The sequence below is a fragment of the Magnolia sinica genome, chromosome 6 (genome assembly GCF_029962835.1).
Source record: "Magnolia sinica isolate HGM2019 chromosome 6, MsV1, whole genome shotgun sequence".
NCBI classification, from domain to species: Eukaryota; Viridiplantae; Streptophyta; class Magnoliopsida; order Magnoliales; family Magnoliaceae; genus Magnolia; species Magnolia sinica.
The window spans coordinates 30,486,767-30,558,855 of record NC_080578.1 but is presented as its reverse complement, the minus strand read 5'-3'; the positions used below and the strand labels follow the sequence as shown (position 1 = coordinate 30,558,855).

Here is a 72,089-nt window from a genome sequence, read left to right as displayed (position 1 = left end):
ATATGCTGGTGAATCCATGAATACTATCAGCCATACCAAGGCTATGTGATGCAAGGCATGAATGACGTCGGCCATACCAAGGCCATGCGATACAAGATGCAACTCAAGCATACCAACCCTCATCTAAGTCCACATATCAATATAGCTCAACTCTGGAATATCACCGGGGTCTAGTACACTTCAAACCACATTGTCGCCCCATCATGCAAAATAAGGTGAGTGGAAGAGACCTCACTATCCACCTGCCAATATCGGGCCTGAGTCATCGATAGCGGACTCATTCCTTGAGATGGTCAAACTCAGCCTAGGTTTACCCCCTCCTCTTAGGCGGGTAAGGCCGCACCCCCTTCCAACTGACCACAACACAGTGGAAAGTATGGCTTCCTAGTATTCGGTACTCAACACTTATGCATCTACTCAGTATAGACATTGAAGCAACCTCTTAGTACTATAAGGGTTTAGGAAATTTCACCCAGGGACATCTATAGGACCCCATATAGAACATGATTTTCGGTGTCCAATCCTTCCAACCATGATATGTTTGTGGAGGCTATGGCCCTGATGTCGCTGGGGCATACAGTATACATTTCACACAATGCGAGATGCATGAATCATGCTATCCAGTCATACAGCAGTCATCCGCGTACCATGCGCTCATGTGGACAACTCCCCTTATCAAGGAATCTCATAACAATCTGCCTAATGGCATGTGATATAATCAATCACTCTTCATATCAAGCATACATATGATGCGTATGGGTATGAATCATGGGGCTATACTAAGCATGTTATATGATGACGATGTACCCCCCTCCTATATCAAGGTTGGGCCTAAGTGGCCTACCCATAGCCTAAGGATCTAGAAAGGGTTCCTTCTACATTTTATTATATAGCCCTGCAAGATGCCCTAGGGAGCCCAAATGAGTCCTAGATGGACTCCAAAATAAAGAATTAATCCTACTAACAACCAATGGGGGCCCAACATATTGGGATAACCTAATGAAAATAGATGAATCATGTAAATGGGGTCCAATAATTAGGGTCAACATACTTAGAGAATGATGTGAATGGGCCTAACAAGGCCTAAGGGAATGTCACAATGAGGACATTTAACCATCATTACCCATCAATGTGGACATTTAACTAACATTGCTCCTAAGGAGTGGCCCAAGTAAAGCCTAACATGAAGTGGGCCCATGGCCTCATGCAATAGATTCATACACAACGTAATGGGCCACACATACATCACATTTGGCCTCACTCATGGGCCTCAAATGTATCATAATGGGCCACACCCATGGGCCTCGAATACATCATAATGGGCCTCGCCCATGGGCCTCAGATACATCTCAATGGGCCTCGCCCATGGGTCTCGAATACAACAAGTGGGCCGCATCAATGGGCTGAAAATACCATACCACCTTGGCCTCAAGTATAGGCCACAAATACATCCAGGTGGGCCTAATTCACATCCCAAGGGGCTGCATCACATGGGCCTTAAATACAACAAGTGGGCCGCATTAATGGGCCACACCAATGGGCCCGATACACATCACAAAGGGCCACATGAGATGGGCCCAACATACATCAAGTGGGTCGCACCATCTGCACCATTCATCTATTTTAGAGATCTTTACCCAAAAATGAATCATACCAAAAGATCATCTGGACCGCACCCTAAATAGCGGTGGAGATAACGATTTCCACTATTTAAAATCCACAAGGTGCCCACCATAACATTTATTTTTCATCCAATCTGTCTATACGGTCACAAGGACCTGGATTAAGTGGAAAAACAAATTTCATACTGATCGAAAACTTCTGCACATCCCAAAAGGGGTTTTAATGGTAAACGTTCAACCCCTCACTGGTTGTAGTGTGGTCCACCTGATAGACAGTGTGGATATAGAATAAATACATCAATGGTGGGTCCCACCATCCAACCATCTGGACTGTGGGGATAAGACCCATACATCATAGTAGAGTCCACCTTATGGACAGTGTGGAATACAATACATACATCAGTGGGCCCCACAGAGCTTCTGACATCAATACAGCATCATTTCTGCTATGTGGGACCCACTATCCAGATGGACAGATGGTGTGGATGAAACCCATAAAGTCCATGTGGGACCCACAAAACCTGTTAATGTCAGTGGGCAGCGTCCAGCTACTAGCCATCCAACAGATGGATGGCCCAGATGAAAATGGGTGGATGACATTGATAACACACATGCATCATGGTTGGGACCCACCGTCTATGGGCCGGATGGTGGATGTAACGCATCATCAAGGTGGTGCCATGTAGTGGCCCACTAATCAAGGTGATGTATGTGTTTTATCTTCATCCAGATAGACAGATAGCATTGGCGAAACACATATATCAAAGAGGTGTCTCACCGTCCAACAGGCTGGATGGTGTAGATAAGATGCAAAATCATGGTGGTCCTCATAGAGATGGACGGTGTGGATGTGATCTATACACGAAGTGGTCCCACTGTCCTGATAGTGGACGGTGTGGATGAAACACATACACCATGTGGTCACACCGTCCTGACAGTGGACAGTGTGGATGAAACTCATAAATCACGGTGGTCCCACGTCCAGTGGGCCACATATTTGGATTAAGTTGATATATATTTTTCCTTCATCCAGGGCCTGTCCCAATGGGCAGGTAGCAAGGTGGGCCTCATGATCGAGCGGTCTAGAACAGGTGGGCCACACACCATCATAAAAGAGGGAGAGAGAGAGAAAGAGAAAGAGAGAGGAACGTGAAGGGGAGGGACTCCACCACTATTGGGCCATCCCTTATACAATACTTACATCAAGTGGGCCTTTAAAAGAAAATCAAGATATAGCACTATGATCACCCACTGTTGATCTTCTTGGTTCGATGGAATGCCAAACTCCTTGGCTTTAATCTTGATGGATGATGATGAAAAATGAAGCGTGGAGATGGGAGATGACAGGGTAGGAAGTGGGCCACACTTGGCTCTCTTGGAGGTTAGAAAGCTTGGACGTTGAGTTCTCCTTTAGTTGATTGGAAGAGAATGGAGAAATAAGAGAGAGAAGATGGGATGGAGTGATGGATGGGGGAGAGAGAGAGAGAGAGAGAGAGAGAGGAGATGGGATAGAAATGTTAACTTTTGGGGTAGTTGTGTAAGAGAGGTATGGGTTGTGATGGGTTGAGTGATGGTTTGAGTGATGTGTGTACTTGACTTATACTTGACCCTTGATGGGATTGATGGGATATTTGTAGAGATTCCTCTCTTAGAACGGACCCTTGATGTGTGTACTTACAATTGCATGGCATTTTCTCGAGATATGCTCGGGCCCACAGCTCCTAACATGAGTATCGCCTTGGTGCGTGAGATGAGGTGTTGGAACCGCGGCGACGACACAGTCACTAGGGTAAAAGTCTCGGGTTGAGTCGACTCAGGTTGACAGGTTATGACTCAGGGTCATGCGCAAATGCCGGTTACAGGCCGTGGGTCACTGAAATTCGATGAAAAGGATAACGAGAATCCATGAAATGGTACGAACTAGGATACAGGCCTTACAAATGTGACACGTGCCAGAGGTTTGTGAACATTCCTCAATAGCCAACAAAAAAGCTCACGCCAATGGCCAGACCTTGGCCATTTGCTCAATGGGGGACTGACATCATCGACCCTCCCTACATACAAAGGCCAAACCAAGTTCGCTATAGTAACAATCGATTATTTCACCAAGTGGGTAGAAGCCGAACCATTACCGAAGATAACCAAATAAAATATCATGGATTTTGTATGGAAAAATATCATATGCAGGTTCAAAATTCCTCAGACTATTGTCTCTGATAACGGGAAATAGTTCGAGAAAAAGCAATATCAAGAGATGTGCAAGAACCTTGGGATTCAAAATGTCTACTCTTCGCCACGACATCCACAGGCGAATGGGCAAGTAGAGGCAATCAACAGGATAATCAAGCACCATCTTCGAACCAAGCTCAAGAATGCTAAAGGAGTGTGGGCCAAAGAACTTCCCAAAGTTCTATGGGCTTACCGAACTACTGTTCGGATAGCCACTGGAGAGACCTTGTTCTCTCTAACATACGGAGTAGAGGCAGTTACCCCCATAGAGATCGAGTTACCTATAGCCCCAACAGGCCCATTCAACGAGCCGGCCAATAGCGAGATTATGTCCCTCAGTCTCGACCTCCTAGAAGAGCGGAGAGAGCAAGCTCGATTTCGAACCAATGTTCGCCAGCAGCAGGTATCGCAGTTTTACAATGCTCGATTAAGATTTAAAGGTTTTGAGTTAGAGATGTGGTTCTTTGAAATGTATTCTAGAACACTAAATAAGTAGGAACAGGAGCCCTGGGTCCGAACTAGGAAGGGCCCTATGTGGTATCGCATACGAGCTGACTCGGGTTGTACCGACTAGAAAACCTTGACAGCTAGTTGCTCTCGCACCCATGGAATGCCGAGCACGTGAAGATCTACTACCCATAAACAGACCAGAGCGATACTCATTTTTTATACTAGTCAAAGTTATGTCAATAAATTCACCTGTTCTCTGCTCGATCAATATTTGACCTATATTTGGCAGGATCTGACTAAGATCTGATAAAGATTTGACCAAGATCCTACGAAGATCTGATAAAGATCCAACTAAGATTCACTTGGCTGCAATGACTTTGACTTGCACCAGATTGATGTCTGAGCAATAGCTCGGCTTCAATCCCACCACCAACAACAAAGCTAAATAGACGATTCTAATTATTCAACTCAAACCTACAAAGGTCGATAAAAAGGAATGTTTTTCATTGATAAAACCCAAAATGGTCTAATTACATCGGCTTTACATCAACTACAACGTCAACTTTTGTACATTAGACAGTGAACAGAATCTTAAAGAGGAAGATGATGGTGGACGTGAATGAAGTGCTTGAAGCTCAAGCACCTAGTGTGCTTGAAGTGCCTGAAGTTAAAAAAGAGAGAAAATACTTCTCTGCAAAATTAACTTCAAGACTCGAGTGCCATCTCAGGAGCTGCATCAGGGGGCGCATCATCGCTTGACCCATCAGAACTCAAATTTGCCTCTCGAAAGCAGAGAGATTGAGGTCGGGGAAGGAAGCCCTCATGTCCTTCGTACACTCAGCGTAACCTTGGTGAAAGAGGGCGTCACTCTCATCCATGAACGCCTGGGAGGATACAAACTGACGGATGACCTCCCCCTAAGCCTTGGCAATGATGCCCTTAATCTCCATCTTTAGCTTGTCGAGCTCCGCCTTGGTCTCAAGCAGCTCGGCATGACACTCATTGTGCACATGCTTACCCTCCCCCAGCTGCATCGCCATCACAGCCTTCTCAACCAAAGACGCCTCGAGAGCCGTCTTCGTGATCTCAAGCTCGGCATCCAGTCGAGCCACCCTCTGATCCAGCTGAGCCGCCTTCTTCTCGGCACCCTCAGCCAGATCGCCCATCCGAGCAAAATCGGTACGCTACTTCAACATGTACGGAGCAAACTATAGAAGAAAAAGGAGAAAGATGAGTACGAGCAAATCTGAAAGATCGAATTGACTTCGGACAAGATACTTACCCTGAACAGGGTGGTCATCACATGCACATGAGTCGTCTCAGTCGAAGAGTCAAACAAAGTGACATACTCCACATTAGAAGTGTGGCGATCGACCCAAGGAAGGATCTCCTCCACAGTCCGATGAAGGCGGTTCCCTCGCCGCTCTCTAACCTCCACCCCTTCAGAAAGGCGACCTCAGAAAGAAGCTCCGTGAACCCTTAAGTTCCAGCAGGGGTAGGGAAGTCAGGGACGACCGTCCCCGCCGCCTTGGAGGAGGTCTCCACCTCCCTGCCCTCTCCCTCGTCCACGATGACTAGGTAAGAGGGGCCGACCTTCCCCTTGGATTTTAAGGAAGTCTTCTACTTCTTTTTCTGCGGGGCTGCCCCCTCGTCCTGAGGAGGTGCAGGGACCTTAGAGAGAGGGCAAATATAGGGCCAAGCCTTAGGCATCTTTGTATAAAAACAAATGCATTAGAAAAGGTCTTCAAGCAAAGGAAGTTCTCGAAGTAGTAAAGCTTGGCTAAAGATCTCACCCAAGGTCATACTTGTGAGGGCCGAGTCTAAGCTTGCCTGGAGAAGTCGCTTGGGTTGGAGAAGGATTCTCTAAGATCGTCGACCTTCATCACGGGCCCACAGATCCCTGATCCGAGCCAACGACCCGTTGTCGAGCAAAGGTGGATGCTTGGGAACAACTGCAGTAAGAGACAAGTGAATAGGGTGAGTTAATAGTGTAAGCTAATCAACGAAGGACGAACTGCCATTGTAGTATGAACCTAGATCGAATAAAGCATGGGGGATGAGAGACTGTGTCAGTTCTGGGTTAGCCGTCTCCCAGCATCCATATGTGTTAAGGGTAAAAGATTACAAATTAGACCCCAGTAATTACTTGATTTTAATGAACATGATACTGTTTAACTGCCTATCTTAATTGTGTTTGTATTGCAAGGTGAATTTAGGAGTCTGGACTGAAAAAGGGTACTAAAAGCATGGATTTAACACTCATAAATTACCAAGGTAAGGGACAGACCCCACGGGATCGAGATTGAAGAATTTGCATGCCAAAGATTCGAGAAAACACGTAACCAACAATGAAGAGGCTTGAAAATCGTCCAGATTGCAAGATCACAGGGTTCCCACCATCCGTTTGGTCGAAACTTTATATTTGGCCCGATGACCCTAAATTAACCATACACGTTGAATTTCAGCCATTGGATCATTGTGAAAGTGGCTCAACGGATAGATCAGCCCATAAATCACTAATATGGGGCCCACCTGATATCTGGATATGCTTTAATTTTAGTCTCAACCCCTTAAATTAGATAAGAAAACAAATGGACGGTATAGATTTTTCTAACCATCATCGTCGGCCCCACACACATGATGAATGTACACAAAATGTGTACACTCCCGTGGATCACTAGAACCAAGAGCCAGCCCAGATTACGGTGAACTGAGGTACCAAAGAAGGAATCTCCTTCTTCTTTCTTTCCACCGAAACAGACAGACGAACCACGTCCGTTTGAGGCATGTCATGGCCCATCATGGCCATTCCTGTACATGATCCAAATCGTTCATTAGGTTCAGGGACCACCTCTGTCCCAACCCTAGGAGTTTTCACGTGAGACTGTGCACGTAGGTGCATGTGATTCCCGACAGAAAGAGAGCCTCTGCACTGCAATACTAACTGATTGAGACTCAATGTGGCCCACCATTGTGAGTATTCAGAGCCATATGATTCGTCCAGAGTGCTCTCAGGTTGAATTCAACCGGACCCTAGACATCTACATGTAGATGTATTTGTTTCTCAGCAGAAACACCTCGGTGTTGATGGACTGGGTCGGTTTGCACGAAGGTGGGACCTCACGGATTATTCAAATCGTCCATCAGGTTGGATGATCTGTAGGGAATGGACCACTCATGGAGAAGGTTTGAAAGAAAAAGAAAATGGAAAGTATTTTTGCAAGAAATCCCAGAATCAATGGGATTTCCCATTGCACAAGCGAAAAAGGCAGCCTTGCCATTGTGACTCGATGTGGCCCACCCCTGTGATCAGATTGGGTAATCCAATCCGTCTATAATGTTCAGAGGATAGGTTTAGCCCTTACCTAGCTTGTTTTGCACTTAGAAAACACCCACCGCGCACACAAATCGGTCTGCAACCGGACCCATCACAAGATCATTTGCGCACTTTGTTTACGCATCTTCTCTTCCTATGCACGTGGTTGCGTAAAGAAAACTTCTGCATGAAGTTTTCCACCGACTCTAGCCTCCCATCCACCGCCTCACGCATGCTATAAGAAGTAGAGGGAGAAAGTGGGCAAGAACATCCTTGCACATGTGAAGAAAAAGAGAGAGATTTGGGCCTGCAGCTAGGGAGTTCCTTCCCTTCTTCTTGAGTTTTCTTTTCCTTTTCTTTATGGTTTTGTTTAGATCTTTTCTTTAAGAGACTTAATTGATCATGAGTATGGTTGGCTATACCTCTTAGCTAGGGCTAAGAGGTGAAGCTTGTGGGGTAATGGGATTGCTTCTATGTTTTTGATTCATGTTTAAATGAACTCTCTTTGATTATGGTTTAATTATAAGGAATGCTTTCATTTTTTAATGGTCTGTTGTGACTTAAATTACAATGGATTTGCGATAGCTTTGAGCATGTTCTTTTTATTATAATGATTATGAAGTTAAGAAGCCATCGCCCCTTGGACATGGTTGGATGATAGATCCTTCCTAACGTTCATAACTCTCTCAGATTGGTTGTGGATTGGTTAAATTTTGTTGTTTGCTTTGTCTCATAGGTATGGCCTTGTGATGGAATCAATTCTAATTCTCACACCTCTTATCCATTGATAACTAGGTCAAAGGAAGTTCATAGTTGTTTTTAACTTATTATCTTCCATCTGGATGAAGATAGGACTCTGATTCCAGTTGTGTTTATGAATCATGCATAGATCTCCCTAATCTCTACAAGTGGATCCTTGACACCCTAGTTTCCTACCTTTGAATTTCACAGGTTTTAGTTAATATTTCATCATTACTTCTCTTAAACTTCCCTGATTTAGATTATATCTTTTCCTAGTTCTAGTTCAAGTTACTTTCAGATTACGTACAAGGTTTAGTCCCTGTGGATTCGACCTCGGTCTTACCGAGATTATTACTACATCACAACCCTATACTTGGGGTGTGAACAAGTTTTTGGCGCCATTGTCGGGGATTAATGGTTATGTTTTTCTGAGTTTTAACTCATTTTAGAATTAGGTTAAGATTAGGATTTTTCTTGATTTAAGTATTTTCTATTTGATTTCTAGAAACTAACCTAATTTTTTTATTTTGTAGGACCCTGACATAAACTTTCTAAATTAGTAATCTCTATATGATTTTCTAATTTTCTACTTTCTATCTCTAGATTAGGATTTGTTTTATATTTTTAGGAATTTTCCTAATTTATTTTATAGGACTTCTTTTACTTTTAGAAACTAACTTCCTAATTCTAGGTTAGAACTTTCCTGATTAGTTTAGAAACTTTCTATTTACGGTATTTAGAAGTTTTTTTCTTTTTTAGAAACTAGTTTACTTTCTATTTGAGGAACTTTTTAATTTTAGAATTTCTGTTTCAAAAAACTAACTTGTTTTGGTTTGTTTTGCAGTTGTATTTTTTTTAAAAAAAAAAAACTTAGGGACTCCAATTTGGTAACTTCTTTCCAACCCTCTCTTCCTTTCTAGATTTTTATTTCCTTTCTTTCTTTTAGGTTTAGGTTTAGAATCTAAATTGAGGGTTGCGAGTGTTTCATGCCCAAGTGGGTTCGTGACAACACTCGACGTCTCTTAACTGAAGGAGGATTGGTTGAGGGGTTGACTATCCATCGCAAGACTAGACATTGCTCGAGATCCCCAAGTTAATTAAAGTGATGGCTGCAAACCAACTTCTTCTGTCCCAACCTAGGGTGGAAGACATCCAGAATGAGAATGAGGTGCATCAAGCACTCCCGCCTCGTACTTTACGAGATTATTTACAACCAGCGGGGGTGAGTACGCCCTCATGCATGATTTTTCTTAAAAATATGGGACACATGGATATCAAGCCAGGGGTGATCCAACTCCTTCCTAAATTTCATGGGCTTGAGTCAGAAAATCCATATTTACACCTGAAAGAGTTTGATGAGATCATAGCCAATTTATATTTTCCAAACGTGTCTGAGGACATAATCAGGCTGAAACTCTTTCCCTTTTCTTTGAAAGAGAAAGCTAAGATGTGGTTACATTTACTACGTCCTAGATCTATTGGCACATGGAATGATATGCAAAGGGAGTTCATAAAGAAATTTTTTCCACATTGTAGAATGAACACCCTTAGAAAATCAATTATGAACTTCGCCCAAAAGGAGGATGAAACATTCTTCCAATGTTGGGAAAGGTTCAAGGATCTTGTCAGTTCATGCCCACAATACGGTTTTGAAACATGGTGCATTACACACTTTTTTTATGATGGACTGACATCTTCCATGCACCAATTGGTCGAGACAATGTGCAATGGGGAATTTAAGAATAAAAATGTTGATGATGCGTGAGATTACTTGGATATACTTGCTAAAAATTCACAATCATAGGACACATACCCAAAATCAACTACCACTTCTAGGCCCACTCAATCAAAGCAAAGGGGTAGAGTATACCTTCTGAAAGAGGATGATGATATCAATGCTAAAGTGGCTAATCTCATAGGGAAATTTGAGGCCATGAAATCAAAGAAGGATAAGGGTAAGGAAGTTGTTTGCAGTATATGTGGTTGCAACAGTCACACAACTGAAAAGTGTCTAACTATATCTACCTTTCAAGAGGTACTAACTAAGCAATCCAATGCCGTAAATAATTATTAAAGACCTTTCAATGAACCTACCTCCAATACATATAATCCTAGTTGGAGAAATCATTTAAACTTTAGTTGGAGGAATGGATAATCTGTTACTCCTCAAGGTTTCTTTAATCAAATTTCAAATTAAGGGAAACCTCAAGAGGATCCGATTCAAAAACATATTCGAGAACAAAAGCTACTTAATCAAAATTCAGCACAATTGTTCCATGATATAAGATCAGCATTAGGAACGCTTGTGTCATCTATTCAAAGGATAGAGTCACAATTAATGATAGGGGGAAAGGGGATGCTCCTTGCTCAACCTCTCCTCAATCCTAAACCGCAATATGAGATAAGTGATCCAAGCTCTTCAAATTAGATGGAGCAAGTTAAATCTATCACCACTCTTAGGAGTGGAAAGATTATTGACAAAACTATTCCGGTTAGGGCTGAAAAGCCTAAGGATCCGGAAGTGGACAAAGATGATGGATCTAGCCATGCTCCATAAGAATTAGAACCAGAACCTCAAGGGAAGCCAGTTGCTCCATTTCTCCAATGGTTGGTTGCACCAAAACCTCTCTCTAACTATCAAGAAATTCTAGAGGTGTTGAAACAAGTGAAAGTCAATATTCCTCTACTTGATGGTGTGAAACAAATACCTTTATATGCCAAATTCCTGAAGGTCTTGTGTACGACCAAAAGACGACAGAATATTCAAAAGAAAATCTTCTTTACTGAGAAAGTGAGTGTCATCCTAAAGCAAGATGTGCCACAGAAATTGAAGGATCCTGGTAGCCCAGTCATATCATGTGTAATCGGGAACTATCGAATTAAGCATGCACTTCTGAACTTAGAAGCGAGCGTTAATTTGATTCCCTGTCGGTATACAAACAGTTAGGTTTGGGTGAATTAAAACCCACCCTGACTACACTACAACTTGCTGATTGCTCTGTTCGTGTAAGAAGGGGGATAATTGAGGATGTGTTGGTACAGGTTGACAGATTTTACTACCCTGTAGATTTTATCATTATGGATACCGAACCCATCGGTAATGTCACACCCCAAACTCGAAAATCGGACTCACAGGAATCTCGATAACCGAATCCAGTGCCGACATCCTCCGTAGTACCCCATTCTCGACTTCCAGTGCCCATACATCAGGTTCCGATCCAGGGATACTACAAGGAGGATTTTCTAACGTATATTTATCTCATAAGAAGCATAACCATAAGTTTACCCAAATCACAAAGGCAACATCATCATCATATATCCAATAATATAAACAGTTGAGTACAATGCTAAAAGGGAAATACATATATCGAAAATCAAAGCTCCAGAAGTCTGCCGCATGCTCCAAGATCAACACTGCTATGACCTAACGCCACCTACACGCATCTATCGTGCATAAGTTTATAGAAATCTTAGAAGGGGTGTAGTGTGTGCGTAAGATAAGTGTCAAGTATACAAATATCAAAGTAAGCAGAAATACTATCAAGTCCATAGAAATGTAATCAACCTCATCTAAGATATACGATGCCAAAAAGCTAACAAGCCAATGTCATATACTGAGAAAGTAATGTGGAAACATAATGAGTCAAAATAGCAGATACCAAGGATGTAATACAATATGCAATTTTTAAGAGCTACGAATACCATCAGCCTCATCTAGGTCATATAAATGTAAAACATAACAACCTAAAATTTCATATGCCGCAGATATAATGCAAAATGCAGTCGAATGAAATAACTAGGCTGGAGTGTGAAGTCAAGATGATAGTGCGTAGTATCGTAGGCTACGGGGTCTATCACAAGGGACTTTTATCCAAACCAGTCTCATACTTAAATTTGGATAGATAGACTCAATGTGATAAACTCTTGATCTCAGGTTAGTTGCGTGCCCCAACTGAATTCCTTACAATTGTGAAGGTACACAATGATTAGTTGCGCACTACTAGCCTGAGTGGATAGTGAATGAATGAATGAATGAGTAGGTAACTCCTATTCAATAAGTCTACATATTAGTACTGTAGATCTCTGGGATCATCACTGGGGTCTAGTACACTCTACATGCAATCGCCACCCATTGGACGCGTAACCATGCAAGTGGGAGAGACCTCACTATCCGCTTGACTAGCAGTCAGCCAATATATACCAGGCACATCGATAGCGGAGCCAATCACGAGCTGGTCAAAATCAACCTAGTTATGCCCACTACCCTCGGGTGGGTAAGGCCACCGCCCCTTCCCAACCGACTATGACACAGTGGGAGACGCGGCCTGCTGGATTCGTCACTCAGGCACTTATGTATCCACTCAGTCTCGATGTTAGGGCGTATCCTGACCTCGGAGGTTTAGAGATTTTCACCCAGGGCCATCTATGGTGGCCTGATACTAGTAACAGATTTTTGATGTCCCATTTGGCCATCCATGACTTGCCTGTGGAGGCTACGGCCCTGATGTTGCTAGGTCATATAGTAGTCACAACAAATAATACAAGATGTATGAGTCATACAATCCAGTCATGCATTAATCCTACACATACCATGTGCTCATGTGAGATAATCTCCGCCTATCAGGGAGTCTCATAACAACCTGTCCAATGACATATGCAATGGTCAACTGTATCTCATAACAAATATGCAGATGATGCGTATGGGCATGTATCATGATGTTATGCTGTCATATACTCATAATCGTTATCGACAACCGACACTAATAATCGACATCGATAATCGGCCTATACAATCGACCTCGACAATCGGAGTCGGCCTTGACAATCGGAATTGGCCTTGACAATCGGTCTCGATGATTGGAATTGGCCTCGACAATCGGAATCGACCTCGATAATTAGAATCGATAGTTGGCCTAACAAAGGGCCTAAGGGAAGGTCATAATGTGGACATTTAGCCATCATCGCCCATCAATGTGGACATTTAACCAACATTACTCCCAAGGAGTGGCCCACATAGAGCCTAACATATCGTGGGCTCATGGCCTCACATAAGGACCTAATACACATCACTATGGGCATATACATCACAGTGGGCCTCGGCATATAGGCCATAAATACATCACACCGGGCCTCACTCATGGACCGTATATACATCACAATGGGCCTCAGCACATGGGTCATAAATACATCACATCGGGCCTCACTTGTTGGTCGCATATACATCACAATGGGCCTCGGCACATGGGCCATAATATATCAAGTGGGTCGCATCCATGGGCCGCACCAATGAGCCTTATATACAACAAGTGGGCCATAATACATGGGCCCCGAATACATCACAATGGGCCTTAACGGATGGACCACAAGTGCATCACATTGGGCCACATCAATGGGTCTCAAATACACCAAATGGCCTCACATACACCAAGTGGGCCCTGCACCTAACAGATGGACTACACCAATAGGCGGCCTAGATATAACACATAAATCATGGTGGTTTCCACTGTCTAGACCATTGGACGGTGTAAATGAAATACATAATTCATGATGGGGGCCAGTTCATGGACGGTGGGGATCAACCCATTCATCATGTGTGAGGTCCACACATCTAACAGATGGAAAACATGGCTATACAGCACGCATATCATGGTGCGCCCCTTCCACAGAAAAGCATATGGACAGTGTGTATATAACACATGCATTCCTTGTGGAGTCCACATCCAAGATTTGGATGGTTGGATGATGGCTGGACGGTGTTGATATAACACATATATCATACCAGGGCCCACCGTTCAGACCCTGTTGGATGGTGTGGATGAAATATATATAATAAGGTGGGTCCACCGTCCCAGCCAATGGTGTAGATAAGGCCCACATACATCACGTTGGTGTCCCACCATCCAAATCATGTGGATGGTGTGGATATACAAAACATATACTAAGGTGGGTCCCACCTCTACACGTGTCACACGTGTCGAGTGGGTCCCACGTCTAATGTAGATGGACAACAGGCATGTATAAAACATATGCATCAGAGGGGTGCGCTCACACTGCCCCAGCTAATCTCCCACCGTCTAGAGATTAGACAGTGAGGATACAACACATACTGTCAAGGTGGATCCACACGTGTGGCCCACCACCTAACAAATTAAGTAGATATTTGCATTTCACTTTGTCCAGCTTACTGGATAGTACCAGTAGAACTGGACCATCCAGCTAGCTGCTGGACATCAGTAAGTTGGGCCCCACAGGTGGCAGGTATGGATAAAATACAGACATCATAGTGGGGTTCATCCGGGTGGGCCACATGGCCTCATCATCACCAAAGGAGTGAGAGAGAGAGAGATGGTGAGAAGGGACCCCACCACTATGGGCCCTCCCTATATGATGCATACATCAAGATGGGTCCCACCATATGTGGGCCCTCAAATCATCAAAATCAATAAATAAAATCACCCATTGATCGTCATCTTGGACTTCTTCCACCGATGGGTCTTAGAGCTCCATGGAATGCATTTCAATGGTCAGGATGAAGCTTGGATGGTGGAGATAGGAGGTAGGAAGGTATGCCACATTAGGCTCTCATCTCCTTGGAAGCCATAGATGTCCACTCTCCCTTGGTTGCTTGGGAGCGAAGAGAGGAAAATGAGATAGAGGGAGAGTGATGGGTGATGCGATGGATTGGTGTGACATGTTGTAGAGATTCCTTCGGGATTACAGTTATGCGGCATTTTCTTCAAACTAAATGCGGGCTTACATCTCCTGACTCGGGTATCGCCTCAGCGTGTGAGACGCGGTGTTAGAACCACGGCGATAGTACAATCGTAAGAATACAAGTCTCGGTTCGACCTGACTCTAGAATACGGGATACGACTCATGATGGTACGCAAATGCCGGTTATAGATCGTGGGTCACCAAAATTCGACTGGGAGGAACACAAAAGCCTATGGAACGGTATGAGTTAGGATACGGGTCTCACAAGTAACATGAGCACTTAAATTCCCATCATTTTTGGTCTCCCATTCCTTGCCACCTCAAACGTAATTATCAATTGCAAGAATGGTGTCATGAGTATGTCTTTTGGGAATATGACATTAGAAATGAATATCTTTTTCAACACAGGTAGACAGTTAGAGGATGATGACGATTTCAGATGATTTTCACGACATTAACATGATTGACACTTTCGTGGAAGATATGACACCTTTAACTGTATCCTCTAACCCGCTAGAGAGATGGCCCACTCCCATGATTTTGATGATGACATTATTAGGGAGATGGTTGTCATGCTTGATACTACGCTGATACTTGAAGTTAACCGATGGAGGCCATAATTTGAAGAATTGCCCCAAACTAAAGAAGTGCCTTTGCCGTCTAACCTCAAGGCACCAAAGCATGACCTAAAACCTTTGCCCTCTGATTTAAAATATATTTATTTAGGTCAAGATGAAACATACTTGGTGGTGATCACTATCCACCTGGAGAAAGAACAGGAGAGTATGCTTATATCCACTTTCATTGAGCATAAGGGAGCCCGTGGATGGACAATTATGGACCTCAAGGGTATTGACCCTTCAATTTGTACTCACTGTGTTTATCTTGAGGATAATGCACAAACTTTTCGGCAACCACAATGTATACTAAATCCAAACATGAAGGAAGTGGTTAAGGCTGAGGTTTTTAAACTGTTTGATGTGGGTATCATATACCTTATATTCGATAGTTAGTAGGTGAGTCCAACTCAGGTGGTTCCTAAGAAGTCCGAAATTACCATCGTAGCCAATGCCAACAACAAACTCATGCCAACTAGAGTTACTACTGGTTGGAGAATGTGCATTGACTACAGGAAGTTGAATACCATCACAAGGAAGGACCACTTTTCTTTACCCTTCATTGATCAGATCTTAGAAAGGTTAGCTGGTCATTCCTATTACTGTTTCCTTGACGAGTTTTTACACTATAATCAGATAGAGATAGTCCCCTAAAGATCAGGAAAAGACCACGCTTATATGTCCTTGTGACACCTTTGCTTACCGAAGGATGTCATTCGGACTATATAATGCCCTTGCCACCTTCCAACGATGTATGATGAGTATCTTTTCTGACATGGTGGGGCAATATTTAGAGGTCTTCCTAGAAGATTTCTCTGTCTTTGGTCCATCTTTGAGCGAGTGCCTAGAGAGTCTTAAATATGTGCTGAAAAGATGTGAGGAAAAGAACTTGGTACTTAATTGGGAGAAGTGTCATTTCATGGTTCATAAGGGAATTATCTTTAGACATATCACCTCGTCCAAAGGAATCGAAGTTGATAAGACAAAAATTGATCTTATCTCTAACCTACCTCCACCCAAGAACATACGAGACGTGTGATCCTTCTTAGGACACGTCGGGTTTTACAAACGATTTATAAAGGACTTTAGTCTCATCTCTCATCCTTTATGCAATCTACTTCAAAAGGATGCACCATACGAGTGGACTGAACAATGCCAGGAAGCTTTCACTAAGCTAAAAGGCATGTTGACCACTGCACCTATCATACAGCCACCCGATTGGAGCTTGCCTTTTAAACTTATGTGTGACGCGTCTGATTATGCTCTTGGGGCAGTTTTTGGCTAGAGAAAAGATACGAAACCCTACGTTATTCATTATGCTAGTAAGACTCTAAATCCTACCCAAGTGAACTACTCGACTACGGAAAAGGAACTCTTAGTCATAGTATTCGCTTTTGACAAATTTAGGTCCTACTTTATTGGATCCAAGATCATCGTTTACACAAATCATGCAGCACTTAAGTATCTTCTTTCTAAGAACGACGCTAAGCCTCACATGATAAGATGGATCCTTTTACTCCAAGAATTTGATTTAAAAATTAAAGATAAAAAGGGAGTAGAGAATGTAGTGGCTGACCATCTTTCCCACCTTAATTCCTTCGATTTCCTTGAGACAACACATTTCAACAGCATGTTCCCTGACGAACAATTGTTCAGAGTCTCCCATTCACCTTGGTTCGCTGATATTGCTAATTATCTTGCCACAGGTTTCGTACCGACACATTGGACTACGCAAGATAAGAAGAAAATTTTCACTGAGGTATGCAACTTTTTCTAAGATGATCCATATTTGTTTAAATATTGTTCAGACAAAAATTTAAGGAGATGTGTGCCAGACGATGAGCATCAGAGTGTCATCTCCTTCTGTCACACACAGGCCTATGGTGGTCATTTTTCTGCTAAAAATACCACGACCAATATCTGCAGTGTGACTTTTACTGGCCCACAATGTTCAGGAACACTCATGAGTTTTGCAAGGCTTGTGAGCGTTGTCAGAAATTGGGAGCATTGTCCCATCGAAATATGATGCCATTAAACCTCATTCTTATCATAGAGGCATTTGACTGCTAGGGCATTGATTTCATGGGACCGTTCCCCCAATCCTTTGGAAATCTATACATTTTGCTCACCATAAACTATGTCACTAAATGGGTTGAAGCGATTCTGTACTGGAATAATGACCATCGCACGGTCATTAAATTCTTAAAAGAGAAAATCTTTTCTCGGTTCGGAACGCCTCGAGCCATCATTGTGATGGGGGCTCACACTTTTGTAATAGACCATTCGAGAGTTTAATGAAGAAATATGGTATCTCTCATAAGGTGAGCACTTTATACCACCCACAGACAAGTAGGCAAGCTGAGATTTTCAATAGAAAAATCAAACATATTTTGGAAAAGATAGTTAACCCTGACCGTAAGGATTGGTCAATCCAATTGACTGATGCTTCACGGGCTTACCGTATTGCATTTAAGACTCCTATTGGAATGTCTCCCTTTAGACTCCTCTATGGGAAGGCTTGTCACTTGCCTATGGAGTTGGAACATAGAGCCTACTGGGTGATCAAAAATCTAAATTTCAATCTGGATGACACTAGCTCACTAGGCAAACTTCAATTAAATGAACTTGAAGAAATTTGGAACAATACGTATGAGAACTCGAGAATTTACAAGGACATGATGAAAGCATTTTATGACCAACATATTCTGTGAAAATCATTCACGTCAGGTCAGAAAGTCCTTTTGTACAATTCTCGGTTACATCTCTTTCCAGGTAAGCTTTGATCTCGTTGGATCGACCCTTTCAACGTTATCAATGTTTATTCTCATAGGGCTGTCGAGATTCGAAATCTAGACAATGGCAATGAGTTTAAAGTGAATGGACATCAATTAAAGTCATTTATCAAGAAATTTGATTCAGAGGACATGTCCATGCCTTTGAATGATCCTATTTACCAGGATTGATCTCCTAGTTTGATAGAGGTATAAGTAGGTTTACTGCTTTCATAGGACTAGGGTAGTTTATTTTTTTGTCATTCTAGGTTAGTTGGTTTTATGCCATTAGGCTGTTTGCTTTCCCGTTGTTTTTGGATAGTTTACTTTTGTTGGATTAACTATTGTGCCAAGCTGCCTTCACGCTGAAATCTCTTTAGAAAAAGCCTCGTAACTCCTTCATCAGTTACTATCTTTCTATCACTTCTCGTTTACTTTCGTTGTCTCATGTGCATTGTATGCTTATATCTTTTACATTGAGGACATTGTAGATTTTAGGTTGGGGATGGGAGATTAGGTTACCTAATCAGTATTTTCTTAGTCTTGAGTAAAAATTGTGGAAAATGTTTAATTTTTTTGGAAATTCTTATGAATTCGAAGTGACTTTGACGACCATCTTTGATTTAGACATATAAGATATGTAATGTTGGTAATTTATGACTCTTAGATTCAATTATCTGTTAGATTTCATAGTTAAGTTTGAATTATTAATCCATGATTAGAAGCTTTAAACATTGATTGAGTCATGATTTCACATATCACACCTAGCTTACACATTATAGTTTCAGTTCGATATTGAATTGTTAGCCGGATAATCACTAGGCATGGAAGGAGCCAACCTGGGGAATTTGTTAATCATATTCATTGAAAAAAAAAAGAATGAATACTCAGCCAAAAAATTATTGTCTTCGGAAAGGGTTGGGCGGATGGTCTTCACCATGGGTTTACACCCCATAGGTGAGGGTTCGATTCTCCTCCTTGGCTTCACCTTTAAAAGATTGACATAGCGTGAAAGCCATCAATGAAAAAATCAAAAGCTGGAAGAATGAAAAGTTGAACTGTAAGGAAAGTTTTGGTTTTGGTTATGGTTATCCTAAATGCTCTTATGATTATCCATGTTATCATGAAAATAAAGAATTGAGCTCTTGATTTTGATGAGTTTAGGTTTCACTATACACCCATGAAACTCGATGTTTAAGATTGTTCTAATTGATGAATTAATACTTTGAACTTGACTATGAAGTTTACCATGCACTTGAGTCCAGGAGAAAGTAATGCCCAACATTCATGAATCTTATAATTCTATTTATTGGACTCTTGTTCAATAATTACTTGAGTTTATAGAACTTATCCTATAGTTCTCAACTTATTTTTCGCATACTTTGCTCGGGACTAGCAAAATGTTGGTTGTGGATTGTGTTGAGGGTCAAATATTACATATTAGACCCCAGTAATTACCTGATTTTAACGAACATAATACTGTTTAACGGCCTATTCTAACCGTGTTTGTATTACAACGTGAATTTAGGAGTCTGGACTGAAAAAGGGTAATAAAAGCATGGATTTAATGCTCATAAATCACAAAGGTAAGGGACAAACCCTAGGGGACCGAAATCGAAGAATTTACATGCCAAAGATCTGAGAAAACCATGTGATCAATGATGAAGAGGCCTGAAAATCGTTCAGATTGCAAGATCACAGGGTTCCCACCATCCGTTTGGCTCGAAACTTTACATTTGGCTTGAGGACCCTAAATTAACCGTACACATTGAATTACAGCCATTGGATCATTGTGGAAGTGGCCCAACGAATAAATCAGCCTATAAATCACTAATTTGGGGCCCACCTAATACTTGGATATGCTTCGATTTTAGTTTCAACCCCTTAAATTAGATAGGAAAACAAATGGACGATATAGATTTTTCTAACCATCATCATGGGCCCCACACACATGATGAGTGTACCCAAAATGTGTACACTCCCGCGGATCACTGAACCAAGAGCCAGCCCAGATTACGTTGACTCGAGGTTCTAGAGAAGGAATCTCCTTTTTCTTTCTTTCCACCGAAACAAACTGATGAACCACGTCCAATTGAGGCGTGTCATAGCCCATCATGCCCATTCCTGTACATGATCCAAACCGTCCATTAGGTTCCGGGGCCACCTCTGTCCCAACCCTAGGAGTTTTCACGCGAGACTACACACATAGGTGCATGTGATTCCCAACAGAAAGAGAGCCTCTGCACTACAATACTAACTGATTGAGACTCAATGTGGCCCACCATCATGAGTATTTAGAGCCATTTGATCTGTCCAGAGTGCTCTCAGGTTGACTCTAACTAGATCCTAGGTGTGCGTTCGTGGACATCTACACGTAGATGTACGTGTTTCTTAGCAGAAACACCTCGGCGTTGATGGACAGGACCTGTTTACAAGAAGGTGGGACCTCACGGATGATTCAGATCGTCCATCAGGTTGGAGGATCTACTGGGAATGGGCCACGCGTGGAGAAGGTTTGAAAGAAAAAGAAAATGGAAAGTATTTTCGCAAGAAATCCTAGAATCAATGGGATTTTCCATTGCTCACGCAAACAGGGCAGCCTTGCCGTTATGACTCGATGTGGCCCACCCCTGTGATTAGACTGGGTAATAATCCATCTATCATGTTTACAGGATAGGTTTGAAAAGGCCTAGCTTAAAGTCCTTAGGGCAGGGGGGGTGAATAGGACTATGCCAAATTAAAAATAAATGCGGAATAACAAAGATATGCAAGAATGATAGCACAAATAAAGAGTAACCTCAAATGCACAAGTATTGAGAGGTTAATACAAACTAACTTCTAAGGAAAACCTTACACCAAAAACCAAGGTTTATAGTAGGACAACCTGATTTATAGAATGTTTGTAAGTATCAAAAACCCAAACTTAGAAGGAAGTAAAGAAATAATCTAGATTATTACAACATTCACCACAAGTGCATAAAAGGAAATTACACCATTCACTACAAGTGCATAAAGTAAATTACAACATTCACACACATAAACAAATACTATCATCCACCTCAACTCTAGGAATTATACTAGTTCGTTTGTGTGTACACCAACTGTTTAAAAAACAGCCACACAACTACTCCACTCCCAATATCCGCACCCACGGGATATTGGCTTCCACTATGAAATAAGGTTTTCCAAGGTTCACCTTAAAAGCTTCACAATTGTGTCTTTCAAATGGGCTTACACAATTCTTTCCTGACTGAATCTCACAAACCACAAAATGTAGAAAATTAAATTGTACTTATATGAAGATTCATCTTCTGATGAAGCCCGGTAGAACCAATTCGATGTAGACAAAGATGTTCAATGTCTAGTCTCACAAGTGATAGGGTTCTAGGTCTAAATTAATTTTAAATTAAATCAACCTGGGCTAGCTTGATTTGATTTTAAATCAACCTGGGCTAGCTTGATTTGATTTTAATCTCAAAATAGGGTAAATCACAATTTTCTTCTTTAATAAAATAGAGTTGAATGGATATCACAAAATCAAATAGAAAAAGTTATTAAAATGAATCTAAAATGAGCACAATATAGCTTAACAAATGCAAGAACTTATATCTCAGAGTGATGACTTGATTTAGCTTGGAATGAATGAAAAACTCTGAAATTCATCCTCTATTTATACATGAAAATATTGTTCTCTTAACTGGTGTAAGGGTCGGTTCGATTGGTCGAAGGACCAACCAATTTTTAAAATTTCTAGCGTGATAAGATAAGATCGGTACTCGACTGGTCGAGTAATGCACTTGACTGGTTGAGTGGGTCCAAAAAACTTTGTTAGACTTTGAGTCGAGCCCACACAACTGGTCGATCACTATTCACTTGACTGGTCGAGCAGTCTCTACGACTGGTCAAGGGTCTAACATAAAATTCTAAAAATTCACAACAAATCTTGTACTAGTCAAAAAACTCTTGGACTAGTCGATTCAGAGCTTGGACTAGTCAAACAAAGACTAGGACTAGTCGAGGAAATGACCTATAAACTGATGAAATGACTCACATAAAATATGTAAAGAATATGACTCAACCTATGGTTAATCTAGGGTCATCCAAACCTTGTTTATGAGTTTGAACAATTTAAACATCATTCGCTCTGCTAACTCAGTCACTTGCAATACTTGAAGCATGTCTTCAAAACTTGAACTTCAGCTTGAGCTAGGGCTTGAGTTCTTGAGTCTTTAAAGTACATAACTTGAAGATTAAACTTGAACTTGAGCCTTGAACTTGTACTTGAACTTAAGCTTGAAATCTTGAACTTTGACAATGCTCTTGGACTTGAATACGTAGAAAAGTTTGACGAAGACGTGGAGAACTTTAAAATGCATAAAATTGATCTATTCATCTCATCGACACATGATACACATTCTACATGATTTAACACAACAAAATTTGACAAATCTAGGTGCTAGATTTACAATATAGCATTTACAATCTCCCCCTTCGTTAAATTTGTGACAAAACCAAATAAAGAATCATGCACCAGTTACCAAATAAAGAATCATGCACCATATACTCTCCCACTCAATCCATTACTCCCCCTAAATCTGGCGAGGTGATATGTGGAACCTGTATAAATCAAATACATGTCCAATCCAAAAAAAATACACCACATTCTACAATCTACAATCAGACATCCCCAATCATCATAAAGCATTAAAATCATTCCACATTTTCTCCCCCTTTTTGTCACAATATGACAAAGGAAAGAAATACAATCAGATGATATAATCAAAGAGATATGAGAAGTATAAGAAATAAGAGAGTAAATAACAAAAACATATTTAGCAAAATATATTAAGGAAACATAAAGTAATGCTTATAATATATATATATATATATATATATATATATATATATATATATATATATATATATATATATATATATATATATATATAAGTCCAAATACTATCCAAGCACAAATAAAGATAATAGTTAATACATGCCCAAAATGAAAAGTCTAGTTAGAACTAGAAGGAGCTGGGATAGATGGATCAATTTGATGTAATCCCTTATTAATGCACCGAAGATATTTACGCATATACTTCAATTGAGATTCCTGGGATACATGCAAACCTTCCACCTTTTCCTCTAGAGCTCTTAATTGCTCATCAAAATCAAATGGTTGAAAGTCAAGATCAGCCTTAGAATCAGATTCTAATTTATTAAATAAATCATCCATTTTCACATCATCAGGAGGTAAAGAATCTTCCTCTTCAGCTTCTTCAGCAGCTCCTCCATCATCCCCATCAACTTGGACGGGTACCAATCTCAGATTCATCTTATTAATGTTGGAATTGTTAAAGGGTAAATGGGAAATAATAGCTTCTCTAACAGGCATGACCACAAGACTATGAATAGCTAAAGTGGTCATCAGATATACAAAAGGAATATCATTATGGCCAGGACAGAGATGAAACTGAATAATAATATAACAAATAAGAGATGGAAGACAAACTTGAACACCAGAAACAACTGAGTGAAGAATGCAAGCCATGAAAGATGTTAACTCAGCTTTGTTACCAGACCGAGGATACACATTTGAAATAAATATTCAATGAAGAATCCTGTATCTATGTAACATATTTTTGAAACTGAGCACAATACTGGAATTTCATTCCACATTCATGTTACATAACACTTTAGCTAGCATACATTTTTCTGATTCAAACGGTCTCACAACTAACATAAAGATTGGAATTCCTTCATCATTCATAGGAATATCCATCAAACCAGAGATCAAGTGACGGTCTACATCAACTGGACCTTCTCTAGTTGTTATAGTAAAAGTTAAATTTTCAACAGAGAAGTCACTTATAGAAGCATACATGGCCTGTGTAATAGACCAGTATGCAAGACCGCCCCAATTCCATATGTTAGCCCATCCTACAGCTTCAAGGAGGGGAACGATAATGAAAGGACTCAAATGATTAGAATTAACAGTCCGCTCAACAATTATATTGTGGAGACGAATATCCCTCACGTATTTGGGATCCTCTTCGGGTGGTCGAAGAGTACACACCATAACCGGTGTGAAATAAGAAGAAGAGGGACCACAAGAGGATCTCTTCTTATATCTACTATCCATTTCATAATGCACAAAAGAAATATAAGAAAGGAATGGAGGGTTTCACCCAAATCAGATTTTTTGCTAGAAAACTAATGAAACCACAATAAACCTTAAAATAAACCTCAAGATCAAGGAAATAGAAGTGCAAAGATCCTAAATCCGAAAGGAAAATGGTAAAGACGCACTAACCAAGTTGCAATCAAAGGTGGGTTCGACCAGTCATGGAAGGGTTGGTTAGGGCAGATGAGAAGCATGAAGAAAGAGTGTTTTTTCCACATTTAAAACTCCCAAACCCGAGCTACTCGACTGGTCAAGTACATACTTGACTGGTCGGGTCACGACTGGTCAAGTGTGTACTTGACTGGTCGTACAACCTTAAAATTTTCCATTTTTTAATAATTTTTTATTTAAAAATTCTAAAAAATTAAAAACATGCAATATAGTACAAGCAAACACAATTAACTCAGATCACATTACACATACTAATATCTAATTTCAATTTAGCAAACCTGTTTCTATCAAGTGGTTTAGACCTGTGGTCATCAATATTACCAGCCCAATCAACATCCGTATAACCAGCTAATTGAACATTAGTATCATGTGGATACCAAAGACTAAGATTGGCCAAACTTGCGACATATCTCAAAATACACTTAACAGCAATCAGGTGGGATTCTTTATGGTCAAATTTATACCTAACATAGATTCCTACGCTGAATGCAATATCGGGTCAGTTCACAGTTAAATATAATAAACTACCTATCATACTGCAATACAACTTAAGACCTTCACTTTTACTTGTCGAATCCTAAGAGAGCTTCAGAGTCGTACTATAGGAGTATCGAAGTTTTTACTGCTCTCGAATCCAAACTTTTTCACCAAGTTTAGATCATACTTGGTTTGAGAAATAAAGATTTTATCTTCAAGTTATTTCACTTGCAGACCTAAAAAATAGTTCAGTTTCTCTAACCATGCTCATTTCAAATTTGGACTTCATTAAATCTGTAAACTCAACAGACATGTTAGAATAGGTAGATCCATAGATAATGTCATCAACATATATATGTACTAACAGTATGTGATCATTGTGTTTCTTTACAAACAGTGTCTTACCAACACTCCCCATTGCAAAGTTATGACTCAGTAAAAACTTAGTCAATTTCTCGTACCATGCCTTGGGAGCTTGTTTAAATCCATAGAGTGCCTTTTTTAGGCGATAAACATGAACAGTATATTTAGGGTATTCAAAACCCTTAGGCTACTCAACATATACTTCCTCATGCAGATCACCATTTAAAAAAGCACTCTTTACATCCATTTGATAGATTTTGATTTTTTGTTTCACAAGCAATGGAAATGAACAGTTTGATAGATTCAAGACGAGCTACTGGGTAAAGGTTCTATCATAATCGATGCCTTCTATTTGAGTGTACCTTTGTATAACCAGTCAAGTCTTGTTTCTTATAATGTTACCTAATTCATCAGACTTATTTTTAAAAATCCATTTAGTTCCAATAATATGTTTATCATTATGTCTTGGAACTAAGTACCATACCTCATTCCTTACAAATTGATTAAGTTCATCTTGCATAGCCAATATCCAGTTTTCATTAGCAAGCGCTTCTTTTACGTTGACCGGTTCAATCTGAGATGTGAAGCACACATAGTTACAATTGTTTTTTAATTGTCTACGAGTGCGCACATTAGTGGAAGGGTTTCCAAGTATTTGATCAGTTGGATGGTCTTTAACTGACTACAGTTCAGTGTTATTTTGGCTGGATGAAAGTGATGAGGGTCAAATATAGCATATCAGACCCCAGTTATTGCCTAGATTTACGAACATGATATTGTTTAACGGCCTGTTTTAATCATGTTTATGTTGCAAGGTGGATTTATAAGCGTAGACTGAAAAAGATGTTAAATGCATGAAATTGATGCTTCAGAATCATCAAGGCAGAGGACGGATTCCAAGGAACCAAGATCGATGGATATGCACACCAGAGATCTGAGAAAATCAAGAAACTAAAGCTCACGTGGCCTAAAAGACGTCCAGAATGCAAGATCATAAGGTTCTCACCATCCGTTCGGCTCAAAAATTCAGATATGGCCTGAGGGCTATAAATTAACCGTACACGTCGAATTTCAGCCCCCGGAGCCCTGTGGAAGTGGCCCAATGGACAAATCATCCCACAGATCATTAATCTGGGGCCCACATGATCTCTGGATATGCCTCATCTTCGGTCTCAACACCTTAAATTATATGAAGAACTAGATGGACGGAGGAGATTTTGTACATACACCATGATGGACCCCACGTGTGCATTACATGTGCATAGTGTGCACGTGCACCAACCATGCACCCATACACTCAAAGTCGGTCAGCTGGCGTTGACCGACAAAAACTCAAAAGTTTCCAAACACAACAGCGTTAACGCTGTCCGGCATTGGGTTTGCTTAGTGGGCCCCACTCATCATGTAATTAGAAGATCCGGATCGTCCATTAGGTTTTCAAAGGCCTTATTACCAAAGCCTATGTGACGAAATTTTAGGAGATAGCGTATATCATATTTCAACTGTCAAAACGGAAGATGGACGGCAGTGAGAAAACTCCCGTGGGCCACGCATAAATCAATCCAAAACCATCCATTCCCTAATGGATTTTTAAGAGGATCATAATGGACGGAGTGGATTTCTCAAAAAGATAGCTAATTGGGGTCCACCATCATCACAGCGCAAGAAGTGCGAAAGCTCTGTTCGCACGTGACCGAAAGATCCGGGCCGTTTTGCATTCGTGGCCAGGATCAGTCCGATGATCTGGACCGTTCAGTAGACTCCAATGACCCAGCTAATGTAGACCTAGGAGAGCGAATTTGAAGAGAGATGCATGATCAGTTTTTCATCGTTCAAACGCAATTCGGACGGCGGTCTAAAAAGCTCAGTAGGCCACACCAAATCCAGTAAAAAACCATCCGTTTCCATCTAATTTTTCGAGGTAAATACAATGAATGGTATGGATTCTTCCGTTACCAATGATAATGCACTCCATCAGGAATCCAGCGCGAGTGCGTTCGCACCCCTGTGCCGGGAAATCCGGCCGCTGTGGACCCTTTTGTGTTTCTGATCACCATCGGATGGGTAATCCAGACCGTCCATCATGTAATTCGGTGAAAAATGTCCCAAGGGACGTGGATCTTTTGGAAAGAAAGTAAGGGCATAAGGGAGTTGGGACACTGTTTCTTGGCTGCGAAAAGGCTACGCACCGACTCATGTTGTTGCGTAAAGAGTTACGCACAGGCTCTCCCAACCCGCCTCGCAGGTTATAAAAGAGAGAGAAGTGGAGAAGTGGGGGAGCCAGCAGTGGTGGACGTGAAGCACAGAACAAGGGAGAGAGTAGAGTTATTTTTTTCTTTTTCTTTTTATTTTTCTTTTGTTTACTTTATTTTTGTTAAGGGATTTAGCCTAATTATGTTGCTAGGCTAAACCTCTTAGCTAGGACTAAAAGGTGAAGCTTACAGCATGATGGGAGACCTTTTTGCTTGTGCCTTTTGTTTAGACTGAACTGATGTTGATTTTAGTTTAATTAATGGAATGCTTTTAGTTTTTAATGGTCTGTTGTGACTAAAATTACAATAGGTCTCCGATAGCTTTGAGCATGTTCCTTTCATTTTTATGTTTATGACGTCAGGAATCCCTGTTGTTCACCATCTTCTCCTGGGCATGATCAGATGACGGTACCCTTCCTAACCTTCATATCATGTTGATTGGTTGTTAATTAGTTTAATTCCGTTGTTTGCTTTGTCTCCTGGGCAGGGTTTGGTGATGGAATCCATTCTAATTTATATACCTTTCATCTATTGAAAACCATATCAAATAAAGTTCAATTCGATTTTCATGATGAGACTCTAAGTCCGGTTGAGTTCTTGAAGTAGGCATAAGATCGCCTTGATCTCTACAAGTGGATCCTCTGAATTCCTAGTTTCTTACCTCTGAATTCTTTAAGTTTTAAATAATTATTTCATCATTATTCCTCAAATTACAGTTGATTTAGATTTCATCTTAGTCTAGTTCTAGTTCTACTTAGTTTCAGATTACGTACAAGTATCAGTCCCTTGGGATTCGACCTCGGTCTCACCGAGTTTATTATTACATAAAAACCCTATACTTGGGGAGTGAACAGAAAGTCTGGTTTATCAAACAAAGAGACTTCATCATCTTCTGAACTTGAGACAGATGTATTTAGGTGATCATCTATAGCCACATTAATGGACTCTTGAATTATACCAGTCCTCTTATTGAGAACACAATATGCTCGACTGTTTAGAGCATACCCTAGAAAAATCCGTTCGTTACTTTTAGTGTCGAATTTTCTCAGATTTTTTTGGTCCCGTAGAATATAGCACTTGCTTCTAAAAACTCGATAGTGTTTGACTGTAGGCTTCTTATTGAACCATAGTTCATAACAAGCCATGTTCATTGCTTCAGCCCAAAGATTTGACTTTCTAATATAAACACGGTTAATAATATAACAAGCTGTGTTCACTGCTTCAGCCCAAAGATTTTTCAGAAGTTTCATGCAATTTAACATCATATTAGCAACCTCTTGAAGCACATGATTTTTTCTTTCAACAACCCCATTCTGTTGAGGTGTCTTAGGAGCAAAAAATTCTTGCGACATACTATGATCGCTACAGAACTTCTCAAAACTACTATTGTCAAATTTAGAACCATGATCACTACATATTTTAGAGACATGTGATTCCTTCTCAGTTTGGATACACTTGAGTACCCTTTTTACTTCATCGAGAGTTTCAAATTTCTCTCTCATGAAAACTACCCATGTATACCTAGTAAAATTATCTACTATTACCAGAATATATTTCTTACCACCTTGACTCTCCATTTTAGTAGGTCTAACGAAATCCATGTGGAGGAGTTCAAGGGGTTTGGATGTGGCACTGGAGTTCACCTTTTTGTGAGCACTCCTAGTTTGTTTTCTAATCTGACATTCTCCACAAATTTTATCTATATTTCTTAACTTAGGTAGACCTCTTATTACTTCACTTTTGCTCAGTCTATAAAGATTACGGTAGTGTACATGTCCTAGGTGTTTATGCCATAAATCGGTCTCATTGGTCTGGACCATGTAACACAATAACTTAGACGAGCTTGAATCACTAACTATATAGCATCTCTCAAATGTTTTGTGACCAGTTAATATCACAGAACCATTCTTATTAGAAATCTCACACCCATAGTTGGTAAATTTTACGCTATGTTTATTATCACAAATTTGAGAAATGCTTAAGAGATTATGCTTAAGGCCCTCTACGAACAAAACATTGTTAAATGGACGAAGATTAAAGAGTTGAACCATACCTTGGCTAACAATTCTGCAGTTACTACCATCACCAAATGTGACTGAGCCATCAGTCATATCTTTGAGATTAGTGAAAATTTTTGTCACCTGTCATCTGTCTAGAACAACCATTGTCTAGGTACCACTTTGATTGACTCGAAGCCTTGAAAGCAGTGTGGGCAACTAAATATGCAACCTTAAGGACCCATTTCATTATTATTTTGGGTTTTAGAGCATAGTTGGTTTTTCTATGCTTATACTTGTTATACATTCTACCATTTGAGTTAGATTTTAGAAGCTCCTTGAGTAAATCTACAATTTTCTCAGCTAAGGGGTTATGATTCTGATTTCTATATTTGATATGGTTGTTTTTAGGTTTCATAGCCTGAAAAGTTTTAGGATTTTTTAAACTATTTTCATTCAGACTTTTCCCTTTTGAGTTAGAGGACTCCCCTTTAGCAAACTTAGGTGGAGTGGACTTAATTTTAGGTGTATTCTTATCGTAGCCCAAACCAAATCTATCGCCACATTGCCTTGATCCAGTTAGCAATCTTTCTATCTTAGGATCACCCTGGGTATACCTCCAAGTATCATTCAAACTCAAGAGAGACGAGACTTCTAGCTTTAATTTTCCATTTTCTGATTTAAGGTTTTCAACTTGGGATGTTTCGAAATCTAAATCACAATTAGCTTTTTCAAAAAAATCAGAAAGATGCAATTTTTTAAAAACTAAGTTATCAAAATCTTCTTTTAATTTAAAAAACTTTTCTTTTTGAAGTTTTAGTTTTATAGCTATCTTGCAACTTTCCCTGTAAAGGGCGTTATAGGCATCTTGTAAATCATCATCAGTTTTTCAAGGTCACTTCTTAGATTTTCATCATAAGTTGAATTACAACTGTCTGAGGAAGTGACTCTGGCTAGAGTCATTAAGGCCTTGACCTCATTAGTAGATTCAGGTTCAGAATCATCTGACTCAGAAGAAACTTCAGAACAAGATGACTCATCCCATGTGGCCAACATACCTTTCTTCTTAAGTTTATCCCTCTTTGGACAATTGTTTGTCAGATGCCCGTATTCATGACAGTTGAAGCATTGGCTATCTTTGATAGATTTTCAATTTTTAGATCTAGTCCCTTTCTTCTAAGAAGGTTTTTGAAAATCTACCCTCTTTTAAAAATTTTATAAAACTTCGCTAATAGTGTCATATCATCTTCAACATTTTCACAATCAGAATTACTAGCACTATCTTGAGAAATATTTTTAAAAGACTTAAGGGTTATGGACTTACCTTTAGGAGCCTTAAAATTTAACTCGTAGGTTTGTAAAGAACCAATAAGCTCTTCAACCCGCATATTATCCGTATGACAAAGTTCCTGAATGATAGTGACCTTAGAACTGAACTTATTAGGCAATGAGCGCAATATCTTTGCACAGACTTTACTTTCTTAGATACTATCACCAAGACCCCACATAGAATTAACCATGTCATTTAAGTTAGTATAGAAGTCCATGAAAGTCTTACTTTCTTCCATATGTATTTCCTCAAACCAAGTGGTGAGGATTTGAAGTTTAGATTTCTTGACTATAGTCATACCCTCTTGTGTCATTTGCAGAATGTCAGGCTTGCTTTGCAGTATCACAAGATATAATTCTTTTGAATTCATTTGGTAATAGTGCACAAGTAATTGTATTTAAAGCCTTTGCATTGGTATTACTATCATTTTTTTGAAGAGTGGTACATGAAAAATAAGGTGTAACTAAAAAGGTCGAGCTAAGAGTCCTAGGGGGGGGGGGGGGGTGAATAGGACTATGCCAAATTAAAAATTAAATGCGGAATTTAATCAAATATAAATAAAGATAGCAATTAAACAATCTCACAATACAGATATGTAAAATAGCCCAAGTATACAAGTATTGAGAAGTTGATACAGATGTTGTTTTAAGGACAACCTTACACCAAAAACCAATGGCTTATGGTAGGACAACCTGATTCCTAGAATGGTCTGTGTATCAAAATCTCAAACCGATATAGAGGAATAAAGAAATGAATAGTAAAGAAAATAACTAAGCTATTACAACATTCTCACACGTGCATAAAAGAAATTACAACATTCTCCACAAATGCATAAAGGGAAATTTTAACATCCACAAAATGAAATAATCAATCAATCACCATAAGACCAGCAATGAAAGTGGTTCACGTGTGTGTACACCAACTGTTTAGAAAAATAGTCACACAACTACTCCACTCCTAATATCCTCACATAGTGGATATTGGCGTTCACTATGAAATAGGTTTTTCAAGGTTCACCTCAAAACCCTCACAATTGTGTCTTTCAAGTGGGCTTATACAATTCAGACACCCTAAACTCTGAGTTTTCTAGATCACCTCAGACAAACCAAAAGAAAGAGATTTTTCTGGCACAATCTTAATGAAACTAAAAGAATGAACTTACAAAACAGTAAAATACTTATATGGATATTCTCCTTTTAATGCAGCCACGAAGAACCAATTTAGAGTAGAAGTTCAACGTAGATGTTCAATGTTCACACTCACTTATGAAATGGTTCTAAGTTCTAAATTGATTTTAAATTAAATCACTTTGGGCTAGCTTGATTTGATTTTTATTCCAAGAAATGGGAAACCTTTAATCCCTCTTTCAAATCAAATTGGAATGCAGAATACAAAATCAAATACAAAAAGCTAATTAAAGAGAATATGAAATGAGCATTAAATAGCTTAAGAATATCACTAACTTATCTCTCAGAGTGACATATTGATTTTACTTGAATTGGATATCAAACTCTAAAATTCGTGCTCTATTTATAAGTGTAAAAATTGCACCTTCGACTGGTCCTGAGGTCTGTTCGAATGGTCGAAGGACCAACAAACTTTTAAAAATTTGGGCGCAAAAAGATCAGGCCGTTCCACGACTAGTCGAAGGATTTGCTCGACCAGTCGAGTGGCCTCCACGACCAGTCAAGTCTTGTCCACGACTAGTCGTGTGGGACTCAATTTAGTTGTTGGACTTTAAGTCGAGCCTGCACGACTGGTTGAGCACTGTTCACACGACCAGTTGAGCAGTCTCTAGGACTAGTTTAGGCTTTAACAAAAAATCTCGAAAATAAGTAACAAATTTAGGATTGGTCGAGGATTTCTTGGATTAGTCGAGCCAGTGGTAGGACTAATTGAACATAGTCTAAGACTAGTCAAAAAACAGACTATGCACTTATAAAGTGACCTAATTAAATTATGTATTCAAAATGACCTATCCTATGGTCAATCTAGGGTCATTCATACCTTATAAGCAATATATGAACATTGAATCTTCTTTTGCTTCAGTTGATAGTTGTTCTTTGAAGATCATGAAGATTGAGATCTTGACATATGATGAAGCTTGAACTTGACACCTTTTGAAGCTTGAAATTGAAATACTCGACTTGTATTACAACTTGAACTTTGAGTACCAAAGTAAAGACTATTGCCTTGCCTTTAAATGTAGCTTTGAAACCTGCTTAAACTTTGAAGTTTGAAGGAGTGAACTATGTACTTGAACTTGTATATCTCTTGATCTTGCATTTGAAGTTCTTGAGGTAAAGACCTTTGATCATGTACATGAGATGCATAATCTTGAATATGTAGATGCGCTATACAAGACATAGATTCCAAAAAGTTTTGGCACTACAAAATTTGACAATCATTGGAGCTAGAAATTATAACACTTACAATAACTTTAACAGATTTAGTTGCATCAGCACCTAGAACTTCAGATGTGGGTGGGTTCCATCTACTTACTGTGGCTTATCACACACTCATCTATAGACATTAAAAATATCCTCATTCTGACTTTCCAATAGGCATAATTGGAGTCATTAAAAGGTGCAGGCCTAGTAATTGAGAGGCTATCAAAATTTGACATCTTATAAGCTCAGATTGGTTAGCTTAGGAAATAAATCTAAATAATAAAAAGGAGCTACTAGGCTCTGATAGGACTGTGCCAAACTAAAAATAAATGCGGAATAGCAAAGATATACAAGAATTGATAGCACATATAAAGAGTAGCCTTAAATGCACAAGTATTGAGAGGTTGACACAAAATGAGTTCTAAGGACAACCTTACACCAAAAACCAAGGTTTTTGGTAGGACAACCTGATTTCTAAAACGTTTGTAAGTATAAAAAACCCAAACTTAGAAGGAGGCAAAAGAAATAATCTAGATTATTACAACATTCACCACAAGTGCATAAAAGGAAATTACACCATTCACCACAAGTGCATAAAGTAAATTACAACATCAATACACATAAACAAATACTATCATCCACTACAACTCCAAGAATTATAGTCGTTCGTTTGTGTGTACACCAACTGTTTGAAAAACAACCACATAACTACTCCACTCCCAATATCCACACCCACGGGATATTGGCTTTCACTATGAAATAAGGTTTTCCAAGGTTCACCTTAAAACCTTCACAATTGTGTCTTTCAAATGGGTTTACATAATTCCAAAAACTCCACAATGGGTTTTTCCTAGCTAAATCTCACAAACCACAAAATGTAGAAAATTAAATTGTACTTATCTGAATATTCTTCTTCCGATGAAGCCCGGTAGAACCAATTCGATGTAGACGAAGAAGTTCAATGTCTAGTCTCACAAGTGAAAGGGTTCTAGGTCTAAATTAATTTTAAATTAAATCAACTTAGGCTAGCTTGATTTGATTTTGATCTCAAAAGAGGGTAAATAACAATTCCCTTCTTCAATAAAATAGACTTGAATAGAGATCACAAAATCAAATAACGAAAGCTATTAAAATGAATCTAAAATGAGCATAATATAGCTTAAAAGATGCAGGGACTTATCTCTAAGAGTGATGACTTGATTTAGCTTGGAATTGATGAAAAACTCTGAAATTCGTTCTCTATTTATACATGAAAATATTGTTCTCTCGACTAGTCTAAAGGTCGATTCGACTGGTCGAAGGACCAACTAATTTTTAAAATTTCTGGCGTAATAAGATAAGATCGTTACTCAACTGGTCAAGTGGCCTGCTCGACTAGTCGAGTGAGACCAAAAAATCTTATTGGACTTTGAGTCGAGCCTACACTACTGATCGAGCACTGTTCACTCGACTGGTCAAGCAGTCTCTACGAATGGTCGAGGGTCCAACAGAAAATTTCAAAAATTCACAACAAATCTTGGACTGGTCGAAAAACTCTTGGACTGGTTGAGCCAGAGCTTGAACTGGTCGAGCCAGACTAGGACTAGTCGAGAAATGACCTATAAACTTATGAAATGACCCACATAAAATATACAATGAATATAACTCAACATATGGTCAATGTAGGGTCATCCATACCTTGTTTGTGAGTTTGAACAATTGAAACATCGTTCGCTCTGCTAACTCATTCACTTGCAATACTTGAAGCTTGTCTTCAAAACTTGAACTTGAGCTTGAGCTAGGGCTTGAGTTCTTGAGTCTTTAAAGTACAAAACTTGAAGATTAAACTTAAACTTGTACTTGTACTTGAGTTTGAAGTCTATAACTTTGACAACGCTCTTTGACTTGAATACATAGAAAAGTCTGACAAAGATGTGGACAACTTTAAAATGCACGAAGTTGATCTATTCATCTCATCAACACATGATACAGATTCTAAATGATTTGGTACAACTAAATTTGACAACTTTGGGTGCTAGATTTACAATGTAGCATTTACAAGGTTCAACCCCAACGTAGCTTGTTTCGCACTTAGAAAACACCCACCGTGCACATGAATCGGTCTACAACCAGACCCGTCACAAGATCTTTTGCGCAATCTATTTACACATCTTCTCTTCCTGTGCACGTGGCTGCGTAAAGAAAACTTCCGCATGAAGTTTTCCACTGACTCCAGCCTCCCATCCACTGCCTCACGCATACTATAAGGAGAGGGAGAATGTGGGCAAGAACATCCTTGCACACGTGAAGAAAAAGAGAGAGATTTGGGCCTGCGGCTAGGGAATTCCTTCCCTTCTTCATGAGTTTTCTTTTCCTTTTCTTTATGGTTTTGTTTAGATCTTTCCTTTAAGAGACTTAGTTGATCATGAGTATGGTTGGCTAAACCTCTTAGCTGGGGCTAAGAGGTGAAGCTTGTAGTGTAATGGGATTGCTTCTATGATTTTGATTCATGTTTAAATGAACTCTCTTTGATTATGGTTTGATTATAAGAAATGCTTTCAGTTTTTAAGGGTCTGCTGTGACTTAAATTACAATGGATCTGCGATATCTTTGAGCATGTTCTTTTCATTATTATGATTATGAAGTTAGGAAGCCCCGTTGTTCACCATCACCCCCTGGACATGGTTGGATGATGGCATCCTTCCTAACATTCATGACTCTCTCATATTAGCTGTGGATTGGTTAAATTCTGTTGTTTGTTTTATCTCATGGGCATGGCCTTGTGATGAAATCAATTCTAATTCTCACACCTCTTATCCATTAATAACTAGATCAAAGGAAGTTCATAGTTGTTTTTAACGTATTATCTTCCATCTGGATGAAGATAGGACTCTGATTCCAGTTGTGTTTTTGAATCAAGCATAGATCTCCCTGATCTCTACAAGTGGATCCTTGACACCCTAGTTTCCCACGTTTGAATTTCACAGGTTTTAATTAACATTTCATCATTATTTCTCTTAAACTTCCCTGATTTAGATTACATCTTCACCTATTTCTAGTTCAAGTTACTTCCTGATTACGTACAAGATTCAGTCCCTGTGGATTCGACCTCGGTCTTACCGAGATTATTACTACATCACAACCCTATACTTGAGGTGTGAACAATATGCCCAGAACCACTTATCCCTCCAGTTCTTATTGGAGGAAGGGGGATCAGTTATCAAAGATCCGCTGGTATTTCGCCATACGGAGAAATAATACTAGCCGGGCTGAAGAGTTTTCGGCTTCACTTGATACAAGTGGAGGAACTCGTCCACTAATAACTTGGGCTGCTCCAACTCAGCCCACAAGACTGCGCAGCTGAACAAGTCCTTCCACCCGTTCAGAGTTAACTGTCCAGGGGTTAAGCCGAGATAGGCCAGAAGACGCGGAACAATTCCCTGAAGTACGAATCGCAGGCCGTATTGCAGAGCAACCTGTAAAATTGCCATTGCCCCCTTGGAAGGTTAGTCCAGGAGTTCGTCCGCTGAAGGAAGCCTGAGAATAAAAAACTCGGGGACGTGATACCCGAGCCTGATCCGAACTAGCTCCTCATCATTCAAAGTCGGGGGCACTGGCCCCCTCGGATCCTCCTCGCCGGCTTCATCCTTGTCAGGCGGATCACGCGCTTCAGTGACTTGGTTGGTCGCTGAAGGCGCGTTCATTTCTTGTGTCCCAGGCGCCGTCTCATGCCTAGGAGACAGATCTAATGCCCTAGCGGCAGGCACTGGTCTCTACTTTGCGGACCGTTCTAGTATTCTCCTTTACGACGAATATCAAAAAGTGACATTTTCCATTACCACCAGCGGCGAAGGTGGGTTCAACATTACCCTAAGGCGACTACTCGCCCCACTTTCGTCACTAGAAACCCCCTCCCACGAGCTCATAGAATCAGACATGATTAGATGGAAAAATGAAAGGAGGAGGGGGAAATGAGGCTCACCGGAGTTGAGATCGGCAAGATTCCGACTGGATTGCGATGAGAACAGTCGCTAGAACGCACACAAGAGAGCAGGAGAGCAGAATGGGGAAGAAGACGAAATGCGAAAGAGAGGAGCCCTCAGCCTTAAGGCTCTCCTTATATAGATAGGCCACATGGCAATCATTTAATATGTTCATTAACTCTGCACCATACAATGCCCCATCAGCTACCCTGACTTGACACGTGTCACAACCCGACACGCCGCTCGCCCCTGACATCAAGTACAACGCTATGTGTCGTGACTTCGTTGGACTGTCATTGAAGCAACGGCTTGACGCATCACATGATCTCAAGCCACACGATGACATGTCATAATTATGGGCTAACGATACTTCGATTGTTGTGCTGGCCATCATACCTGGCATTAATGATAACGCGACTCAACCTGGTCCATGCATAACCCGACCTAGCCACGACCAAGCTTATTTTCTGAACTTCGTTCAAAAAGCAAGGAGGGGCTCACTATTGGGGAAAAATCTATAAGTCCATAAATCGGCTTATGGAATGGACCAACTCTACTGAACTAGCCTGGGCCCATGGAGACCCGAGCCTGATAAGGCCTCTACATCCAAAAACAGAGCAATCTCTCGGGAAAGCGATGCAATTGTAAGGACACATAAAGAGCTTGCGAGCTCACATAAGTGGTTGAAATACCGACCTAATTTATAGGTCGACTAAAGGACGGTTATGGATCACCTATAAATCATCCACGTGTCAATTACGAATCAACCCTAGATCGATCACAGACCGGTCACAGACCGGCCATAGCTTGGTCATAGGTCAGTCATACATCGATCACAAATCAGTCATAGATCGACCATAGTTCGATCATAGATCAATTATACAACGATCACAGAACGGTTATAGATTGGTCATAGATCGAGGATATCCTTGGCAAAGACCTAAAAGTCTTAACACTCAAGTAAAGGAAACAAAAACCTTCATTGGGATCCAACCCAGAGCCGAGCCACTGATTTATAGAATCCTCATGAGATTCAAAGATCACTCCCTAAATCTTCGTAGATAAGATCAAATCCCAATAATCTCGGAAAACTACAATCTCGGGAAGATACTTGATCATAGAAAATTTCCAAGATATTAGGAAGAAATCCCCGTACTATGGAATCCTCTCTCTCCTATAAATATAGAAGCATCTCCCATCATTGGGGGTACATACGTACTTACCCTTATACTTGATTGGTCTCTTTTCTGGAGATCCTACCCTACACAAAAAGACCTCAAGCCTGATTTAGGCATCGGAGAATCCCCTGACAAACCAGGGCCTCTTTTGTCTCTCATCTTCGCTTGTGCAGGTTCAAGGAGGTGTGTCGCGGAGGGTCTGCCGGAAAATTGCATCAACATATATTGTTATTTGTCATGGTGATGATGTTAACAAATGAAAAGCAATGCACCGAGCCATCAACATAGATGATCCACACTCAATGTAGACGCGGAATCTTTGACAGATGTAGGGGCGATATCGTTCATCTTTCAAGTGTGGATTGTCTTCGTTGAAGGCACGTCCAAACCTTTAGCGGCCCACACTAAATAAAGCAGCGCCGATTGAGCCCATTGAACGACTAACATTGAAACCTCTCGAAGGTTCACTGCAAGGTTTATTTGCCATCTAATTTTTTTATAATGTCACGTAGATCTGGATGAGGGAAAACACAAATATCAGCTTGATCAGAGCTTTCCGGGCCTTATGAAGTTTTCAATAATATGCGTTCAATTCCCATTAATTATGTGGTGTGAGCCTTGGATCTGCCTTATGTTTTGTATCCACGCATGAAATGGTATGGGAAAATGTATGGATGGTGTTTATCTGATACATAAGTCATGATGGGCCACGAAAGGTCCACGTGTAAACTTCCAGTTTCCTTCTCTCGACCTGGAATGTGCTGCTTGAGGGAGTGGATTAGGTGCTATCCGGGCTTCTTATCCAAGATGGTGCGGCCCTTAGCCATGGTAATCACCTTGACGTATGTTTTCTGTATTCCCCCGTACATCTGTGGCTTCAGATTATCCTGGGGCATTATACAAAAAATTGAAGAAAATCCAACTCTCAGGTGGACCATACCATAGGAAACAGTGGTTATTGACCATTAATGGGCCATAAAAATTTTGTATCAAGCTGATATTTGTTATTTATTTTCATCCAGGCTTACTTGAACTTCTCAACAAATTGGATGGAAAATAAAGACTGCGGAAAGATTAATAAAGTGAGCCCTAAGAAGTTTTTAATGGTAGTGTTCAATCACTACCGTTCCATAGAGTATGGTCCACCTATATTTTATCTTATTATTATTATTATTGTTTGTATTATGATCTAAAACGATATGAAAAATGATGGACGGAGCGGATACAGAATACACACATTAAGTGGACCCTAGGGTAAGGGCTGCACTGTTTTGGGTGAGGCCCGGGTCTCACCTAATCCGTTCCCCTTCGCCACACAGCAAGCAACCGAACTTCCTGGGGTGTGAAATTTAAGCGTGCCCTGTGATGATGTATGTCTTAGATCCACACCGTTCATTCATTTTTTGGATCATTCTGAGGTAGGAACCCAAAAACTATGAAAACAGAGGGCTCTGATCAAGCTGATATTTGTATTTTAATTTCATCAAGTATGTGTGATCTGTTCTCATGAAGCTGATATTTGTATTTTAACTTCATCCAAGTAGGGTCCTTACTCTTACCGGGTGGTAGACTCCGGGGAGTTTCAAGACCGGGTCAAGGGTTCGAGTGCCCACCAGCCCACGGCATGCGTGTGTTATAAAAATAAAAATAATAATAATAATAATAAAACTTCATCCAAGTATGTGTCATGTCATGAACCGGTCAGATTGGAAAATAAGCTTCACGATTGGCTTAGGAAACAAGGGTTCGTGGTGAAATTCCACTAGCGTCAGTGTGTGGGGTGTGTGTGCGTGTGTGAAAAAAAAAAGAAGCAATACACGTGGGAGAGAGAAATCCGGCGTATTGGTTGCTGGAGTAATCATAAATGACGTGGACCAGTGGACCAATGAGAAGGAATTTCCTGTGCTTTCAACGGATACGGATTGCGTCCTAACCCCCGTGATGTGTGGGTATTATCCACACCGTCCATCCATTGTTTCCTAACATTTTAGGGCATAAACCGAAAAATGAGGCAGATCCAAGGCTCAAGAGGACCACACCACAGGAAGCAGCGGTCATATTGATTCTCGCCGTTGAAACTTTTCTAGGCCCACCGTAATGTTTATTTGCCATCCAACCTATTCATAAAGTTACGTAGACCAAGTCAGCTCCATCAAAAACTTTTGTGGCCCCAAGAAGTTTTCAACGGTAAGAGTTTAATATCCCCTTGTGTAGTCCACTTAAGCGTTGGATCTGCCTCATTTTTTGAATCATACACTAAAATGTTACGAAAAAAATGATGGACGGTCTGGATAAGACCCATACATCACAGTGGCCACTCAAAGTTCCTGCCCGTTCTCAGCTGGAGACGGGCGGGGGTCGGACGCAATCCGCGTCCGCTTTCAAGTTTCAACACAGACGATCCGCAACTCTCATCTTCCTGGTAGTTCTCCATGGAACAATGCTCTTTTGCTAAATTTCAGGCTGGTGCAGTCATAAGGTGGGCCACGCATGTACATCGATTGCAAGCCATTGGTGGGTGTCTTACTTTCTCTTAAATTCTTTGTACCAATCTTCGCTAAGCTGTTGAACTGATTGACCTGATTTATTATTGCCTAGGGTAACTTAAAAAAGTCTCCACCGTTGGGCACCTAATTTTCTTATCGTTTATTTTTATATTTAAAGGGATTTGGAAGGATTTGGAGGAATTTTCTCCAAATCCTTTATTTAGCACTCTGTATTTGGAGGTAAATAGAATATGAATTATTTAAAACAATGTTTTAAATAGCAATGTTATTGCGTACCGTTCAGTCATCTATAGGTGTGGGCTACACCATACTTCTATTTTTTTAAAAAAAATTTAAAAATATGAAAAACATATATATATATATATATATATATATATATATATATATATATATATATATATATATATATATATATATATAGTCATGCTCACTTGCACACGTGCGCACCTTTGCACACGTGTCATAGGCATCTAATCTGAATGGTCTATGTGATGTGGAATCCCATGAAACTCTATGGGACAAATTTTCACCCTACTATAAAATTCTAATGGACCATAGTAAAGGGAAATGCAAATCAAGGAAGATTATATATATATATATATAGTCATGCTCACTTGCACACATGCGCACCTTTGCACAATGTCATGGGCATCTAATCCAAACAGTCCATGTGATGTGGAATCCCATGAAACCTTAAGGGACAAATTTTTACTCTATTCTAAAATTCTAGTGGGCCATAGCAAAGAGAAGTGCAAACCAAGGGAGGAAGCTGTTTTTATTTTTCATGGCCCACTAAGGTTTTGGATCAAAGTAAAAAAAATGGACCTGGGGGTTTCATGAGGTGCTGCTTCATGTGGACTGTTCAGATTTTAGAGTCACATCACATATGATGAGTTCTCAAACAAGTTCGCACGAGTCCATGTGAACTGGTGCACAGCTGAGCATTCATATATATATATATATATATATATATATATATATATATATAGAGAGAGAGAGAGAGAGAGAGAGAGAGAGAGAGAGAGAGAGAGAGGCATGCTCACTTGCGCACTTTGCAGACGTATCATGGGCCTCTAATCCGAATGGTCAATGTGATGTAGCATCCCATGAAACCCTTATTAAACATTTTCACCATGATCTAAAAGTATGGTGGGCAATAGCAAAGAGAGATGCAAATCAAGGGAGGAAACTGTTCCCTTTTTCTATGGCCCATCAAAGTTTTGGATCAAAGTAAATGTTAGACCTTAGGGATTTCATGGGGTGCTGCATCACATGGACGTTCAAATTTTGGACTTACATCATGTATGATGAGTTCTCAAAAAGTTCTCACGAGAGCTTGTGAGAACTGGTGCGCAGCTGAGCATTTATATATATATATATATATATATATATATATATATATATATATATATATATATATATATATATATATATATATATAATTCATTTATTATTATCTGAAGTGAAAATTGAAATTATATATATAATCATATTCCAATCCAGATATATAAAATTGTAAACAAAATCAAATAATTATTACGTCAGTAACTTTATAAGCAAACCACTTTAATTAATAATGTTTAATTGAAACTATAAGTCACATCTCACAAGTATGAAAAATAAAATAAAATCCCATATGTTAAGAGTATTAAGTACAACAAATATGTTATCAATTAAAATAATAATAATAATAATAATAATAATAATAATCGATTAACTTTCTTTCCAAACCTATTTTCTTTTAAGTTTAGTTTTAATGGTTTTGTAATGTGTGAATTTCATACCAACTTCAACAGAAGATCGACACCATTTTAAGTGAAAGTAAACAAAGAAAGGTTTGATATTAACTTTACATTTTAAGTTTTTCATGCTATTTTTAATAAACAAGATCGAAAATAAAAATAAAAATAAAAATAAATAAAATAAAACATTGTAATGTACGCTGCAAACGCTAGACGCTACTAATTGTAGCGTATGCTATGACTCCTATAGCGTACGCTATAGGAGATTTATGCTATTTAGTTATACTACATAGCTTTACAGTTACGATATGAGCGCTATTTGAAATAAATACTTTTGGTATGTTTTGAAATCTTGAGTTTTTACTATGATTTGAGTGTATTGAGAGAGAAATGCATTTTTGGCTCCCTTTCACAAACAAAAAGGTTACTCATCTAACAAATGTGTTATTAGGCTACCATTATACACGTTGATGATTCCTCCAAAAAAATCCAATTAGCGGCGACAACACTAAAATCACATTAATAGAATGACTCCAACTAGCCAAAACTTCATCTAAATGGATGGTTAAAAATGTTTGAGTCACTTGTTTGTTAACTTACGTTTCTGGGCCACTGAAAACTCAAAATTTTCTCATTTTTTACCATAATATATATATTTCAATAAGCTTATCATAATCATTCTATCAAATATCACATATGTATACTCATTTTGGATGTTTAAGCTAATTTTGATAATCAAATTCATGTCAAGTGAATATACTAAAGAATTGCAATGCATTCCAAATATAAGCTCCTAAATGGAAGGATTGGATTCTGACGCATTCCAATTACAAGCTATGAGACACAATTGAAGATTCAGAATCCCCTTGATTCCTTGTAACAATGATTTAGATTCCAATGCATTTCAAATATAAGCTCCAAAACGAGTCCTAATTAGTGTCACAGATATCTCACACATGCACTTTGTTGGTACTTTTGTCGATATTCACCTCCTAATCTCTATATATGCAAATTTTGTTGCATTCTCGCAATGGAGAGAATGACAATGGAGGTCATTGAGTTCGATTTTCCTCTATTGCGACTTATGCCCATTGGACCCCACATGATAAGTGGTGAGGTAATCAGAATCGTATATGCTGTGGACTTTATGATCACTACAAGAAAAGGGGGCTTTAGCCTCGGTTCAAAATTGAGGCTAAAAAGGTTAAAAACTGAGGCTAAAGCCTTTAGCCTCAGTTTTGCCTCAGTTATCCAAACCAAGGTTGAAACCCCCGTGGCGAAAGGCTTTAGCCTCAGTTTTAGCAACCAAGGCTAAAATGACTTTTATAGCCTCCGTTCTTCAAGTGAGGCTAAAAAAACCTTTTTAGCTTCAGTTTTCTCGAAATGAGGCAAAATTTTGATTTAGCCTCACTTGTTTCCAATTGAGACTAAATCCAAATTTTAGCCTCGGTTGCCTCCAATTGAAGATAAATCTATTTTTAACCTCGGTTCTCAACAACCGAGGCTAAAGCCTTTAGCCACGGGAATTTCAGCCTTGGTTCTCAACAACCGAGGCTAAATCCAAGCCTTGGTTACAAATTGAGGCTAAAAATGTTTAATTTTTTTAAATATTTATTTAAACTACTAATCCATTCATTCAATCCACTCATGAAACAATCAATCATGAAAGCCATAATACCAACAAAATAGTTAACAACTCAATCAAACAATCAATCTCACATTTTTACTATTTAAAGTTTTCAAAACAAACTCAATCAAACTATTACACAACATTAGGTTCCACAAATAATACAAAGTCACAACGCAAGATTTAGGTATGACTTTTACTTGGCTGATGAACAACTACAGCTTGTTCGGTTGTCTGAAAGCATCTGCAAAGAAGAAGAACTCGCCATTAGCAATAATGTTGTGTGCGACTGTCCATGTGTCAAATGAACACAACTCCCTGTGCTATCTTCCCTATTACAACCCGAGAAAGTGATTGAACCCAAAAACAAAAACAGAAATAACTCTGCTTTTAACCTGTTGGAACATCAGGTCAATGGAATCTTGGCAATGGTTAAGTGAGATGTGTGCAGGACCTTCTTGAACACATCTCACTCAAGTTTATTCAATACACACACCATGGTTCTTCACAAACTGTTTGATTAGGGACCTAATAGCTGACACTTCAAATGTGCTAGGAAGGTAATTTTTTTTAGTTGGGATACTAATAAAATGGAAACACAGGCAACTCAACCTATCCAATCATTAGAGTTGCCCGGAACTAGTTCTTGGAATAGTATTGGAGATGCGAAAAAGAAGCAACATATGCAATCAGATCAGTCTAATGCTTGGGGTGGCTGGGGCAGTAATAGTGTGGGAGATGCGGAAAAGATGCACCAGACGCAAGCAGATCAGCCTAATGCTCACGGTGGCTGGGACAGTAATAGTATGGGAGATGCGAAAAAGCACCAGACACAGTCAGATTAGTCTAATGCATGGGGTGGCTGGAATAGTAATAAGAAGGAAACACAGGCAAGTGAATCTAAAAGACCAATAGCAGAGGAGTATCCTGGATTTAATTATTGGAATAGAACGGAAGTGCAAAAGAAGCAGCCCGTTCAATCTGATCAATCTACTCCCTGGGAAAGTTGGAAATCAAATGATGTAGGAAATGAGAGGGTTAAAGATGCTAAATCCCAAGATGTAAATTGTTGGAACCAACCGAATGATTCATCTGCCAAACCATGTGTTTGGGATAAGGATAAGATGCACAGTCAATCTAATTCTGTCTGTGGTAGTCGGAGCCCAAAGGGTACCCATACGGAGAGATCTTCAGACATTGGTGGTTGGAATGAAGACAGAGGACAGGATGAGTTGAATCAACCAACAAGATCTCCTGTTTGGAGTTCTTCCCCTATTGAGAAGTCTTCAGATGATAGCAGTTGGAAAGAGAATAGAGCACACGATTAGTCAAATCACTAAGTTTTAAAAAATGAATTGATGCAATATTCAACCACTAGGATCCATTTGAAGTATTAAAAAAATGAACTAAGTTTTGACATGCAACACGCTTCCATTGACCAGCAAGAATTACTGAAAGAAATATCTCCAACAGGAATTACTTTCCAAGAAAATGTTGTTATGTGAAAGTCAATGAACAACCAATGTAGTTTGTGTATAGTAACCTACTTGCCCTGATAGTGCCCAATCCAGTCAGGAAAAAAAGGTTTGCATGCTAAAATATAGCATCTGTATGCATAGCAGTTTGTGTATAGTAACCTATTTGCAACTGTGTATGCAGCTGTACACACGGTGGTATGGCTGTGTATACAGCCCACAGTCAGTGGTGGGTTGTATTAAAAAAAATTTCCACAAAGGCCAATATGAATATTCATATACAGACAGTGTAGAATACATAAATATTGGTAGATGCACTGGTAAAAAAACTCATACATTTCTAAGAATTGATAAATCCAACAATAATGAAATAAAAGTAAAAGAGGTCATCTATCCTTTACACAGCCTACTGATACCGACTGTTCATCTGGTGGACCCATGTCTGTATATATAACCTGTACTCACATCTCCATCAAAGCTTATGTAAAATCAAGATAAACTCAATCCAAATAAGACAGAAAAGGCTTAGAAACAAACATTCAAGGCAACCATATCTCACCTGATCATGAGATTGTGAGTATCCACCATTACCACTGACTTGACTTTGCTAAACACTCCCTGCAACGAAAATTGGATTAAAAGACCTAATCTACTACATGGATTAAAATTCATCCCATATCTATTCCAGCAAGAAACTAGAAAGAAAAGAAATTGAAACTTGCATCTTTTTCAAATTTTCTCCAAAATGGCCTACAGAACTTTGATTCATCCAAGTCGCCCAAATCGAGTGTTTTAATCCGCAAAGAGCTTATTTTAACACAAAAAAGATGGATGTTTTCCTTGGCTACTTTTTTATTTTCCATTTCCACCAATCCAAACAACCCCTAACTGAATATAGAAATTGCAAATTTGCAATAGACAAGTTGAAAAAACAAGCTTTGTTCTGTCACTTTCAACTGATTTTCCCTTCTTTTTACTTAAATGTCAATGATTGCATGGTGATTTAGGAAATAAGAAAACCTGGAGGCTTTAGGAATCTGATTAAATGGGTTATTGAGAGAAGAAGAATAGAACTTGGTAATGCGATGAAAGCGTTGGAATGGCAGGACATCTCTGCATTCCTTTGATACATGGTGGCCAATTTGCAAGAGTTACACAATGAACAATAGTAACCTTTGACATATACAAGAATGTGTAATAAGTTACTGAACGATGAAGATAAAGACTGTTGCTGGAGTTGTACCAGCTGTTGCTGCCTGAGCTGAGTCTCAACCTGCTAGGTTTGAGAAATTTGTTGGGGAGACTGAATTTGTGTTTGTGACTCAGATTGAGGCTGTGGAACTGCAAGTTTCTGTTTGTACAATTTAAAATACATTTCCAATCCATAGAAACAGTATGCAATGGAAAGATGCATACAAACTTACATAGAAACAATTAACAGGCAAAGATAATCTCAAGAGGAAAAGAGACTCATGCACACTTCTATTTGTTTTCAAAATCCAGTGAGGTATAGGTCCGGCAAGCCTGTTGCTGGTCAAGAACCTGAACAGAGCCATTGCTATCAGCATTTCCAAAGATGAGCAAAATAATCAACTCTACTAAATATAATCATTGAAAGAAAGTGTCTTACATGAAATCTAGTTTTTGCAACTTCTCCAAGGAGATCGGAACATTGCCTGTCAAGTTGTTGAAGCTGAGATCTCTGCCAAAGAAATAACACACGAGAAACCACTGTTTTCAAAAAATGCTAGATTCACATTTTATCCATACGCTAGTGATGGAAACTAAAAGCTTGGAACTATAGTTGCACTAAGCATGAAGCGAAGCGGCATCAAATTCAGTCATAGGAGCGGGGATGTGTTTGTTTCAAAAAGTAAACATGTAGAAATATTTAGGAAACATGAGCAGGAGCAAGAGTCTGAAGTGCAATTCAAAGCGAGATTTGGGGATGGGGCGATTTGGGAGAGAAGAGGGAAGAAAGGTTTTTGGGAGAGAAATATTGGCGCGCGCGCGATTCGGAGATGGTGTGATTTGGGAGAGGAGGTAAAAAAGGGTTTTGGAGAGAAATACAGCGGGCATGATTTGGGGATGATATTCGGAAGGGGAAAAGACTTTTTTTTAATTATTCCAGCAGCAGTGGCTTATCCGTACACGGGCGGCCACGTAAAAACGCCGCACATTTTATATCTACACTGGCGTTTCGTTGGGGCCGCCAGTGAGAGTGCGCTGCTGATACAGAGATTTCTTGTAGTGAATACACAAGTGAAGAAAAGAAAATTTGCATAGACTATGGTTTGTCACTTCCTTTCACTTAACATGGAAGGAACTGTTGGATTAGCTATAAACTGTAAATTAATCAAATTTGCATGAATGCATAAGAGACAAAAACAGATAAAACTCCTTGATCTCTAATACATATGAACAAGACCGATAAAAAGTCTATTCAACAAACAAAACAAGAATGAAACGAAAGAAATGTAACAAATCAACCACCTGTAAACATGAACCACTTAACTCTTAACTGTTGCTTCCATAAGTCATCTAGGCAATAATACTCAGCTGATGAATCCAAGATACTCCAACATTTATCTATCCAGCCATTAGTTGATCAGCAGTTACTCCCATAAACAGAGTAAAAATAGAAAATATCAGATTCTCACCCTGCACAAAAAGAAAAGAAAATATCAGATTCTTGCCCTACACAAAAAGATGAGACCTAGATATGTGGAGCCACAAGAAACTATGTAAAGAACAAAAAAGAAGAGAGAAGCTAAAATATAGTGAGAATCAGCAAACAAAATGCAGAGGAGCTAAAAGACCCTGGTTACAAGTTCCAAAACCCAATTTCAGGTTCAAGATGATGACACTGAACCATGCACCAAAAAAATCTACATCTAAGAGATGATTGTCTATAAAGATGAATTGGATCCAGGGACTCTCACTTCTTGCCAAGGAACTGCCCCATACGAGCTTCCCATTGGCCGCATTTGTGCAGTTAAATAATGATGGAAATCTGGACAAAAAAAATATTCACTAGTATTAAAGAAAGCATCAAATGACCTTGCTTTTGTCAGATAAATAATGTTGGCCAGTCTCTAAAGTTGTTGCCATCGGATATACTCCAACGGTCACGACCATTATAACAGTCATCCCGTCGTAAATTGCCAGAAAACCATGAAAAATCAATTTCATCTATAGGCACCTCATCCATAACTTCAGCTGACAAACAATACTATGATTAGAAGATCATTGGATTGTAGAAATGAGGATCTCATGTCAAATGGACTGAATAGAAAGGCTCTAGAGTAAATATAACCAACCTGCCTACTCGACAACACTCTCAAGCCTAACTGTGTGTGCCTGCGATATGAATGAAATCTACATTCAGACAACGAAAAAGTCCAAGCAATGTGAGAGAGGCAGAACACAAACCTCTTGTTCAGGCCCAGCAATTTGAAACTCTCCATCCATCATTAAGTTTTTATTGGCAACATTTATTTCATCCACAGATGGGCTAGGCAGAACTGTAGCCTCCTGTGATTTTTTATAATTCTTGGAAGGATCAGAATTTGAAGTCATATAAGAAATTCTTCCCCATGCGCCCCTCCAGTGCAACCGCTGCATAAGAGCCAGAACCGCGACTAAAGATTTGCAGCAACTTTAGCGGATTGGAAATTCTTCCCCATGCGCCCCTCCAGTGCAAGGAGCAGGCAAGTGGATAATAAGCAGACACTGCACCATTGTTCCAACAACCATAAGATTTTCAAGCCAGCAGCTCAAACAAGAAATGCACAGCTCAAACCAAAAAAAACAAAAAAGTTAAAAACATGCTTCAATATAAAAAATTTTAAGATTCAACAATATTAAAAATATGTATAGAAACAATAACAAGGAAACATTTTCATGCATTATATACAGGGTTGTTTACTAGACACTTAAAAATGAGTTCATCTCATTTTATTTACTCATAATATGTATTAGAGATAATGAATGTTGGTTATCAAGATTCTTTTTAATCCTGAAATGTGATCTCTAATACATGATAAAGATTGACGAATATGAGATGAACTCAATTTAGGCGTCTACCAAACCGTCCCTGAATATGGACAACTTCTACATTAAATAGAGCACCACTAACAAACCCGTATTTGTTTAATGCTTTATAGCTCTTCAGCCCCGTATTGTTGAGTCTCAGCCTATAGAAATTGAACAATAATAAAATCAGGACAAGATATACTGGTGTAGCATCAAAATACTAAATTCATGAAAGAGCCAAAACCTATGAGACACGACATGGATAGAGTAACATAGGCTAAACAAGTGCTATTCTAAACACTTGAGTGTCTTCCTTTCCCTTCCTAAGCTTCAACAAACCCTTGATCAGCCCATGGTAAACACTCACATCAAGCTATCTTATCCCCTCCATAAACCAAAGCAGCAAATATTGCATTAGCGGCACTTATCCCTCTCTTACGCATTTCGTCAAACATCATTTATGCTTCATTCAACTTCCCCTTTCTACACAACCAAGTGATCAACAGATTTCCATAAAAAAATCCTCAACAATAAAAATGCTATTAATAAATCATAAAATCAACAGATTTCCAGTAGAAAAGGGGGGAAAAGTGAAGTTCGAAGGGATGGATCGGACTGTCTCTGTCCTTCTCAAACATGCCAAATGCCTCCTTGAACTCAGAGATCTGATCATCCCCAAACTCACCTCTATCAGCGTCGATGTCGGCGTGGACGACAAACCGACCATCTTCAATGAAAGAGATAGAGAGAGAGAGAGGAAAATCGAGACCGAGAGCAAGAGAGGAACAATCGATTGAGGAGTGGAGGGTCGTTGGAGAGAGAGAGACTTTCGGGATTTGGGGATGGGGCGATTTGGAAGAGAAGAGGGAAGAAGGGTTTTGGGAGAGAAATATTGGCGTGTGCACGATTTGGGGATGAGACGATTTGGGGAGAGAAGAGGGAAGATGGTTTTGGGAGAGAAATTTTGCCGCTCGGATTTGAGGACGCGGGAGGTGAAAAGCCCTTTCTGTTTTTACAGCGGCGGTGGCTTATTCGTACAGGGGCAGCCACGTAAAAATGCCTCTCATTTGCCGTTTACACGGGCAGTTCGTTGTGGCCGCCTATGGACGTGCGCCGCTGATGCGCACATTTCTTGTAGTGTAATTTTCTGATTATAGATGCAGTTTTCTCTCAACATTGCTGCAATTGTTTTTGTTTCAAGTCCAACTTAAAATAAATGCAATTGCAACTTGGAACATATCACTCACTAAATAAAATGGGAGTAATCCAATTTTGGATATCTTACTTGTTGAAATTTAATTTAAATCAACTGCACATCCTAATGTAGCTTAAGTTAAAAGCATGGTTGTAGAAACTACTATAGCGGCATAGTCAGCTGAGTGCCATGCTCATCTGAGCACACATTACTACCACTAGATTGTAGAATATGTTGTCATAAAGGAAAACTGAGCACACATTACTCCAACTTTTGTAAGTTGTCTTTGATGCACATCTGAAATGCCATATACATTGAAGAGAGCACCTAGCTTGCGTAATTATTATTTTTTTACAAAAAGAAATGTTTGCATTTTTACCCTCAGGGGTACCATGGAGTTGATAAAGAAGGGAGACCCATCTACATTGAGAGGCTTGGTAAAGCCGAACCAAACAGGCTTATACACATCACTATAGTAGATCGCTACTTAAGTATCATGTACAGGAGTATGAGAGGGTCTTTCGTGAGAAATTTCTTGCATGTTCAATTGCGGCAAAAAGGCGCATTAATTCCACAACAACGATCATGGATGTTCATGGCTTGGTATGTGGCATGTTTGTTCCTTTGTTGCAGTTGGCTTTTTGCATTTTGAATACACTTTGTATCTTTTAGATTAGAGGGATTCTCGTCTCTTTGGAGATTTGGGTCCATTTGCATTAATATGGATGACACATTTACCTCACATGGGTTCATTTGTGAGACACAGGGGACAAAAAATTTAACAAAGTGTGCTTGGGACCTCCTTGCTGGCATGCAGAAAATTGATTCGAATTACTATCCTGAGGTACCTAATTCTTTTTGTCACTGGGAATGTTCATGCTCCAAAAGTTTTTTGGTGAATTATTTAACCTATTAATTTATTTTATGCAGACATTACATCAGATGTTCATTGTTAATGCTGGTACTGCTTTCAAGATGGCTTGGATGAGTGTAAAGAAATTTCTTGATCCAAATACTATGGAAAAAATATAAGTAAGAGACCTTCCTTTGGGGACTGTGCTGATTTTATAGCTTTCTGCCGCTTTGGGCGAATATGTTTGGGTGCTAAATATGCAGGTGTTAGGATCCAAATTCCAGAGTAAATTACTTGAAGTCATTGACTCGAGGTATGTTGATTTTTTCCTTGTGCTTTTACTGTTGAGTTTTCCAAAATGTAGGATGTTTTCTCATTTTTCAGATTGTATCTTCTTTTAGTCAACTTCCAGACTTCTTGGGTGGCTCATGCACCTGTTCTGTTGAAGGAGCATGCCTTAGGTCTAATAAAGGACCTTGGAAAGATCTTGAAATTATGAAGGTAAGTTCTAATAAAGGACCTTGGAAAGATCCTGAAATTATGAAGGTAAGTTGCATTATGCTGTTGAGTGACTGGATGCATACTTTTATCACTTATTGGGCATGATTAACAAAGGAAAAAGTACTGATGCATACTGTTTCCTCATAGCTTGTACACAATGCGGAAGCAACATTTGTAAGGGAAGTCACACTAATATCAGAAGGAGAACAGAGAACCAACTCCTATACTAAGCTAAAACCATTGAAGGCAAGACTCTATCGAGCTATTATAGGTTGTTGGTTTGGTATAAACGAGATGGTGTTGCACTGAAACAAGTTGCAGGACAAAGCATAGGAAGAGAAAATTCAGCAAATGTCTTCCCACATGGATTAAGTTGTGAATTGGCAACAGTTTTGATAGCAAGGAAGTATGAGCAGAGATAATTTCTAACAGGAGATCAGAGTCGCATGTACTACTAGTAGATAAGAAGCAATTGAAGGTTCCTAAGAATCTGTGTTTTATTGCAGGTTCGTGTATTTCAAATCACCAAAAGAAACAGAAAATCCAATGAAATCTCAAAATATATTTCAAATACATGATATTACATAAATCAAAGATAAATCTCTAAAATCTAAATACAAAAACCTAAATTACAACTTAAATCAGCAAGAATCGAAACAAAATCCAACGAAATCTCTAAGAATAAAGAGACATAAGTTGGATCAAGATCAAAACAGATCAAGCACCAGAAATCAAGAAAAAATTACAAAAATCAAACCCTAAGTGGAAAATCAAAGCTCCAAACATTGAGATTCGAAAGGAAAACAGATCTATCAGCAAGAATCGGATCAAAATCCAATGAAATCTCTCAGAATCGAGAGACATGGATTCATATTAAAATAGATTAAGCACTAAAAATTGAGAAAAAAAAATCTATAAGTGGAAAAAAGCTCAGTCTTTTAAGGATCTGATGATCGGGGGAGGGAGAGAGAGAGAGAGAGAGAGAGAGAGAGAGAGAGAGAGAGAGACGGTAGATCTGATGAAGACGAAAGAAATATTGGAGAAGACAGAGAGAAGAGCTAGGGTTCGTTTCGATGAGGAGTTGCAATCGGTGTATATGCCCCTTGTTTATCTAGCCTCCACAGAAATCGGCAATGGAGGAGCAAATTTCACAGCAGAGAACAAGGTTTTGCTCTCAGATCGAACACCAAACCCTAATCGCTGATATTACAATGCAAAAACAACAGGATTTTCCACTTCTTGAGCAAGATTTCAGTGAAATCAGCAAAAAAAACTCCTCAGATCGAACCAAAAAATGCGAAAATTGGATTTTGAACGGCCAAATGGGGAAAAAGCAAGTAAATGAGAGATTTCTACCCCGATTTCTAATTTTCGAGAGAAATCAGTAGAAAAAAAAAAGAGATCGAGTACCTGAAATCGGCGAAGAGATTCAGAAGATGAAAAATTAGGGCTTGAGCTACGGATTGATTGGAAAACGTAGCGACCGTAATGAAATGCGTCAGCTTCGTTCTTTAAAGACTGTTAAGCCGACACGCGTGTACAACTCACCTAGTGCATAAGCCACCACGTATGACAGCATGGCATATAGATGAAATAAATCCATTCCATTCATCATGTAGATCTCACTGTATATATGCTTTTATAAGGATATAAAGGTGGTCCACTCATTTTTTGGGCCACTAAATCAGAAGTAAATGGACGTGTTATAAAACTTCAGTTGATTTTTTTCAATTAATTGTGGCCCACCTGTCTAGTGGACCGATCTGGTTCCAAGGATAGTGAATCTATATAATGATGCCCTTCCAATGAATGGCTTGGATTTTGCAATCATATGTCATGCTGGTGTATTTGCTGGCATGTACGTTAGCTGAGGTTTACACGTGCATGGGCTTAGCAAAAATAAATATAAATAAAAGCAAAGAGGGGTTGAGAAGCTGGACCGTTGTACTTCAGAGTGAGGTCCTTCATATCAACGGTTTGGATCACAGGGAAGTCAGCCACTCTTGTAAGAAAAAGAGTAAAAACTGTGAAATAGTAATACTTTCTTTTTCATACAAAGTAAACTTTTGGCCTCGGTTCGTAATTGAGGTTGAAAACGTAGAGTTTTGGCCTCGATTTGTAACTGAGGCTAAAAGTAGGGTTTCGGCCTCAGTATCTCTACAACTTAAGCTGGTTACCGTACCTATACAATTTAGGCTTAGGTCTTTCACCATGGTTCCTATGCAATTGAGGTTAAAATCTAGACCTTTCGCCTCGGTTCCTATGCAACTGAGGTTAAAATGTAGACCTTTTGTCTCGGTTTCTATGTAAAGGAAGCTAAAAAGTAGACCTTTCGCCTCAGTTTTTATGTAACTGAGGCTAAAAAGTAGACCTTTCGCCTCAGTTTCTATGTAACTGAGGCTAAAAAGTAGACTTTTTGCCTCAGTTTCTCTGCAACTGAGGCAAAAATGTAGATTTTTCGCCTCAGTTCTTATGTAAATGAAGCTAAAAATTAGACCTTTTGCCTCGGTTCCTATGCAACTAAGGCTAAAAAGTAGACTTTTCGCCTCGGTTCCTATGCAACTAAGGCTAAAAATTAGACCTTTCGCCTCGGTTCTTATGCAGCTGAGGCTAAAAAGTAGACCTTTCACCTCGGTTCCTATACAACTGAGGGTAAAATGTAAATTTTTCGCCTCGGTTCCTATGCAACTGAGGCTGAAAATTAGACCTTTCGCCTCGGTTCCTATGCAACTGAGGCTAAAAAGTAGACCTTTCGCCTCGGTTCCTATGCAACTGAGGTTAAAAAGTAGACTTTTAGCCTCAATTACCTAGCAACTGAGGTGAAAAATGAACTTTTAGCCTCAGTTCCTTAGCAACTGAGGCTAAAAAACACATTTAGCCTCCATTTTTTCAACTGAGGCTAAAAAATTGAGGCTAAAGGCCGACTTTCTTGTAGTAGATGTAAATCACAATTAGGTTTTAATTAGGGTGAGTTTGTATTCTCTATTCCCCTTTCTGATTTATAATAATAAAATATTTGAAAATAAAATTATAGTCCATAGGACCATCTAATACATAATGTCCTTACTTTAACATCACTTTAAAACTCCCCCTTAAGATAGAGCATACAGATCACACATTCCTAGCTTGAAAATAATATCAGATAGATGAATGCTAGTGACTGCCTTGGTGAAAATTATAGGCAAGTTAGTCCTTAGAAGAAAGGTAAAGAGTATTAATAATACCATCCTTTAGTTTTTCCCGAACAAAGTGACAATAAACATATTTATGTTTAGTATGTTCATGAAATATTGAATTGGAGGCAATACGTATCGTTGTTTGATTGTCACAAAAAAAGAGATTAATATATAAGGAGAACACCCAATTCAGAAAGGAAGGAATGTAACCACAAAATTTCATTGGTGGCATGTCTAATCGTTCTATACTCGGCCTCTACTGAAGAACTGGCAATGACACCCTGCTTTTTTTTTTTTTTTTAGCTTTTTTAAGAAACTAAGTTACCCCCAACAAATGTATAGACACCCATGGTAGAGCGCCGATTGCTAGCACAATTGACCCTGATAGCATCGCAATAAACACGTACATTGAGATGTCTATTGTTGGTATAGAAAAATGGTTTTCCTTACAGATGAATTTATATAATGAAGAATGCGATGAACCACATGAAGATGATTTGAACATATATTCTGCATGAATTTACTAACCACATTGACAACACAAGTGATATTAGGTCAAATAATAGGCAAAGAGATGAGTTTTCCAACTAATCACCAATAAGAGTCAGGTTCAGCAAAAGAAACTGATTTCATTAAAAATAACCAATGATTTTCCTTGATAGGTGAATTTATAGGACGTGATTCTAACATCCTTATGATTTTCAAGAGGTCAAGAGTATACTTTCAAACAAAGAAAATAACATAATGGACTAAGGTCATTTATTTCAAACTAGTAAGCTAAGAATCTCTTAAATGATGTGATGTCATCCGGGTTGTTGCCCATCACTACAATTTCATCCACATATACAACGATAATAGTTAAGTAAGCCCCGTGCTTTTTAATGAACATAGATCGAAAGTACACCGTCGAAACCCAATATGTAGCATAATGTTACTTAAGCATTCAAACCAAGCACGGGGAGATTGTTTCAGACCATATAGTGTCTTCTTCAGTTGGCACACTTTTCCTTTAAACTAGAAATTTGAAATCCAGGTGGCATGCACATATAGATATTTTCTCATAGATGCTTGTGTAAAAAGACATTCTTGATGTCAAGTTAATGAAGGAGTCACTTATGATGAGTGATAATGGAGAGAGGAATACAAATGGAGGTGAGCTTAGCTACAGGAGGGAAGGTATCGTGATAATCAATACCAAACTTTTGAGTGAATTCTTTGGCAACAAGAGAGCTTTGTATTATGCAATTGTCCCATCGGGGTTGTATTTGAGAGTGTAGACCCACTTACACCCCACTATGTGTCGTCCTTGAGGAAGAGGAAAAAAGTTCCCATGTCCTTGCCTGTCAATGACAATCATCTTATCAAGGATTGCTGCCTTCCATTGTGAATCTTTCAAGGCCTCTGCAACTGTTGAAGGAACGGAAATAAGTGAAATTAGAGAAAGAAATGCACAAAATGATGATGAAAGATGGGTATAAGAAACGTGATTACCAATCGAATGATCAATACTATAGGTAGTACAATATTGAACTCGAGGAAAAATAATACATGTAGCTTTCCAGAAGGAAATGGGAAGATCACTCGATGAAGTGGAAACATTAGGTTCTACAACTAATGAGTTAGATGAGGCAAGACAATGAGTCTCAATATCAACCTACCCAATGGTGTTAGTAGGTCCCAAAATTGGAAGTGGCAGAACAATGCAGAAGCTTTCGGTATAAAATATGGGATATCTTAAAAAAAAGGTGATGTCTTTTATAATGCCCCCAAACTCGGCACCCGAGTATCAGTGACTTAGATCCCGAATTTGAGGGTGTTAGCTAAATGATGAACAAATGCATACCATTTCTTTCAATATACTTTTTGTAATTTGCATTCGCATGGTATGCATCAAACAAAAGAGAGATAAATCAAACTTTACTATTAGAATTTCAAACATTACTAAATTAATTCAAATGTCCACCCATCTAGGGACATTATAAAGCTTAAAATTTGTTCAAGTATCAAGTCCAAATAAATCTTACCCATGTCATCCTTGATTGATTCTCCAGGCACGTCTATGTCTACTAGTATGACATCACCTATTTGTTGTTGTTGACAATGAAAGGGCGATTGACCAACTCAGTAAAAATTCCCCCCTAAGATTACACATCCATTATTATAGACAAGTATAGTGCATGAAAACAAGTAAAACAATCACAATAGTTATAGCAAGATATAATATTGAGTAAATGTATGAATGTATGAATGCACATCGGTTTGGGAATGTACATCCATCGTGAACTTGTGAATAAACCCACGATGTAAGACTACCACGACATAATCTAGGAATCACAAAGTGACATACTACGACCTCATGCGAGAGCCATGAAATAATGACCCGCAAATAATATGGGACATACATCAACCCTACTAGTCGGGAATTACTAAGGACATACATCGGCCTCATGGTCCATGAATCCCAAGTGATTATGTAACGAAATCAAATGTACTATGGATGCATGATTAGGTTAATCCCTTTATTAATTTGATTTACAATAACCAATTATGAATACCCTATTTTCTCTCATAGAAAAGAACAACACATAAAGGACTAACTCATGACATATAAAACTACCCTGACATGATCGGACACCAACAAAGTGACATACATCGACCTCATGCAAGTATCATGAGCAAAAGTACAAAAATCACAAGATATGTACATTGACCCCACTAGCTAGAAATCACTAAGGACATACTTCGGCCTAGTGATTTGAAAATCTCACATGATTATAGTAACACTTCATTGAATTGTCAAACTATAATAAAGTAGGAAAACGATAGTTCAAATGTGTGTGATTTGATCCATTCAAATGTACATTTAAGGATGATATTTCACACTTTTATCCTACATGGGTTGTGTCATGGTTTGGTCCTTAATGAGGGTAATCCCCATCATATTCTGAGATGTATAAGAATCCATTCCGATGCCACATTATTTTCATACAAGTGTGACATTCATTCTACACAAATGACATACTACTTGCATATAAATGTCACACTACTTTCACACAAGTGCCAAATTCATTCCACACAAATGCCACACGACTTACACATAAATGCCCCACAACAAAGAAACAACTGCCACACAACTTTTCTAAGGGGACCGCAGAAGCAAACCCCAAATTAGAATCAAACATGTGAAAGATAAACACAACAAAGCATGTACTAGAACACATAATTTTGCATGGAATACCCCTTGCGAAAAAATACCATGATAGAAAGCGATAGTGAATCCACCATGAAAGTGAATTACAAGAGATAGATCTTACTTACAAATGCAAAACCCTTCTAAAAACCCTACCTCCCTCTAAAACAAGCCCTTCAATGTCTTTGAAACCATATTCCCATTTTTACATATATATATATAGCATTACAACTGGAATAGGAAATAATTTACCCAATTACGTAAAATGACACGCGCCGCTGATCTAACCATCAAATGAGCAACCCTCGATCGATCGAGCTCCCATATTCGATCAATCAAACATGCTAAAAAATGTCCAAAGACTTTACAAGTATTTTTTGAATTGTGCCAATCGATTGGTCCCCCATATTCGATTGATCGAGACCCCTATTTCATGTAGAGATTTAAGACATCTAAATAACAATCCAGAATGGCTTCAATCATCATGATCCACAACTTCAAGTTACATTTCTAATCATCTCCATCATAACTTCACCATTGTCATTACTCCTCATATACACTCCGTCTTCATCAAACCTTTGTCAGACCAAGAGAAATCGAACATAATTTGAACTTTTTTGTGGGAATCACCTTTGTAAGCATATTCACTAGATTCATGCTTGTGTAGATCTTCTCGAGATTAACTCCTCATTCCTCAACCACCTAGTGGATAAAATGATGACGGACATCAATATGTTTTGTTTTAAAATGGTAAACAGAATTCTTTACCAACTTGATTGTACTTTCATTGTCACAATTAATTAACATGACCTCCTGCTGAAACCTAACCTCGTTCATCATTTCTCTCAACTAAACACCTTCCTTAAATTCCTTAATCATTGCTATATAGTCAACTTCAGTTGTGGAAAGAGCAATCATAGACTGAAGCTTCGACATCTAACTAATCCCTCTACCTGCTAGAACAAACGAGTAGCTAGAAGTCAACCTTATGTTGTCCATATACCCTATATAATCGGCATTCGCATAGCCTAGCAATTTTTTTATATGATATTTTAAATGTCAAAATGTAGTTTATCGTACCTCGTAGATGATGAAGTGGCCATTTTATTTCCTTCCAATGTTTCTTGTTGGGGTTTAACATGTATCTACTCATAACACTGATTGTATGTGAAATATCTAGTCTCATAAACACTATAACATACATCAAACTATCAAGTGTGCTCAAGTAGGGCACGCGAAACATAATATGCTTTTCTTCATAATGGGGTATTGCTTTGAAGAAATTCGAAAGTGAGCAGCATGGGGTGTGGCAAGTGGTTTAGCTTTAGGCATCCCAAACTTCACTAATACTTATTCAAGGCATTCTACATGAAACAACTGTAACATGCTCCTCTCCCTATCACTATATATATCAATGCCAAGAATCCTCCTTACAGCTCTCAGATATTTCATTTTGAATGTCCCTGATAATGGGGTCTTCTATATATTGATCTCAAACATTTTATGGCTGACGATAAGCATCTCATCAACATATAATACTATATTATAATGAATTCTCAATCACTCGGTGCCTTAAACTAGACATAATGATCATATTTACTTCTGGTAAATTTTTTATTTATAATAAAAGTATTAAATTTCTTATACCCCTACCTAGGTAACTATTTTAAGTTGTACAACGACCTCCTCAACCTACAAACCTTATTCTTTGACATATGAATTTCGAACCCCTCTAGTTGCTTCATGTAGATTTGCTCTTCCAACTCCTCATATAGGAAAGAAATCTTTATATTCATTTGTTCAATTTCTGAATTATATTGGGCAACCAACACCAACACCAATCTGATAAATACCTATTTAATGTTCGATGTGGCTAGGAATGGGCGACCAAGGATGACATAAATCTAAGTGTTATCATCAATGACAGGTTGTGTATCTAAAATAAAAAAATCTAATGGATAGTAGACAACCACATCCTCTGTATACAAATCGAATGATCAATGAGTTAGAGTGTGGTCTTGGTAGGTTTTAATTGATATATACTAAGCTGACCGAGTAGGGGATCAAATTCACACACGCCCACGAATCAAGTAATGTATGCTCAATTCAGTGGTTCTTAATCACACATGAGATGGTTAGGCTACCAGGATCTTTATATTTTTGGGGCACATCTTGTTTGATGATAGTAATCATTTTTTTATCAAAAATATATTTTTCTGAGCATTGTGTTATCTCTTGGCCGTACAAAGGTCCTTAAGGAATTTGTCATATGATGGGAATTTTTTTTTATGACATCAAACAAAGGGATGTTCATTTTCACCAATTTGAGAACATTTAAGATATCCTGAGTGTTGGGTAGAGAGTTTTAGTGAACTAATTTTTACACTATATTTGTCAATAATGTGAGTCCTTGTGTTATGTAGTCGGTTGAGCCTTTAAAAGCTGAAGATTGAAGACACAAGAGAAGAAAGAGTATTTGGGAACAAAGAACAGGTAAATACAATGCCTTGGTGACCCTAACCCTTGACCTAAAACAACCCAATAAACCTTTAGATGATTTTAAACCTAATAGGTAAATCCTTTATTGATAATCCCTTAAGTTATATGAGCTTAAATTGATAATCATTAAATTGGCTTTAGAGGTCCCATGTTACTGGAAGAATTGCACAATTTCAGTAACAATTGGTCCCACCGAACACAACTTTGGTCTGACCAAAAACAACTAAAACAGGACAGCATGCTATAATAGAATTCTTGGTAATTAGGCTACAATCGAGTGCCCACTTTCGGTGCAACCAAAGACCACCTTCAATGCGATCGAGAGTGCCAATGTCTGTTAAGCGAATTTCCTGTCTAATTAGGTGCGACCGAAGACTAGCCGTTTCTGCCCATTTATGACCATTGGCACTCGATTTCTTTTATAAAGGAGATCTGGTCTTTGGGTAGTTGAAGGATTTTTTAATGCAATTAAATCTTAAGTGAATCCCCATTCATATCCCACATTGTAAGCCTCATATTCCATGAGATTTGATTAATCTTCATGAACTTTGCCACTCTAATAAGGATTCCAACATTAGTGTTGATGATGAACTTAATTTTTACAATTTTCTAGAGTATAGACCCAACCTCTATAGGTAATCCTTTTCCAAATCCTCTAGAATACCATTTTAGGTGAAATCATTAGGCTTTACAACTTTTCATTAGTTATAAGAGATTCAGATACCTCCCATCATTAGTTATAGGAGATTCACCATACCTCCCATTAACTTTTCATTAATACCCTAGATTCAAAATCAACTTTAATCCAAAAGTAGCTATGTATAATATATTTACATGGGTTTGAATTTAATTACTAAATCAACTTTAATATTTCTAATTACTAAATATATGTAATGTTTGACACAATAGCTATAACAAGCCCGCTGAAATATATACTTTGCTTGAAAATGATGAAATTTCGAGTCTTGAATGGGCCATAAACATAAGATCACATTCAAGTGACTAACATATGGTTTTTAACCGTTGATTTACATGGACAATGTTTGAACGACACTGATCATCGTATTAAAGTAATTATAGTGATGCAATTGATAATTTAATTATTTTGGGATATCATTAGTGGGTCATCTGCCCAATAGATTAATAGTCTAGTAACACATGTTACATTTGCAACTCTTGGAAAGATTTTAGATGTAATCCAAGCTATTACCATGGATTTCAAACCCTCTGTTTGAGGGGATTTGAAACCCCCTAGATTTGAAACCCTTAGTTACTTTATGGGGCCAAACAACCAGGGGATTTGAAATCCCCTCAAATCTGCCCAAATCCATGGTGTCAAACGACCCCTAAGACTAATGTAGAGAAAACTAATTCAATCATATAACTCAATTAGAATTGAAGTCCCATCCTATCCAGCTGAATAATAGAGCGGTTAAATCATCATTCATAAACCAACATAGAGTTGAACTTCAATTGAATTAGTTCCCACATAAAGTATCAAAGTATTGGTTATAGGGAATTCAAATCATCTATCATGCCCTTAGTCTATGATAAATCAATAGATTGTACAAATCAATCACTTGCAAAATAAATAAGCAATCACTCTTTATTTTCCTAAACATCCAAAGTACCCAACGTCGACAATGGATCAAAGTAAACTTAAAATAAATCTTCATTGAAACCAATATTAATGAATTATTCAACATTCAAACCAAACACTTGAATCAAAGTAAACTAAGACATTAAAAATCACTACAAGCTTCACCTCTTATCCCTATCTAAGAGATTTAGCTAACCATAGACGTGATTGAACTAAACTAAAAAAACATAAAAAAAAAAAACTTAGAACTGAAATATTAGAGAGCAAGAATGGCTCTCTAGACACTCTTTTACTCCTTGTTCTCTTTCAAACCATAATTCGTACTTAAAATAGCCTAAAACATCCCTTTTAAATAGGGAAAACATGCAACAACTTCGAACAAACTTCAAACTTATTCACTTTTGTTACGCTTCGGTCACATCGACGATAGCCTTCAGTTACAGCTAAACTTACCTTCTGTCACACTGAATCCCCCTTTTATTGCAGCAGAATTTCTTCAAAATACATTTGAAGTCTCTGTCGCCCTCAGGTCAGACCAAACCTCCCTTTGGGGGCACTGAACCTGGCTTTGATCGCACCTAAGTGTTAAGTCGAATTAACTCTAAAAATCATAATTTATTGCTAGATTGTTCCATGCACATTTAATTGGACCGAACCAACTTCAAGTTGGACAGAACAGTTTGTTATTTCTGTTATTGCACTTTATGATTTTTTCAGTCTTTTATAGTTAGTTTTCTTAAATTTTTAGCACTTGAATTCTTTATTAATGACCTTTAAATCTTTAATTCTTCACTTAGTCATTCTTTAAGCATTAAATATTCTCTTTAATCATTCTTTTCATCTTAGCTCTCCAAATCACCTTGCATAACAAAACTTATGTAATTAGATCGATTAAGCATACATATATGTATAAAACCAATACGTAATAAGGGAAAAATATATAATATTTCAAACTTAACAAAGGCCTATTACAATAACCAGTTTGATATTTGCAATGGTTTTAGACCATCATAAATTTATGCCTGGTCCATCCTATCTTAACATGATTATCTTAATGAGGTTTGTGTCCATTGAAAAATTTAGTGAGTTATTAATATTTGTGAACCTAAAATTTTTTTGTGACAATCCATAACTATCACAAAATTTGTCCTTTATTTGCCCTTTTCGTATTTTTGAGAATTATCCACTTCAATACAACGAGGCTAAGGAACATGGTTAGTCTCAATGAAATGACTCTCCCCTTCAACCACAGTAGTATGTGAACTACATCTGGACCTAGGTTGGAGGTAAGGATGTAAATAATAATAGCATTTTTTAGTTGTTGAGACATCCATAGTGACTCAAACCAAACTATCAAAATCAATAGAAACGAAGGATAATCGATCTATTCATTCATTGGTCTAATATTTAATAGTGTATCTTCCTCGATTTTGCTTAGGCCAAACTGTAAATGTAGATTTTTCAAGAATAGATGCCATCATGGATGCACATTAATTAACTTATAATATAATTATAAACTGATTTCAAAGAGGGAAACTTCGTGCAGCCTAAAATTTAAACTCACTAACGTTCAAATTAATCTTTAGCCCACTATGAGATTCAAATATACATAACTTTTCATACCATCGACATGTCTTCAAAGGGAACAAATTGTGGTATATAATGATTTAAGTTTCTTCCGGTACTGATAGAGAGGCATACTACTTCTCTACGGAAGACTCCACTTGTTACGTATTAACAATTTCTCGATGTAATTTATACGCTCTGGTTAGGTCATCATGATGTGAAAAAATCTAACAGTATCCTTAATTTGTTGGGTTGTTGAACACATCATCAAAGGTCTACTAAGATCGGGCTATATTGAATTAAGTAGCCATCACATTGAAAAGGCCTAGCTATATGTCCTATGGGGGAGGGGGGGGGGGGGGGGGGGGTGAATAGGACTATGCCAAATTAAAACTTTAACCGCGGTCTTTAAATGAATAAAGGAAATATAGTACTTCAAACAAATCACAATATGAAAATCTAAAGCAACCTCAAATACTAGAATAGAGAGGATGATACCAGTGTTGTTCTAAGGACAACCTTGCACCATAAAAACCAAGGGTTTATGGCAGGACAACCTTACTAGAACAATTTGAATATCAAAAGCTCAAAATGAAATGAAATAAAGGAAATAGGAAGAAAGAAATTCTAAACTATTACAACATTCCCCACAATGCTTGGAATGTAAATATTACAACATTCACATCCACACATACATCCCACAAACTTGAATGATAAAAGATATAGAAATTAAACAAACATTCAAACCACAAGACAAAAAGAATTATAGTGGTTCTCCTGAGTGTACACCAACCGTTAAACAACAACCCCACAGCTTGCTACTCCACTCCTAATATCCTCACACAGTGGATATTAGCATTCACTATGAAAATAGGCACAATGTGTCTTTCAAATGTGTCTTTCAAATGGGCTTACACAATTCAAAAACCTCACACTCTGAGTTTTCTGGCTCTCCTCAGATAACCAACACAATGAGATTTTTCTAGCTCAATCTCAAAAGAAACCAAAATAAAGAAAATTTACACAAATGTAAAATACCTGAATTTCTCCTTTTGTAACAACCCGAAAGAACCAAGTTGGAGTAGAAGTTTGAACATAGAAGTTCAATGTTCAATACTCATATATGAAATGGTTTTAAGTTCTAATTGATTTTAAATTAAATCAAGTTAGGGCTAGCTCTATTTGATTTTGATTCCAAGAAGTGGAATATCCCAATTCCTCTTTCAAATTAGATTGGAATGTAGAAATAAAGTTAAATAAGAAAAGCTAACAAACGAGAATATTAAATATGCACAATGTAGCTTAAAAAAAATACAAACTTATCTCTCAGAGTGATGCCTTAATTTTACTTGAATTGAATTATCAAATTCTGAAAAATGTGTTCTATTTATAATTGCAGAAATCGCATCTTCGACTTGTCCTGTGGACACTATGACTAGTCGTAGGACCAACAATATTTTGAAATTTTGAACGCGATCGGATAAAATCGTTCCACGACTGGTCAAAGGTTGTCCACAACCGGTCGTGAGTCCTCCATGACTGGTCGTGCACTGCCCACGACTGGTCGTGCGGAGCTTGATTTAGTTGTTGGAGTTTGAGTCGTAGTTGTAGGACCGGTCGTGAACATGTCGAGCACTATTCACACGACCGATCGAGCAAACTCCAGGACTGGTCGTAGCTTAACCAAAAAATTCTAAAAATTTACAACAACTTATGACTAGTCTTAGAATATCTTGGACTGGTCGAGCCAGTTCTAGGACTAGTCGAACAAGGTCCAGGACTAGTATTAGAACAGACCAAACATCTATAAAATGATTCAATTTGAATTATGTATACAAAATGACCTACCCTATGGTCAATCTAAGGTCATTCATACCTTAAATGTGAAGTATGGACATTGAGTCTTCATTTCTTCAGATGATGGCTAACCTTTGAAGATTATGAAGCTTGAGATCTCTACATGATGTAGCTTGAGCTTGAGATCTTCTAAAGCTTAGATTTGTCGTTCTTGAGTTGTACTTCATCTTGAGTTGAACATTATCTGAGTCTTGTACAAGCACTTGTCTTTTCGATGTAGCTTTAAAAAAATCTAAACATTGAAGCTAACAAAAGTGGACAAAGTACTTGACCTTGCATTTCATCAAGTAGATCACTGTTCTTAACTTGAAGCATTTTGATGCAGTATAATGAACATATAAATCAACATGCTACATAAGACACAAATTGTGTTTTTGGCACGACAAAGTTTGACAACCAAAGGAGTAATCAACCATAACACTTACGATCTCCCCCTTTGTCAAATTTGTGACAAAATATACTCAATAATATAACCAGTATACACATAAAGAACCACCATTAGTTATAAAAAGAAACCAGTTTCAGCCTGGTTAAAGAATCATGCACCAGTTATCATCAACTTATCATCAACTAGCACATAACAACATGAACTAGATACATGAACCAGTTACAATGCCTCCTTACTTATTCTCCCTGAGTAACACACATATATCAACAAAAAAAAATGCTACTATTATCCACAATCCATCCATATCCATTTCACCTTAAGCAACCATAACAATATTCTCCTCTTTTTGTCAAAATATGATAAAGGAAGCAAATAAGAAATGGAAGATAAGAACGAACAAGAGAGTAATAAAGGAGTTGACTAGTCAAGATATGAAAGAAAGATAAGCAAATTCTAAGTTTACACATTAATAACTAGCGTAAACAAAAGTCAGTCTTACAAACTAAAGTACACACCAATAAAAGCAAAATAGTATTAGAGTTAATACAGACCAAAGGATAAAACACTTAATCAGATCCTGAAGAAGGAGCAGGTATGATAGGATCCATTTAATGAAGGCCCTTGTTTAAGCGCATATGATACTTATGCATATATTTAAATTGTAAATCATGAGCAACATTCATGTTCTCAACCTTCTCCTCAAGTGCACGAAGATGAGCATCAAAATCAGATGGCTCATAGTCAGGATCATTTATAGAGTCTGATTCAAGTTCATCAAAAATGTCATTCATATTAATATCATTAGGAGGAAGATCACCAGCCTCATCTACATTCCCTGCTTCAGCTCCACCACCACCAACATCCACTTGGCTAGGAGCCAATTCCAATTTCATCTTATTTATATTAGAATTGTTAAAAATAAGATGATGAATAGGGGCCTCTCCAACAGGCATAACAACTAGCATGTGATTAGCTAACACAGTCATAAAATAGGCAAATGGAATATCACTGTCCTGGATGGAGATGAAACTGAATGATGGAATGACATATTAAAGAAGGAAGACAAACGTTAGCACCAGAAATGACAGAATGCAAAACCTGAACTATAAAGGAAGTCAGTTCTGTTTTATTACCAAAATGCAGATACAGATTTGAAATAAAAATTCTGTGTAGAACCCTGTATATGGGTAACAAGTACTTTGAGGGGAGCGCATTCCCTTTATGAGTCCATCGCACATCCATATTGCATAACGCTCTAGTGAGCATCCATTTTTCTGATTCTGAGGGTTTCTTAACTAGAGTATGAATAGGAATACCCTTGTCATTGACAGGTAAATTCATAAGGCTAGAAATTAGGTGACGATCAACTGGAAATACCCCTTCTCTAGTAGCAATTGAAAAAGTTAAATTCTCAGAAGAAAAATCAGAAATACATGCACACATAGCCTGCGTAATAAACTGGTATGCAGGCCCACCCCGATGTAAGATGTTAGCCCATCCTACAGCTTAGAGAAGTGGAAGGATACCAAAAGGAGCAATGTGGTCAAGATCAACAGGTCGTTCAACAATGACATTGCGCATTCCTAAATCCCACACATATGAGGGATCATCTTTGAGTGACCGAAGATGGAGCCGAGTGATAGGAGTTGATCTAGAAAATGATGGATCACGGGAAGTTTTCTTTTTACCTTTAGCATCCATTTGCAATAGGAGAATCAAAGAAACAAGGAGATTCAAAAGATGTGGAGTGGGGTTTTGTTACATCAGATTTTTCAAAAGAAAACCTTAAAGTCGCAATGAATCACAAAATAAATTACTCCAAGAGTGAAAATGAAGTAATATTGACTAGAATCTACAAAAAAAGTAAATGATGTACTAACCTTGAAGATCTAGGAAGGTGTGTACGACCGGTCAGGCATTGGCTCATTGGAGAGAAAAGTTGAAATGAAGAAGAAGGAGTTTTTCCAAAATTTTAAAAGGTCCAGTGCGCTACACGACTGGTCGTGGGTTGTCCTCGACCGGTCGTGCCACTACTGGTTGAGTACGTCCTCAACTGGTCGTGTATCGACTAAAATATGCATTTTTCATATAATTTTGAAATTTAAACAAATAAATTAACAGGTATATATGCTATAATACAGAAATGCATGAATAATCAATTTAAATTGTACATACCAAGACCAAATTTCAATTTATAAAACCTGCTTTTGTTGATCGGTTTAGTGAAAATTTCAGCAAGTTGAGTCTGGATCGAAATGTATTCCAAAGATATTATTTTTTCTTCCACTAATTCATGAATGTAATGATATCTAATGTTAATGTGCTTGGTCCGTGAATGCTGGATTAGATTTTTAGATATATTTATAGCACTGAAATTATCACAATATAAAACTATTGATTCCTATACAATTCCGTAATCGCTTAACATTCTATTCATCCATACAAGCTGAGTACATGCATTTCCAGCTGCGATGTATTCAGCCTCGACAGTTGAGAGCAATATAGAACTTTGCTTCTTACTAAACCAAGAAACTACAAAATTTCTAATATAGAAACAACCACCTCTGGTTGATTTCCTATCATCGATATTACCAGCCCAATAAGCATCAGTATACCCCACCAACTGAACACTAGTATCATATGGATACCAGAGACCCAAATTAGCTGAACTTGTGACATATCACATAATCCGCTTAACAACAGTTAGATGTGACTCTTTAGGATCAGATTGATATCTAGTGCAAATACCAACACTAAAAGCAATATCAAGTTTACTTGCAGTTAAATAAAGTAAATTGCCAATCATACTATGATATAATTTAAGATCCACATTTTTACCTGTAGAATTATTTGAGAGTCTTAATGTTGTAATCATAAGAGTATTAAAATTCTTACCATTTTTAAATCCGAACTTTTTAATCAAGTTCAGAGCATATTTGGTTTGAGAAATGAAAATACCATCAGGTTGTTATTTTACTTGCAACCCTAGGAAATAATTCAATTCCCAACCATGCTCACTTCGAACTTAGATTTCATTAAATCTACAAACTCAACAGTCATGTTAGTATAGGTAGATCCATAAATAATATTATTAACATAAATTTGCACTATTAAGATATAATTGTTATGTTTCTTAACAAATAAAGTTTTATCAACACTTCCCATTAGAAAATTATGACTTAGTAAAAACTTAGTCAATTTTTTGTACCATGCCCTGGGAGCTTGTTTCAACCCGTAGAGAGACTTTTTAAGGCGATAGACATGATTAGTATTCTTAGGATCTTCAAAACCCATTGGTTGTTCCACACACACTTCTTCATGTAGATCACCATTTAAGAAGGCACTCTTTACATCCATTTAATAAATTTTGAATTTTCTAAAGCAAGCAATGGATATGAATAGTCTGATTAATTTAAGACGAGATACTGGGGCAAAGGTTTCATCATAGTCGATGCCTTCAATTTGAGTGTACCCCTGTACAACCAGTCTAGCCTCGTTTTGAATTATATTACCAAGTTCATCAGACTTATTTTTGAAAATCCAATTTAGTTCCTAAATGTGTTTATCTTTAGGTCTAGGAACAAGATACCAAACATCATTTCTTACAAATTGGTTAAGCTCTTTTTGCATTGCTATTATCCAGTTTTTGGCAGTAAGAGCTTCTTTTATGTTAGCCGGTTCTATCTGGGATATAAAGCACATGTAATTACATATGTCTTCTAGTTGTCTACGAGTGCGCACACCAGTGAGAGGGTTTCCAAGAATTTGATGGTTGGATGATCTTTGATAGTCCTTAGTTCAGTGTTATTTTGACTTGATGAAGTATCTGGTTTATCAATTAAAAGAACTTCATCAGTATCTGAACTTGAGGTAGGTGTATTCAAGTGATCATCGATGACCACATTAATGGACTCTTGGATCACATCGGTCCTCTTGTTCAGTACTCAATATGCAAGACTATTCAAAGAATACCCTAAAAAGATCCCTTCATCACTTTTAGTGTCAAACTTACCCAGATTTTCACGGTCACGTAAAATATAGCACTTGCTGCCAAAAACTTGAAAGTATTTGACAGTAGGCTTCTTATCGAACCACATTTCATAAGCCATCTTATTATTAGACTTACAAGTATATACTCGGTTGATTATGTAGCAGGCAATATTCAAGGCTTTAGCCCAAAGATTTTTAGGGAGCTTCATACTATTCAACGTTATATTAGTCATTTCTTGAAGCACTCTATTTTTCCTTTCAATAATTCCATTTTATTGTGGTGTTTTGGGTGGAGAGAATTCATGCGATATTCCCTGATCACTACAGAATTTCTCAAAACTGCTATTCTTAAATTCTGATCCATGATCACTACGAATCTTATAGACTTGAGAACCTTTTTTAGATTGGATTCGTTTGAAAACTTGTTTTACTTCATCAAAGGTTTTTGATTTATCTCTTAAGAAGGTTACCCAAGTGAATCTGGTATAATCATCCATGATCATCAGAATGTATTTTTTTTCACCTCGACTCTCCGTCCTGGTTGGTCCTATAAGATCCATGTGGAGAAGTTCGAGAGATTTAGATGTGGCATTAGAGTTCACCTTTTTGTGAGCACTCCTAGTTTGTTTGCCAATCTGGCATTCGCCATATATTTTGTCTACATTTTGTAGTTTAGGTAGACCTCTTATTAGTTCTCTTTTTGCTCAATCTATATAGATTGCGGTAGTGTACATGTCCAAAGCATTTATGCCATAACTCAGTCTCATCGGTATGGACCATGTAACACAGTTGATTAGATGAGCTAGAATCACTTACGATGTAGCAGTTTTCAGAAGTTCTACGACCAGTTAATATTACTGAACCATTTTTGTTTAACATTTCACACCCTAGGTTAGAAAATTTAATACTGATTTTTATCACATATTTGAGAAATGCTTAACAAGTTATGTTTTAAACCTTCAATGTATAGAACATTCTCAAATAAGGGGAGGTTAGAAAGTTGAACAGTACCTTGTCCAATAATCTTGTAGTTGCTACCATCACCAAATGTGACTAAACCATCAGTCATGTCTTTAAGATCGGTGAATAGACCTTTATCACCAGTCATATGCCTTGAGCATCCACTG

The 72,089-nt window shown here is 38.4% G+C and overlaps 2 long non-coding RNA genes and 1 pseudogene across 2 annotated transcripts; 1 reads left to right on the top strand and 2 right to left on the bottom strand.

The window, feature by feature from the left end:
• Positions 1 to 46,117: 46,117 nt before the first annotated feature.
• LOC131249952 (uncharacterized) lies at positions 46,118 to 48,749 on the bottom strand. Its single transcript, XR_009172924.1, has 3 exons — positions 48,606 to 48,749; positions 47,743 to 47,814; positions 46,118 to 47,654 (listed from the first exon to the last, which is right to left on the bottom strand). It is a non-coding gene; the product is annotated as an uncharacterized LOC131249952 (long non-coding RNA).
• Positions 48,750 to 49,723: 974 nt separating this feature from the next.
• On the bottom strand, positions 49,724 to 51,213 carry LOC131249951 (uncharacterized). The gene is made up of 3 exons (XR_009172923.1): positions 50,784 to 51,213; positions 50,255 to 50,626; positions 49,724 to 49,844 (listed from the first exon to the last, which is right to left on the bottom strand). It is a non-coding gene; the product is annotated as an uncharacterized LOC131249951 (long non-coding RNA).
• Positions 51,214 to 51,304: 91 nt separating this feature from the next.
• On the top strand, positions 51,305 to 53,005 carry LOC131249581 (phosphatidylinositol/phosphatidylcholine transfer protein SFH13-like; annotated as a pseudogene).
• The last annotated feature ends 19,084 nt before the right edge of the window (positions 53,006 to 72,089 follow it).